We start from the raw sequence: 72089 nt of genomic DNA on the forward strand, positions 1-72089 counted from the left end.
AAAAACAACTAACTGAACTGAAACCTGATGTGAAAAGATGGAGAAATTAGTTGTACTAAAACAACTAAGTGAACTAAACTGAAACCTGATATGAATAAACAGAGAAATTACTTGTACTAAAAAACAACTAACTGGACTGAACTGAAACCTGATTTGAATAGGAGAAATTAGTTGTACTAAAAACAACTAAGTGAACTAAACTGAACTGAAACCTGATATGAAAAGATGGAGAAATAAGGTGTATTGAAAAACAACTAACTGAACTGAAACCTGATGTGAAAAGATGGAGAAATTAGTTGTACTAAAAACAACTAAGTGAACTAAACTGAAACCTGATATGATTCAGAATAGATAGAGAAATAAGTTGTACTGAAAAACAACTAACTGAACTAAACTGAAAGCTGATATGATTCAGAATAGATTGAGAAAGAAGTTGTATTGAAAAACTAACTAACTGAACTAAACTGAAACCTGATGTGAATAGCTGAAGAAAGAAGTTGTACTGGAAAAAAACTAACTAACTGAACTATACTAAAACCTGATATGAATAGATTGAGAAATAAGTTGTACTGAAAAAAAAACTAACTGAACTAAACTGAAACCTGATTTGAATAGGAGAAATGAGTTGTACTGAAAAACAACTAACTGTCATAAACCTGATTTGAATAGATGGAGAAATTAGTTATACTGAAAAACTATAACTGAACACCAAAGTACCCTAATGAAAATCAAAAGTGTATTTCTGTTGCTACAAGGATGTCTGAGCTTCACTGTGCATAATGATGGTTGTGCAGATTTTGACACTAGAATGGTGTTACCACTGCTGATAGTGGAAAGTTGTATTCAGTGAGTGATTGTTCTTTAGTAATTATGTTCTAGATAGCCAGGTTGTTTTGGATTTTGTTTATGAAGCAGAAGGAGGGGAAGTCATTTTAAGGATGTAAGGATTTGAACAAGAGTCCAATTTCATGGAAGGCCTTTTTTGTTTGAGATGCAGTTTCTCATCGTTCCTCTCACCGATTCACAATTTCACAACCTTAGACAGGATGTGCATTAGGGCATTCAATTCCTGAAATGTAACCTTTTCTAGTTGTATAAATATGTTTGCACGTTAAATAAATACTGTGACGACAAGTTACTGACATGGTGGTGAATGTGAAGTTGTTTAAAGGGGACCTACTATGCCTTTTACCTATTTCAGTTATTTATATATTGTGTTATGTCAGATATCTATGGCTAAACATAGTCAAAGTTCCAAAACTTGAGGTTAACATGCAGAAATGCTGCCTTTAAGTCAAAAGCCCTCACAGAAGGTGATTAACAGCTGAGCTGAAGGAGAAATTAGTTCTACTGAAAAACAACTAAAACTAAAATGGAAGAACTGCAGTGTGTTAGGGAGTACACATACTGTGACAGAGGACTAAAGAGAGGATTTACTGTCTAAGGAAACCAGAAAATTTCACTTTTGAATAGCTGAAATCAGAGAATTAGGACATTTTCCTTAAAGAAATATCTCTAAATGATTAATAGATAATCAAAATAGGCAATTAATTTAATATTTGGCAATTCATCTATGAATTGACTAATCGTTGCAACTCTTTATAAGTTTTTATAAAATGTATTTTCATGTATTTTCAAAATACAAAATACGTATTTGTATCTCAAATACATTTTCAGACAGGTATTTTGTATTTGTATTGTGATACATTTTTTGAGCAAGTATTTGTAATTTGTATCAAAATACTTTATGATGTATTTTCGCCCATCTCTGTGCACTAAGAGCTTTGAAAAGGGCCTCTTACCGCAGGGAGCACACCGTAATCTCCGTGTAGCACAGCGCAGTGCAAAGAAAAAATCCTTTTGGATATGTCACAGCCTTGCCAGGACATCAAATGTATCTGCTAAAATTGGGAATTAGATAATTCAGTGAGGCAATCAACTATAACTCACTGAGAAACGTTTATCACATCGCAAAGAGGGAAATTAATTGAGAAAACTTGTTCGACAATGGACATAGGCTATTTACTAGGGGTGCTCCAAAAATCGATTCTTGAAAGGATCGCGATTCTTAATGCCACGATTCCTGGATCGATTCCCAACTCCCAAGAATCGATTCTTATTCGTATTGTATTGGAGGCGGCAATGTCTATTTTTTAATGCTGTGGTTGTCTTTTGTCTTTTTGAGTTGCACATGAAGGCAGCACTGCGCTGCGGAACCAATGGTGTCCATTGAAAAAAAGCACGTGATCCACTCGTCATAGGAAAAGCGGAAGGGCTCTCCCGTTCTGTAAACACGCCACAAGCCAACCTTAGCTGGCTGTTATGCTGGCACTGTCTGCGAGACTAGCTGTTATGAAGGGTCACATAAACAGATGGAATTAAAATGTCTCAGACGATGGTTTTGTACACGGGAGACAAAGCTACAGTTGCAGCAGACAATAGTGCTAGCTAGCGTTAGCTGGCTGGCATGAATGAGATCGCTAGTTAGTTTTTTACTGTTGATGGCTAGAGCTAGCGATGTTAGCATTAGCAACACCAACGTCACACTGTATTATGACGACAACAACACAGTCGTGAAAGCGGCTAGCCGCTCGCAATCTTCAAAAAGACTTGACTATCTTCCTTTATGCATGCTGTCTGGTAGACCATTCATAAGTCAGCAGCTATCTGAATATGCGGCTATGGTTTCAACAATCTTTGCTTCATTTATCAAACTAATAGCAGCTAACGTCAGCTGGATATACTCAACAACACCCAGTATGTCTAACATTTAGTAGTCTTTGGTCAGTGATTTTCACTGGAAGCAGGGCACTTTTGTCTAACCTGATGCAGGTGTTTATTCAGAACACTGTCAGTGTCTGCCCACTGTCATCGGCCTGCCTTACGATGTTACACTGTGGGATAAGTCCACCACATCGATATGATAATATAATAAACTATTTGTATAGCACCTTTCTTAACAAGGTTACAACTGCTCCCCCATTAGGGTCTGGGGGGGGGGTTAGGTTTAGGCGTGGGGGGTGGGAGAGGTTAGGTTTAGGTTTAGGGTCTGGGGGAGGTTAGGTTTAGGCATGGGGGGTGGGAGAGGTTAGGTTTAGAGTTAGGGTTTGGGCGAGGTTAGGTTTAGGCGTGGGGGGTGGGAGGGTTTAGGGTCTGGGAGAAGTTAGCTCCTCCCCCCAGACCCTAACGCTTCGTTCACACAGACAACCTACGCCTTGCCTTGCCTCAACCCACGCCTACCCCGAGCTGGGCGTGAACCTGTTACACGCTTTTGCGATCACACCGCACGCCTTTTGCACGCCGAACCTGGAGCCGAGTCACAAGCGCCTCTCCTCTCTCCCAACTGTATTTTTTCATGTGTTGTCCAGAATTGTCATGGGTAGCCTCTACTCTAGGTAAAATAAATCGGATATATTTAATGTTCTATTGATGCTGGATATGTATAACCAGGTCTGACTATAGTCGGACATTTTAGAGAGGTGATCTTGCAAGAATATGTGCTGGCACAACAACATTGTCCATCTTGCTTCTTCGGTCGCTATTCTCTCTCATGAAGATTTGTTTGCCGACGGGGAGAAAGCCCCACGTGATAGCTACCCGTCAATCTCTCTGTCTCTCTGCTCAACATGTTGTAGTAACTCCATTTTATTTTGAAATTTAGTTGACTTTGCTATTTCCGACGGATATTGTGCGTTTTTCTTTCATGGCTTGACAGAAGAAGTCTGCCTGCGCGCGCCTTGTCGGCTTCAAAATAGAACTCACGCCTATTCGATAAAATCGGCAAGGCACAGGCAAGGCGTGGGTACACGCAGGGTTCACGCTCAGGCGGCCGGTGTACACAGCCTCGTTGACTAAAACGGACGCCTATTAAAAAGCGTGGGTAAAGGCAAGGCATAGGCAAGGCTTGGGTCGTCGGTGTGAACCCAGCCTAATGGGGGAGCAGTTGACTAATGGTGGAGCAGTTAGGCTAATGGGGGAGCAGTTGCCATAAGCGTCAAAGATGACTTTCATGGGTTTACATTGAGTTTAGTCGGAAAGCCCAAGTCGTTTCATGGGTTGCTCAAGGGTACCATGTTAGTAACAAGCGACGCACAAGGGACGGGACAAAGCGTCAATTTGCTACGCGCTCGGAGCGAGAATGGGTTGTTTTAACAGGTATATGATGTGATGGTGTCGTTATGAGATAGGGATAATATACATTATACAGTCAATAGGCCTACACCTATCCAAATTACGCATGGGCAGAATTACAGCATGCCTCATGCAAACTGTACTGCAAGACGGACATCTGGTTTGATTGATGCAACGCCCAGGCATTGCCAGGCCACAACTGTGAATAATTCTGGTGGTTAACACCGCCCAAATCCTGTTGTGCATAAATTATTTGGCATGCCTCTCATCTGTGCTTGTGCCAGTTGTGATAAGTTATGCTCCCCCGCGAGTATTGCATCCTCACAATATTTTGGGGCTGTTTTAACTTAAAAACAGGGAGGTCACATCTAACCAAACAATGATATAATTTTTAAACAGTTATGTTTCTGTATAAATCATTACAATTATGCTCCCGTGAGGTGGGGATGCTTTATTTTGCTGCCGGGCGGGGGGGGGGGGGGGGGGGTGCAAAACTCGCCATACCACCTGGACAAATGCACAAGGCGGACGGTTATCTTGCCTGCGTTAAGCGTAAATAGGGGTATATCGCCTGTACAAAGATAGGGCCCCATGACCTTGAGGAACACATTCATGCTGTGATTTGATATCAAAGAAGTGTATTTCTCTGAAATTGGTGAGCAATTCTGTTCCGGAAATTGCTCAGAAACCCCTTTGTCAATATAGGAAAGCCATTCATCCCCTAATTTCGAAAAATAGTCTAAAAGTTCGAAAGACGGTCTCACTACTTGATTACTGACTAACATCATCATGAATCCACAAGAATCTCAGCTTTACAGTCATACCCAATCTATGCAATTCCAAGACTGTTTAGGGTCTCCACTATGAAGAAATATTCAAATAGAATAGGTGGAAATAACACATGTATACTGCATGCAAAAACTGCATTTTCTTAATTTTTTATGTTTTTGTTTTTCCATGAGATTAGCATAAAGTGGGGCTGTCTGTAAAGAGGAGACTCGTGGGTGCCCATACTCATTCTTACTCACATATCTTGAGGTGAGAGGTCAAGGGCGCGTCATTACGGAACCCATCGCGATTTTGGGCAGACAACACCCTGTTTTTGTTTTTTTTAGTTTTTTTGACAAGCTCCAGCTGCACTTCCTTGACAAGTTGACAGACAACGGCCTCAGAGATGAATGTAGGCTACTCAAAGGGGGGGAATAATTAATTATAGCATTGGTGATGTGTGCATGCACGCCTGCATGCTGTTTCAGAGAGAGAGAGAGAGAGAGAGAGAGAGAGAGAGAGAGAGAGAGAGAGAGAGGGAGATAGCGGGTAGAGAAAGAATATCAGCAGCATGTTTGTGGCTCTTACATGTGCTAAAAGTTTTTCAGTGTATAATAGTTGATTGCCACACTGAATAATCTGCTGTTCCCCAATTTTATGAGCAGGATTTGATGTCCTGGTGTTTGTATTTGAATGGGACATCCTTGCATACTGACATATTCAAGGATTGATTCTCTGCGCTGCACAGCGCAGAGAATAATGGTGCGCTCCAGTGCAGCGGGGTATTTCTGCGCTAAGAGCTGCTTTTCAGAGCTCTTAGCGCAAAGAATTGTGCGCATGCTGACGATAGCAGAAGGCAAGCATTTTGCAGGGACACGCCTGGTTTGCGCCCAGAACACGGCGCAAAACTGTAAGGTATCATTGGCAAATTGGCACTTGTGGGAGGCAGACGATAGCATAAGACGCAGGGAAGATAGCATAAGATACGCGTTAAGGCGCGCAAACCCGGGCACAAGCGCAAAAAGCGGAGAGCGCCTGTACCAAGATAGGGCTCCTCCCAGCTGGACGTGCCTGGAACACCTCCCTAGGGAGATGACCATGTGGCATCCTTACCAGATGTCCGAACCACCTCAACCGGCTCCTTTCTACATGAAGGAGCAGCGGTTCTACTCCGAGTCCCTCACAGATGACTGAGCTTCTCACCTCTTCCCTAAGGGAGATGCCAGCCACCCTCCTGAAAACCCATTCCGGCCACTTGTATACGCAATCTTATTATTTCGGTCATGACCCATCCTGGAATGAGGATGGACCGGTAGATCGAGAGCTTCTGGCTCAGCTCTCTTTTCATCACAACGGTGTGGTAAAGGAAATGCACTACCGCTCCCGCTGCTCCAATTCTCTGCCCTATCCCCCGCTCGCTCCATTGTCCCCTCACTCGAGAACAAGACCCAGAGATACTTGTATTTTTTTAGTTATATATTTGACTGCTCTGTGTGTGTGTGTGTGTGTGTGTGTGTGTGTGTGTGTGTGTGTGTCCGTCCTTAGGGCAGCAAGAGCTGACAGCACACCCAGGAGAGGATGTCACTCTGAAGTGTCAGAGTCCCAACAAAGCCCCCATCAAACTGTTGGAGTGGACCAGACCTGACCTGGAGCCACCATATGCGTTCTTTTACAGAGAGGAACGCCCCTATCCAGCCTACCAGAATCCATCTTTTGCAGGGCGGGTAGAGTTGCTTGACGGAGAAATGAAGAACGGCACCCTGTCTGTGATTCTTAAAAACGTGAAAAGTAACGACACTGGAACATACAAATGTTGTGTTGTAATAGAGGCCACAAGACACACTAAGAGAGACCTTGAGTACAGCAGCAGCATCATCCTCCGGGTTGAAGAGACAGGTGAGTTTAGCTGGCACTGAGTGCCAGTTAGGGTACCAGAGTTTGGCTGCAGTCTGTTCCAATATGTGTTTCATGTTAGCAGCCAGTTTGGAAGAGACACTGAATGGAAATATAAGATAGATCATGTTAACATGTTTATATAACGTGTCATAAAGGTATAGTTGATAAAGGGTTGTATAAATGGTTTTGGGTGAGTGTGGGTCCATGTAGAAACACACACACACAGACACACACACACACACACACACACACACCCCTATCTTCGCACACGCGCTATTTGCATTTTGCACTTGCGAGACGATTTGCGAGACGATTTGCCCTGCGTGCGTCATGTCCATCGTCTGCCCCCGCGCAGTTGCCAATCTGCCCATCCAGCACGATAGCAGCCAGTTTTGTGCCGGGCCGTGGGCGTGCCTTATGCTAAACCAGGTGTACACACTTAAAGGACGGCTTTCCCGTGGGGAATATGAATATATATTAAATCTCACGCCCCTAAGGTTTTCGAATCCGTTGAAATTTTTGAAATTGGTTGTTCACTGCCAAAGCTATCAACCATCTCTCACATTATTTTCATGACGCTCTGACGCAAAACGCATCGGGGCGTCATGCCCCGCCTTGCGGAAGTCGAGCACCTATGAACTACAACTGTTGTGGGCCATGGTCCCGCCTCTAGAGGTCCTCCACGTTCCTTCAGAGGTCTTGAAGAAAAACAAAAGGCAGCCATCTTTTTCCACCGCCATAGCCTATGGTAGCTATGTTAACTTTCCATAGCTCCTTGCAAAGAGACCATATCTCGGGAACGGAAGCACGTACAGACACGGGACTGGCGGCATTGGAAAGCTCGTCAAATTTTACATCTAGTAGTAGGTGCGTTGAAGTAACGAAATCAACGCTGAGCAATGTACCCGTTTTTACACATTTTTACATGAAATAGTTACAACATCAGATGCGCGTAACTCCTAAGAAAATGCCTTAAAATGCATCAAAAAAAAATTATGAAGACATCTCCCGACATATATACTGACGTTTAAATTTGGTGCAATTTGGAGGCAATTTATTTTTTTATTTTTTCTTGTTCTACTAAATATTTTTATGTCGAAGCCTTCTTCTTCTTCTTCTTCTTTGACTTTTATGGCGGTTGGCAAGCATATATGTGCATTACCGCCACCTACTGGAGGTTGATATCAGCCAAATGCCTGAGGGGTGGGCGTGGAAACGAAGGCCACGCGAGCCCAGTGCATTGTGGGAAATGTAGGATTTCGGGTCCCCGCACCTGCCCCTCCCCTCCACCACCCCCCCCCCCCACACACACACACAGAGTGGATTTCGGTTGATATCTCTGGCTGTGAAGAACCAATTTCAAAAATTTCAACGGATTCGAAAACCTTAGGGGCGTGAGATTTAATATATATTAATATTCCCCACGGGAAAGCCGTCCTTTAAATCCTTACGTTATGATATCTTCTGTATGTGTGCAATCCATTGCGGGGCTATTCACCTTTTGTAGCCCCGCCCACTTGACCCATTGTGTCATGACTTCCTGTTCAAAACGCCGGCTGTTTTACCTACTCAAACTAGTCTCACTAGACTCACCTGGTCAAACCTAGTTTGACTCACATAGGAGTCAGACTAGGTTTATGAGTCACAGGAAGTGTAAACACAATCAGAACATCCGATTGTGTTTACATTGTGGATTGTGGCTATAACACCCTCACCATACATAATTTCCTGAGTTAATCATGAATATAATCACAGTTGCGCAAGCACAAATGGGCAGGTGCACCCTGCGGGCGATACCACATCAGTATGGACACGCCTACTGTATAAGTGCACGAACGGCCAGCGCTAAACACCGCGCAGCCGCTAATTAGCGCATTTTGCGAAGATAGGGCCCGGAATCTTTTCTCCTAACCAGTCATTATTTACCTGACATTTTCTGCTCTCAGGTGACGTGGATGGAGGTGTGGATGGAGGTGTGGATGGAGGTGGCAATCATGGACGTCGTGGGCATGTTGCAGGTCGTGGACATTATGCAGCTGTAGCTGCAACTGTATTGGTAGCCGTTGTTGTTGGTGTGATTGTTTTCGTCCTTATGAGAAAAAAAGACATCGGACAACTAAAAGCAACCCAAGAGTTATCTCAAATATAACTAGCCAATCACAGCATACAACACAGGCTTTCAACACATTCTCACTGGTGACAAATTGACGACAAGGGTTCCTGACTGATCTGCAGCATATAATGAGTTGGGAGTAAGAATGTGTTGTGGCTTTAACTGCTGAATACTGGACAGGGATTGGCTCCAAGATTCATGATGTCACAAATCTTGCTTGTTGAAAAGTGCCTTTTCGGGGAGCTCTGAGAAACTTTCCATTTTCAGAAGGTGATTGTGGAATTAGTGTCAAACTCGGCACAGATCATTCTGCACAGTGGAGCTCAGACATCCAACTGTAGGAACATGGAGAAAAACAGATTTTTGACTTTAGGGGGTCTTTAAGATATTTCATGTGTTGCTGAAGTTTTGATGTTTGAAGGACCCAGTGAAAATAATTACCGGTAAGCCTTTAAGTTTTCAACTTTTAGCTCCTTGAATAATTTTTGCTTTGATTTATGTTCCCAGCAGCCGCCAAGTTTGAAGTAAATTGGATTAACAGTTCCTGAGATAAACCGCTTTTTGTGTTGCCAGTAGATCCCGCTATCCTGAATTGCACAAAATTCAGAACTGCACTCCGTCACGGCTCCCTAAATGCAGCGCCAAGTTTGATGTCAATGGGACGAACAGTTCCCGAGATAAACCACTTCTCATATTGCTAGTAGGTGGCGCTATGCCAAATTGCATGAAATTCTGCACTGCACTGTGTCGGGTTCCCAGCAGCGCACCCCCCAAATTTGTAGTCGATTGGACAAACAGTTCTCAAGATAAACCGCTTTTTGTGTTGCCAGTAGGTGGCGCTAAGATTGTGTGCATGTGTGAATTGCACAACATTTGGCACTATACTCCATCAGGGCTCCAGCATACCCGCCAAGTTTGAAGTCGATCGGACAAACGGTTCCTGAGAGAAACCGTTTTATGTGTTGCCAGTAGGTGGCGCTATGACTATGCACATGTCTGAATTGCACGAAATTCGGCACTACACTCCATCATGTCCGCCTATGCGCATTCCCCTAGTCTGAGGTCAATCCGGCGAACGGTTATCGAGATACACGAAGGACATGTCCTGGAATTATATATGGATGGATACTCATGCAGTGCCCGTTCACTCTTTCATTCACTCACTTGGTGTCTTTGGCCCAATCCCATTTCTTATTTTTTAACCAACCCCTTGTTTTTGAGGGAGCCAACCCACAACTATGTCGTTTTATGTGCGATTGGGCTGAAACTTTCAGGAAGTGTAAAGAGCACAATTAGGTGATTGCCCTAATTACCTAATGATGATGTGATGTGATGTCATCAGTAATGATGTCATCAGTGATGTCATCCTTCCTGGCTGAGGCTGATTCAGTGATGATGTCATCGGTGATGATGTCATCAGTCATCCTTCCTGGCTGAGGCTATAAGTTCAGTGATGATGTCATCAGTGATGATGCCATCAGTGATGTCATCCGTGATGATGTCATCAATGATGTAATAGAGCAGGCGAGGCCGCGTAGCGGCGGAGCTGCCTATGCGAGGCGCAGCGGGTGAGCTGCAGGGCGGGCGAGGCCAAGACCCTGCGCAGCAGGCGAGCCTAGTCTACTAATAAGAATGAGAAGTGTCTGTGTGTGTCAGGTCTGAAGGATGGGCTTCTACTGATCATCTCACCCAGATGATGCCTTCACTGTTGGAAATGACAGTGACGGAGTGCAAGTTTTTAATAAGGCTTATTCAGCTCGATAATTTCTGTGGTAGGGCTAAGGTTGGGCTAAGACCATTCTTAGTAGGGCTTAAGCCCCATCCTAGCGCCGCCCCTGTTCCTGTGGCATCGCACAAGGAAGTTGCCTCAGACCTTTGTTGTATATTATATATTATAGTCTTCCCTTAGCCAAATCAAATGCACGTTTTCAGATGATACAACCATCACTGCAGTAGCACATTCACAAACTCACGTGCATGCAGTGATGGGCAAGCTACTTGGAAAATGTAGTAAGCTAAGCTATCAGTTACTCTCGATTAAATATAGCTAAACTACATTGAAGCATTAGTGAGAGCTTGAGTTCGAAACAAAGTAAAACACATCACTCTCACGTGTTCTCTGTGAATTGCAAGTGTTTTTCAACCAATCATATTTTTTCATTAGATAAATTACCAAATAAATAAACGCCCACAGGGCGAATGTTTTTTTATCTGCCTACTCCACGCTGGGACCAGGGCCAGAGTGACTCGTCTGCATGGAGCTCTCCTTTCCATCAGTTCAGGTCACTGTTGTTGAAGCATTTTAAGCATATAAGAATATAATGAATGAAAAAATGAGCGTCTGCACATAAGAAAAAACACATTTGATTGATATTTTATTCTTTTTTTTTTTTTGAAAAATGGAAAATATAAAAAATAAAAATAAAAAATTATAATTTTTTTTTTAATATAAAATACCCAATCTAAAAGAGGAGGACCATCCTCCTATGCCTCACTGGAAAAACCTCCTCTGGTGTACAGGATGAGTTTTTGTTTTGCCATCCTCTGCCAGCTCACACTACTGCAGAAGAAATATTCAAGGCTTTGAATGATTTCATTCTGGAGAGTCATATTGACTGCATGGGGCCACTGTTGTGGAATATGTACTGATGAGCGCTCATAAGGATTTATGCACACTGGGTGAGACAGCCTTGCCCACAGCTCAGCTGCTGCATGGCTTTGCCTGCTCCAGCACCAGGGTCACCCACACGGGTGCTCTTTACACCCCCTGAAAGTTTCAGCCCGATCACACGTAAAACGGCATATCTGTGGCCAGCCAAATTTCTTTCCACAATTTCCACATTGCCATATATATATATATATATATATATATATATATATATATATATATATATATATATATATATATATATATACTGTATATATATATACACACACACATATATATTTTTACATTTGTATTTTGTTCATAGAATGCATTAAGGCTATGTTTTATGTTTATGTTTTATGTTTTTTACCTTTAACATTCAGTCATTAAAAGGCTTTCTATCCACAATGCTTCTTGATATTGAAGGTGATTTTTCATTAGATGGGATAGACCATTAATGATGGCTTTCATCAAAATGCTTAGCTGCAGCTGTCATGTAACCTGATATTATCCAAATCACTCACATTGACCATGAAACACATTTTGAGGTGAATACACTGTTGGAAAGTTGGGAATGTAAACTTTCAGGTGATATCAAAGTTATCATGGTACTCTTTTGACAAAGTAAGATAGTTTGTCACCCTATACCTTTATGAGCTTCACAACTATATTTAACATTGGAATTACACAATAATCTTTACACATAATGAAAGCCAAGGCTTTATTTTGCTGAAATCTGGTGAAACCCCAAAACAGCCAAAATCAATATTTTTTCCTAAAATCACATGTCTACACAAACGGGTCAGTGCTAAATGTGACTGATTTTGTCAGAGCAGCTCACATATGTGTATTGTTACCTTTAACATTCATAATGTCAATACCATCGATCATCAAAATGGTTAGCAGCAGCATGAGAATACATGGAACGTCAACGACAACATCACCATATCATCGTCATAGAAAAGGTTTGTTGTGGCCCCAAAGTCACACATTAGGGAAATCATAGCACACTTAACCATAATTCTTCAACAAGCATCAAATGCACAATTGGAAAGACTTCATATAAAATCTTATTATAAGAATATATTATACAGTCACACAGTTACACAATACAATTCCACATGGTTCATGTATCAATCATGTGTAATGTTTCCTGTAGGATTCTTACCTGTTCAACTCACATCGATGAAGCCAAACAGACTCTCAGCCTTCGTCTGTAGAAGAGACACGGAGACTTCAGTCTGTGATCATTTGATCTGTGACTGCTGGCACGCCCTATCCTCCTAACTTCACTGCCAAAGGCTAGAAACCAGTGTTGCCAGGTGGGGGAGGTTCCTGCCCAATTGGGCGGTTTATAATTTGATTGAGCAGGTAAAAATTGGTTTGGGCAGGTGAAGAAAATTTGGGCTTGTTTGAGATCAGTTTGGTGGTTTTCAATTGCGTACTCCATCCAATCAGTCACCATGACAGCCACGTGGGGTCAGTCAGGGGGACTGCGTAAACCCTGTTGTGGGAGGAGATGATGTTTGTGTGCAATCAATCTGATCGTCTGTGAACCTCTGAGACTCTGGGATTAAATGTGGTCCTGTTTATAGCAAAACTGAGATTATAGTCTATTTAAATGAAAAGAAGGAAAGTCAGAGTTTGGTTCTATTTTATACCATGTTGGTTTGAAGTGGAACTACTAAATGCAAAAATGATCACATATACAAAGGGGGGAAAGCATGATTCAGGATCGTGTGTGTAGGCTACACAAAGTGTCATTATCAGTTTTATTGTGTATAATTGGTACAGGGGGATGGGAGGGTGTGTGTTTTCGGCATGTTTCTTTAAAAAATGTGGGGCTGTTTTTGAACAGTTTTTGGGCTGGAAGCCATCCGTCTTTAACTGGCAACACTGCTAGAAGCCTCGGTATGCACTAAACCAGTCTGACAGAAACCACAGATCACATCAGGAGGCGTGTCTTGAATGTATCAACAACAGTGAAAAAAAAGAGTATAACACAGAAATAGAATACATGGAGCTGGGCCAATATCACCACATTTCACTATCAAATTGACTTTTTATCAGATTAAATGTGTAAATAGTTATTTTAGGCGCCTGTGCGGTCAAACAGGGTAAAAATCTTATATTCACACAGGTCATTCTTCTAGAGCTGGTTCCCACCCTGTGGTACAAGACCCTCTTGGGAGGACTGACCACTTGCCTCTGACACCTTGCTCAGTGGTCCCGGTGTGGATCCTCTTGGAATTGGACTGCCCATGGACTGCCAATGCTCTCTTCCATTCCTAATAAGGCTTTGGTTTCTCCTGCATGCAGGGTCTAAGCTTTGGGTGCTGCTAGGCTGTGAGAGGCTGTCTTGCTGTCTTGTTTGAACTTGAGTTTGTTTGTGTGTGTTTCTTTGTTTACAACAAATATCTTGTTCAGAAAGATAAAAACAGATTCAGATTTTCTTCATAATGATGATGCACATAATTTGAGTTGGTTGTTTATGTATGAAACTTTTGGACTGGCTTGTTAGTTGGAAAAAGCTTGAGACATGAGAAAAAAAGCTCTTTATCAGGAAAAGGCAATGTAAAGAAAAACAAATGTATGTACAGTATGCATATATGTGGATATGTATGTAAGTATGTGTGTATATGTGTATGTACAGTATGTACATACGTATGTGTATATATTATATACTTTGTTTTTTGTTTTTTGTATTTTGGTGTGATAGTGTGTTGTAATCCCATGTGGGATGGGCCAGAAATGGCATGACACGGAAATAAAAAAAACTACCTAACCAACTAACTAACAACATTCTTTAGAGCTATCTTGGCTGAGGTTCAGGATCAGAGCACACCTCAGTCACCTGTGTGCAGCATACCTGTAGTGCGCAAACTCATGGAGAGTGAAAAGGTGAGATACCAGGGAGGGGTGGGCTCACACAAAAACACAGAACTCATTCACTTCAGTGGAATATCTTGGGATCAAAAAGGTGACTCACCTACTCACCTAAAGGTGGTGTTTTTACGTGGCCCAGTTTCTCTCTCTCTCTCTCTCTCTCTCTCTCTCTCTCTCTCTCTCTCTGTCTCTTTCTCTCTCTCTCTCTCTCTCTCTCTCTCTCTCTCTCTCTCTCTCCTCTGCACAGAGGAAGACAGTTTGTGTCACTTATTCATGCAAGAGCCTCAACTCAACTAAACATGATGAATGTTCAGTTCATTCAGTCCTTAGTTTATGTAAAAAAAATAAGCTGCAATTGAACAGCCTGTATACTTGGTGGATTCATACATGTAGCTGCCCCCCCCACCAAAACCAACACGTTCTCACTCCGACCACGTAGCATATTGACGCTTTGTCCCGTCCCTTATGCGCCACTTGTTACTAACATGGTACCCTTGAGCGACCCATGAAACGACTTGGGCTTTCCGACTAAACTCAATGCAAACCCATAGAAGTCAACTTTGACGCTTATGGCAACTGCGCCCCCATCATCCTAACTGCTCGCCCATTAGTCAACTGCTCGCCCATTAGCGTCTGGGGGGAGGTTAGGTTTAGGCGTGGGAGGTGGGAGAGGTTAGGTTTAGGGTCTGGGGGAGGTTAGGTTTAGGCATGGGGTGGGAGAGGTTAGGTTTAGGGTTAGGGTCTGGGAGAGGTGTTGGAGCGAAAAAGTTGCACTTGAACACCTGTAGAGCCCTATCGTTGTACGGCGCTATCGTTTGCGCTGCCTTTGGGCGCCTCTTATTGCTATCTTCCCAGCGTCTAAGCCAGGGGTGTCAGACTCATATTAGGTAGAGGGCCGGATTTGTTCAACTGAGACCTCATGGGGGCCGGATTTTTTTTTTACTAAAATCAATTCGACTCATTTACCCATTTACTTCACAAAAGAAATACTGCTCTTTCCATTTCTCTTGAAACTGCCTGCATTCCATGTCAACCTTTCTCTTTTTCGACAGCATCTTGTTCAGGGGCGGACTGGGATCATAATTCAGGCCGGGCATTAGATACCAAGCAGGCCAGGCCGATACGGGCCGACGCGCGTGCCGGAGTCCGAAAAATTTGGGCCGTTTAAAGCTCAATTTGGGCCGTCTGAAGCCAGATTTGGGCCGTTTGAAGCCCAATTTGGGTCGTTTAAAGCCAGATTTGGGCCGTTTGAAGCCCAATTTGGGCCGTTTGAAGTCCAATTTGGGCCAAGTCCAATATTACAATGAGATCCACCCACTTTAACCCTGAATAAAGTAATAAAACCACTAGTAAACCAGTAGGCGGCGCCTGGCCTGCTGTTCAGTGAGTGGCTTGACTGCGGGCACAATTTTTTTTTTTTTTTTTTTTTTTGCAGGCCAGGCCACCGGGCATTTGCCCGACGTGCCCGATTATGCAGTCCACGCCTGATCTTGTTGATTCTTTTGTTTTTTGGTAGGTAGCTGAATGCGCGATTCAATTCCAGCGTGGCATCATGGCGGCTTTGTTTACACCTGATGACCTACTGACATACTTCCTTGTAGTGCAGGTTAATTAACTTATGAATGAACTCTTAGCTTGCTTATTAGCCACACGTAGTTCATGATAATGGGGTGCAAATTTAATAATAATAATATTTTTTTTTTTTTTTTTTTTTTTTTATATATTCCAAAACATCTCGCGGGCCGGATGAAACCTGCCCGCGGGCCGTATCTCTGACATCCCTGGTCTAAGCTATCGTCTGCCTCCACCGTCCAGTTTTGCGCTGTGATGACACAGGTGAGGGCGTGGGCCAGGCGTGTCGGTGGGCCTCTAGCCTATCATGTGTCTCGTGCAAGTGTCATTTAGCGCTGTGGGGAAGATACCGTCGGTATGTGCCGAGCGCAAAGAGAGGTTTGGGAGTTGCCCGTTCCAAAATAGGCGTTCCAGCGCAATGTCTTACAAAAAATCGCCTTGGGTGCTCTCAATTTTAACGCCAGGAAAGAGCTGGTCTTAGCGCAAACGCAGACGTACGCCTGAGCGCAGACAGTCTCCACATCTCCGTGAGTGCAGGAAATCCTTGCTTGGATCCATTTACGCACGGCATGGATGTCACTCTCTCCACTCGCGCCTGCACACACTCTTCTCTCCTCGGAATGCCACGTTGATTTTCAGCTATAGCCTACATTGCAGAAAAAACACACCTTGATATAAAAATGAGAATTTGTTTGTCATATATATGAATGATGAGTGTTGCGTTGCCTCAGGTCTCCTGTGTCGGAGCCAAAAATTTGCACTTGAACACTTGCAGACTGTAGAGTCTAAGGGCTCTATCTTCCCCCTGGCCTTAGGCGCTAAACTGGCATTAAACACAAAAAAAACACGCTTTGCGCCTGCCTACCCGCGAGTCGGGAAGATAGCATCATGTTTTTATAGCATCATGTTTTGATGCCCCGAAATGCGCTTTACGCTGAAGAGGTGTGGCACAGTGCCAGAATAGGCCGGAATGGGCGTTTCGGCCTTAAATACCAGCCTAAAGCGATCTTCCCAACTGGCGTTCATTTTGCGGTTAGCGCTTTTCAAAACCAGGCCTCATTCAGTGCGTCGGAGATATAGCCAGTAACCTAGGCCTAGCTACTGCAAAAGTTAACTGTTGAAAATTCGATGTCTGGTTTTGTCACGAGTAGCCTACAGCTGAAGTCCCCTCGCCATCAAGCAGACAGTGACAGAAGCATGTTTCTTTATGTGCGCCAAGGGGAAAATTATCACTCTTTCTGTCACTATCTCACTCTCTCTCCCCCTCTCTCTCTCACTGCCTCTCGCCCACGCGTCAATGTCTGCCCCTATAGCGCACTGCAAACATCGATCTGAAATGTAGGCTACACAACAGAATCACAGAACCATCACTATTTAAAATGTATAAGTAGGCACTAGACAGGCACAATGACCGATGAAAAAAACGTTGTTATAGTTTTGAGCCCCTGTCATTCAGAGGCTGTTGCATCATCCTACCTGTTCAGTGGGGGAGAAGAAAAGGCAGCGAGAGAAAACAATATCATTCTGCCCAAACTTTCACCAATCTAATCTCATCATGACATCCAGGGATAGGCTATATTTTTCTAGCCGATGCATTTAGAACATTATTATCACTTTGCTCTTGCTATAGTGTCGCGTATTTACATGCTTGCTGTATTCAAACTGCAGTGAGATTTATTTGAGGAGCATATGGACAGACGGGGATGGAAGTGGGCAGAGAGGGAGGGGGGGAGCTCAGAGCACTTTGGTCGGGCTCTTCTGACCGGACTGGATCGCTCCATAGAATGAGAGCTTGAAAGGGAAGAGTGTCATTGGTTTACTGCAGATCGCCAATGGCCACAGTTGTGAATAATTCTATGCTTAAAAATGCGTGGTTAAATGGTTAGCGCCGCGCAATCTGTCAGGAAAAATTAGGGAATGTGCCTGACCACGCCCACTAATAGCGCCGCACCGCGCAAATTTAAGACCAGGGGGAGAATAGAGCCCTAAGGCTATATGTTCACACAGCAAACCTTAGTGCTTGAATCTGATTTTTTTCTCACATCAAATTTTTTGTGTGGCTGTTCACACAGCCTTTTTAAAAGTGGCCCATATCAGACTCCAGTGTGAACAGGAATGCAGAAGAACAACAAAAACGTCACATGCAGCACACTGCTGTTCTACGCAAACCCGGAAGAAGACAGCAGTAAACATGGCAGTAGCTGACAATGTTGTTTCATCTGTTGATATCAGATGATAGCGAGGAGGAGGAGAAAGAGAGCAAACATTTTAATGATGGCTTTCTGTGGAGCAACTTTGCTACTTCTTACTTATAAGGCATACATGGGCAACATACGGCCCGCGGACCGTATGCGGCCCGCGGGCGCCCCCTGTGTGGCCCGCGATGGAATTGCAAAAAAACAGTGCACTTGAACGCAACATGCAATATACCTGCTGAATAAGTTTCCAAATGTTCATGTCATTCTGGGCAATACTCTTCTGTTATAGCATTTCAGTCTGGAATATGGAATATCTTTCAATAATATTTATGACTAAAAGGCTAAAAGTAATCTCATGTGTAAGAAATGACTGTTCTACATTGAAGTAGAAATTTAAATAATTAACTTGTTGGTTTTGGATTTATTTAGCTTCAAGAGTGCATTTTTGTTCTTGTGTGACCCTCAACACAGGCTTTGAGAATCCCGGGCCACTTACTGATACTTATGCTTAAATTAACCCACTCATATTCTGGTTTATTTCAAGAAAAACATTTCGGCTAGTGGAAATTCTAATTGGCTGGTAACTTTAAAATCTAGCAGCCATATTGGCAGGTGGTGAAAAAAGTTAATTTCAAGCCCTGCAGGGAGAGCAGGTGGTTACATAGGAGTGAGTGAGGAAAAGGATCAAATATTGGTGGTTAAGACTGAATAATGACATCACAATTGTTAATTTAAAATGAGTTATTCCTCTAAACCTGGCTTCAAATGCCCCAAATTTTTCGCGCTGGCGCCGTTCAGCCCTCAGCAAAATCTGGTAGCGAGGAATTTTTTTTGTGGCCCTCTCTATCATCAAAGTTGCCCATCCATGGGTTACGGCATGACAATATTTGTTCGGCCCCTGGCAACAATCTGGGTTTCTCATGTGGCCCCCAATGAAAAATAGTTGCCCACCCCTGTTATAAGATCTAAAACCTCACTGTCCCTCCACTGAGCTCCCTCGCAGCTGTCCTCCACGTTTGTAATCATAGGTCGCGGAACCGCCCGGGCCACACGGGCCCCGGCCCGGGTACATTTCAGTTCCCAATTATTATTATTTTAGATTTATTTAAAAAAAAAAAAATTTTTTTTTTACAATTAAACCTCATTTACTTATTACACTCGACTGGTTGTTTTTCAGATGTGATGTGAATCTAAAGTGAGCTAAACAAGTCAGATCCACTATAAATGTTTTTCAGTAGATGCTGTGATGTAGCCACAAGAAAGGTGCAATATTAATGTTTTTCAGGAGATGGCGATGTTGCTAGCTATAGGTTCTAAACAAGAAATATGGTTAAAATGTTTACAGTAGTTGTCCTTTCTTGCTGCACTACAATGTTACAATGCTGTGAGACGGAGCTAAACACAAAAGATGCAATATTAATAGTTTTTCATGAGATACTCAGTATTTAATACTAATACTAATAATAGAAAAGGAGAAGATACTGAATAATGACATCACAACAGTATAATCCTAATGTTAATTTAAAATTAAATATTCTTCTAAATATGGATAAAAGTCCAAAAAACATAAAATTTTCTTTGACGCTGTCGAGATTCCATTCCTTACAGCACCCCCTACTTAATAATAGGTCCAGCGCGGCTGCGAAAATGTGGTGGCGCATTGTGTCAAGTGTACTGGCTCGGGGAACGGTCCGGCCCCCGGTCCCTTAGGTTTCTGACAATGTGGCCCCGTGAACAATTTAGTTGAATAGCCCTGCTGTAAAACCCAGTGGCACTCATATTCTGGTTTATTTCAAGAAAAACATTTTGGCTAGTTGAAATTAATTGGCTCGTAACTTTAAAATCTAGCAGCCATATTGGCTGGTGATAAAAAAAAAGTTGAATCTCAAACCCTGCAGGGAGAGCAGGTGGTGACATAGGAGTGAGTGAGAAAAGGAGCAAATATATGATTGTTAAGACTGAATACTGACATCACAACCGTCTAATCCTAATGTCAATTTAAAATTAGATATTCCTATATGAATCTGGCTTCAAACGACCAAAATCTTTATATGATGATAATAATAATAATCAATGATGGTGGTTCACAGACGTGTGTATGTGAGTGTGTAGGGGGGGCGACACGCCCCCCCGACATGCCCCCCGGCCCCCCCAAGTTCAGATGCGTTCCGCTACCTATGTTTGTAATCACGATCTGCCCCGCTTGTTGGTCCTCCCTCCTCCCGCCAGCGCAGAATAGTGACAAATGTCGCTCTGGAATGACGTAAAAGTCACATTGAAGCATTAAAGGCCCATTCCGTTGGTTCTGGCGAGAAATAAATGTGCACAAAGTGTTTATTATTGGCACTGACTGAATGCACCTTGACGTAACTTAAAAATGGCGACCAGGGGCGTTTCTCTCCGATCAGCCGTTCAGAAGATACATGGAAAAACCGCAGTTTCGAAGGGGATAGCATTTCCCGCCACAGCTAGAGGATGTGACGTCTGCGCGCGTTCATGAGCCTCCGAAATGGCTAAAGTAGCTTTTAACGTTACGCTAGCAAAAGGAAACAACACAGACTCCAGAAAGTCCACACTAAATAAATAAATAAATATTTATCTAATGAAGCCCGTCTGGCCAGACAGCAGCAATGTGACCGACATCGGGGGGAAACTAGAGTCAGGACTGTGTTTTCGGTTCATGAAGGAAACTTGCTGCTTGTAGCTACTGTAATGTAGTTTTGACCAGATAACGTTAGCTGCTTGCTAATGGATTTTCAAGATTCAAGATTTTTACTGTCACTCCGTAGTACAAATATCTGACCACCTGGTCAGAAACTCTGCTAACATTACCGTCTTGTGTGAAGTAATGCAACCCTAACGTTACTACCGTTATGCTTATGGTCATGGAACATTATTGTTTGACTTCATTTAGCTGCGGTGGTTTGACTGCCTAATATAACATAACGTTAGCTTGATGCTATACGCGGCTAACTAAAAGATTAAGCTATATTTATAGAAATTACCACCAGCCCCACTAATACGTTACTGTCTTGTGTTGATAATGAATCTAACAGTCGGAAATATGCCTAACGTTAGCCTACTGTCTGTTATGCTTACGGTACATTGTTTGACTGTTCAGTTTGGTCAACTCCAGGCATTACACGGTACCGTACATACAGGGGGAGCAGGCTATTTCCTGGCTTGTGCTAACATGAGTATCCATTTCCCCGCAGCCAGCAGGCTCTGGCTGCAGTGTGACTGCACAGTTAACGTTAGCTTGATGCTAATCGCGGCTAACTAATATTAATTTACATTTATAGAAATTACCACCAGCCCCACTAATAACGTTACCGTCTTGTGTGGATAATGAATGTAACAGTCATAAATATGCCTAACGTTACTGTTATGCTTATGAAACATTGTTTGATTGTTCAGTTTGGTCAACTCCAGGCATTACACGGTACCGTACATAGAGGGGGAGCAGGCTATTTCCTGGCTTGTGCTAACATGAGTATCAATTTCTCCGCAGCCAACGCAAGCCAAAACACGGCCAAACATGCCACAATAACGTCCCCTAATTCATCCAGAATCCTTCCTGGGCATCTCGAGGCTGATCTGCCCGATAAATTGTCCAGGTTGCCGATTTCAAGTGACTTTTATGAGTTAACGTTACAAAGCAACCAACACCTCTGCTGTTGCCAGGCAACTGCTTGTGCGCGTGCGAGTATGGTGCCCGCGCGTCAGCTCGTTCACATGCTGCCTGCAGTTACACTAACGGCCACCGGCGTCAGTAATAGTGAGTATTGACGGATTGGGCCTTTAAGTCAGATATGGGCCAGATGTCTGTTCACCGGAGTCACATTCCAAAACATCAGATTCAAATCTGATGTTTTGAATAGTGACGAATGTCGCTCTGGAATGACGTAAAAGTCACATTGAAGCATTAAGTCAGATATGGGCCAGATGTCTGTTCACCGGAGTCACATTCCAAAACATCAGATTCAAATCTGATGTTTTTCCACATTTGAAAGTAGCCCAGGTCGTCTTTAAAAAGGTCACTTTCAATGTCACTTGTACTGTTCACAGAGTCATGAAAAAGTCACTTAGGGGAAAAAATATTAGATTCAAGCACTAAGGATGGCTGTGTGAACATATAATTGCCCGGGCTCAGTGTTGGGTAGTCTAGGCTATAGGTTGGCTACTATGATTTTGTGTGTGTGTGTGTGTGTGTGTGTGTGTGTGTGTGTGTGTGTGTGTGTGTGTGTGTGTGTGTGTGTGTGTGTGTTTCCTTGTTTACAACATTCTTTGGAGCTATTTGCTGAGGTTTGTCGAGCAGCTCAAGCACTCCCCTGTCATTTTTTCCCTTTACAGGCAACCTGCCCAGCCTAGCTGGTTGTTCTTGTTTTATGTTCCCCAGTCTGTCTGTCTGTCTGTCTGTCTGTCTGTCTGTATCTGTCTGTCTGTCTGTCTGTCTGTCTCTCGCTCTCTCTCTCTCAGTCTCTGTCTCTCTCTCCTCTGCTCACATCTGCAGAGCGGAAGACAGTTTGTGTCACTATAGTTTCAATGCCAGACCCCTGAGAGTTCTTCAGCTGATACTCTACGTTACTGCATGCTGCAGATCTCTCTCTGGGTCTCATACACTAGAGAGAGGGGGAGAGAGAAGCCACTTTCAGACATGAAGTCCGGGTCAGGTCAGGGTTGCTTGCCCTGAGCCTGACCTGGGCGATACGTGAAGTGTACCCTTTCAGACATGAGGCATATTGCTTTCATACATGTGGAGCACCTCCAGGTGTAAAGTGGAGAGGGGGCGGAGGTGGGGGGAATTGGGCCATGACGACACAATGGGGCGTTGTAAAACTGAGCACACAGCTGCACTTCATGCATGGAAAACAACTGTCTGAGCATAGGCTACATCCTTAATGGCACAAAGTGAATCACATTCAACAAACTAGCACGACATGCAGAGTCTGATAAGTTATCAGATAAGTTATCAGACTCTGGGAGTGGCGTGGTCGGTGGTCCTCACGTGAAGCTCCTCACTCTCAGGTGAAAGGATGCCGATGATTGCACATGCATCGGAGGAAGCATGTGCAAATCGACAGCTCGCGACAGCTTACATGTGTCTGTGTATGTAGCGGGCCCGGCGCCACGAGGGGGCAAAAGGGGGCTCATTTACCGAAGAATAATGTTTTACATGGAAAGTTTTTTGCTAAGCATCATCTCTTCAGAAGATAACATTACCATTGATTACTTCTTTTTCAGGTTTTCCCATTTTTTGGAAAGCTGTGCTGTGGTCACCTTGCCCTCCAGGTCCAGTTCTTTGATTAGTTTCCTGTAACAGATAACAGTGATAAAGATTAGTTATGTTAGCTATGGTTAAGGACCCCATCATAGATATGGCAAGTAGATAGCCAGATCACTCACTCCCACAGTTGTTTTGCGGCATATTTCTTCTTGGTGAAGTTGTCATCGTTTGATGTCCGATACATTATCAGGTATCTGACTTGATCCGGAGTCCCTGGAATCAAAATGTGTGATTAATAGAAGGCATAACCTCGTTAGCTTGCTACCATAACGTTGTCATAGCTAACGTTAGCGACTGGGACATGGGAGCAGCCAGGGGGGGCTTCTGCTGGCTAGCCAGCTAACGTTAGCTAGCCAGAGAACATTACGAGGCAACATAGCTAACGTTACTTGCTGGCTTGTTATCATAATAATGTGAAATATCCAACAAATTTGCAGGACAGATGCGAGCTAACGAGTAACGTTAACAGGACATTACCTAGCCGACTCGCATCGTGAACAGCAATTGTTGTGGTCACATATTGCGTTATGTTAAACCGTTCTCTATACAAAAACACTGTTATTACAAAACGTTTTTACAAATTTCCCATGCTAAATTACACATAACAACAATAACACATCTTCTCTCTCTTTGTCCGCCATTGTTGTTTCATTCAGTATGCAAATTTGATGACGTAAAGCATTCTGGGAAATTTCCTCGAGCCCTCACTCGGCAAGTCAGCATCTGAAATCCCTCGCTCTGAAGGGCTAGATTCATAACCCCTACCCCTCGTTATGCCCACTACCCCTACATGCAAAAAGTAATTGGGACACCACTACCCTCGCGGGAAGACACAAAATGGAGGGGTAGGGCTAAAAAGTAGGGCGAGGGGGTGTATTGGGACTGGCCCTAAGAGCCCTATCGTTGTACGGCGCTATCTTTTGTGCTGCCTTTGCGCTGCATTTGGGCGCCTCTTATTGCTATCTTCCCAGCGTCTAAGCTATCGTCTGCCTCCACCGTCCAGTTTTGCGCTGTGATGACACAGGTGTAGGCGTGGCCCAGGCGCGGCTCCAGTATTGGGCCTGGCGGGCCTAGGCCCACCCACTTTTTCCCCAGGCCCAATCAGATTTTTTTTTTTTTTTTTTTTTTTTTTTTAATATATATATATGTTTTTTTAATTAATTAATTTTTAAAACGAACATTTGAATACAAAATAAACACACAAAAACGTTTCCTGACTCTTTCTAACAATAAAAGAAAAATAAAACTGTTATATTAGACTTCAAGTACTGACGGGAGTTAAATTTGGCGCTTCAGTTGTTGTTGTAATGTACAGTGTAGCTAAAAAAGGTCAAAAAAAGCCCTCAAATCATTAATTTAAATGAGATATTCCTCTAAATATCACTAAAAATGTAAAAAAAAAGACCTCAAATTTTTTTTTGGGGGCACCCTTCGGGTGCCGCCAAATCGGGTGCCGCCCATCTTGGGCCCAGCCTACATTTGTTGAGCCCACCCAAAACTGAAATCCTGGAGCCGCCCCTGGGCGTGGGCCAGGCGTGTCGGTGGGCCTTTAGCCTATCATGTGTCTCGTGCAAGTGTCATTTAGCGCTGTGGGGAAGATACCGTCGGTATGTGGCGAGCGCAAAGAGAGGTTTGGGAGTTGCCCGTTCCAAAATAGGCGTTCCAGCGCAATGTCTTACAAAAAATCGCCTTGGGTGCTCTCAATTTTAACGCCAGGAAAGAGCTGGTCTTAGCGCAAACGCAGACGTACGCCTGAGCGCAGACAGTCTCCATATCTCCGTGAGTGCAGGAAATCCTTGCTTGGATCCATTTACGCACGGCATGGATGTCACTCTCCACTCGCACCTGCACACACTCTTCTCTCCTCGGAATGCCATGTTGATTTTCAACTATAGCCTACATTGCAGAAAAAACACACCTTGATATAAAAATGAGAATTTGTTTGTCATATGAATGATGAGTGTTGCGTTGCCTCAGGTCTCCTGTGTCGGAGCCAAAAATTTGCACTTGAACACCTGCAGACTGTAGAGTCTAAGGGCTCTATCTTCCCCCTGGCCTTAGGTGCTAAACTGGCATTAAACACAAAAAAAACACGCTTTGCGCCTGCCTACCCGTGAGTCGGGAATATAGCATCATGTTTTTATAGCATCATGTTTTGATGCCCCGAAATGCGCTTTACGCTGCCGGCGTGGCACAGTGCCAGAATAGGCCAGAATGGGCGTTTCGGCCTTAAATACCAGCCTAAAGCGATCTTCCCAACTGGCGTTCATTTTGCGGTTAGCGCTTTTCAAAACCAGGCCTCATTCAGTGCGTCGGAGATATAGCCAGTAACCTAGGCCTAGCTACTGCAACTGTTGAAAATTCGATGTCTGGTTTTGTCACGAGTAGCCTACAGCTGAAGTCCCCTCGCCATCAAGCAGACAGTGACAGAAGCATGTTTCTTTATGTGCGCCAAGGGGAAAATTATCACTCTCTCTGTCACTATCTCACTCTCTCTCCCCCTCTCTCTCTCACTGCCTCTCGCCCACACGTCAATGTCTGCCCCTATAGCGCACTGCAAACATCAGATCTGAAATGTAGGCTACACAACAGAATGACAGAACCATCACTATTTAAAATGTATATGTAGGCACTAGACAGGCACAATGACCGATGAAAAAAAACGTTGTTATAGTTTTGAGCCCCTGTCATTCAGAGGCTGTTGCATCATCCTACTGTACCTGTTCAGTGGGGGAGAAGAAAAGGCAGCGAGAGAAAACAATATCATTCTGCCCAAACTTTCACCAATCTAATCTCATCAAGACATCCAGGGATAGGCTATATTTTTCTAGCCGATGCATTTAGAACATTATTATCACTTTGCTGTTGCTATAGTGTCGCGTATTTACATGCTTGCTGTATTCAAACTGCAGTGAGATTTATTTGAGGAGCATATGGACAGACGGGGATGGAAGTGGGCAGAGAGGGAGGGGGGGAGCTCAGAGCACTTTGGTCCGGCTTTTCTGACCGGACTGGATCGCTCCGTGGAATCGGAGCTTGAAAGGGAAGAGTGTCATTGGTTTACTGCAGATCGCCAATGGCCAGTTGTGAATAATCCTGCGCTTAAAAATGCGTGGTTAAATGGGTAGCGCCGCACAATCTGTCAGGAAAAATTTGTGAATGCGCCTGACCACGCCCACTAATAGCGCCGCGCCGCGCAAATTTAAGACCAGGGGCAGAATAGAGCCCTAAGGCTATATGTTCACACAGCAAACTTTAGTGCTTGAATCTGATTTTTTGCTCACATCAAATATTTTGTGTGGCTGTTCACACATACTTTTTAAAAGTGGCCCATATCAGACTCCAGTGTGAACAGGAATGCAGAAGAACAACAATAACGTCACATGCAGCACACTGCGGTTCTACGCAAACCCGGAAGAAGACAGCAGTAAACATGGCTGTAGCATACAATGTTGTTTCATCTGTTGATATCAGATGATAGCGAGGAGGAGGAGAAAGAGAGCAAACATTTGAATGATGGCTTTCTGTGGAGCAACTTTGCTACTTCTTGCTTATAAGGTCTAAAACCTCACTGTCCCTCCACTGAGCTCCCTCGCAGCTGTCCTCCATGTTTGTAATCACGATCTGCCCCGCTTGTTGGTCCTCCCTCCTCCCGCCAGTGCAGAATAGTGACGAATGTCGCTCTGGAATGACGTAAAAGTCACATTGAAGCACTAAGTTAGATATGGGCCAGATGTATGTTCACCGGAGTCACATTCCAAAACATCAGATTCAGATCTGATGTTTTTCCACATTTGAAAGTAGCCCAGGTCGTCTTTAAAAAGGTAACTTTCAATGTGACTTGTACTGTTCACACAGTCATGAAAAAGACTGACGAGCCACTTAGGTGGAAAAATATTAGATTCAAGCACTAAGGATGGCTGTGTGAACATAGAATTGCCCGGGCTCAGTGTTGGGTCTAGGCTACGTTGGCTACTATGATTTTGTGTGTGTGTGTGTGTGTGTGTGTGTGTGTGTGTGTGTGTGTGTGTGTGTGTGTGTGTGTGTGTGTGTGTGTTTCCTTGTTTACAACATTCTTTGGAGCTATTTGCTGAGGTTTGTCGAGCAGCTCAGGCGCTCCCCTGTCATTTTTTCCCTTTACAGGCAACCTGCCCAGCCTAGCTGGTTGTTCTTGTTTTATGTTCCCCAGTCTGTCTGTCTGTCTCTGTCTGTCTGTCTCTCGCTCTCTCTCTCAGTCTCTGTCTCTCTCTCCTCTGCTCACATCTGCAGAGCAGAAGACAGTTTGTGTCACTATAGTTTCAATGCCAGACCCCTGAGAGTTCTTCAGCTGATACTCTACGTTACTGCATGCTGCAGATCTCTCTCTGGGTCTCATACACTAGAGAGAGGGGGAGAGAGAAGCCACTTTCAGACATGAAGTCCGGGTCAGGTCAGGGTTGCTTGCCCTGAGCCTGACCCGAGCAATACGTGAAGTGTACCCTTTCAGACATGAGGTTGCTTTCGTGGAGCACGTCCAGGTGTAGAGTACGGTGCATGAATATCTTAAAGGTGTTGTCAAATGTGTGGAAAACAATAAATTGCTATTAAATGCAAATAAAACTAAAAATATATTGCACTACAAGGAAGAGGAAGAAATTGAAGCCATGACAACCTATCATATGGAATACAAAACAATATCTCCTGGACAGCCCATACAGATCTTTCTAAAAGAGTGATGAAAATGGCATGGTTGGGCAAATTGCAAGGTTTTTAATCTTAATAATAATCTCACAGCCTAATCTATAGTCACATTAATTATTGCTGTGCGGTGTGGGGTAATGCAGCTCAGAGAGATATGAGGAGACTGCAGATCACACTAAACAAGGCAACAAGAATGGTCTTAAGATGTGGCTTTGAAAAAGGTAAGAGTGAACTACAGTATAATGGGATGTCCCACAGTACAACATTCTATTGCACTAATTTCAAAAATTATAAAGTCTAATAAGCCAGTTAGTAAAGACAAATTTACGTTTGAAGTTTGTACTAAACATCAAGTTAGCATAGGAATATTAGAGATATAGAATATTAGAGAAAAAAAACATTATTTATTACCAAAAATAAAAACTGAAATGGGAAGACGGACTTTTATTTTCAGAACTGTTAAATTATGGAATTCATTACAATAACTCACCCAAAAACTGTATATTGCATTGCAGGATTTGTATATTTGTATATTTTTAAACTATTGTATCATATTGGTAGTACGTGCACTGTATATGCAGGCACATACTGTGCCTATGTGTGCGTGCGTGCGTGCGTGTGTGTGTGTGTGTGTGTGTGTGTGTGTGTGAGAAAAAAATATTTTTATAATTATTGTGTGCTGTAATGTCTTCCTGGGCTTACGGAGGAAAGAAATTGGACTCACAAAGCCAAGGGCTTTGAGGTCTGGTCTGATTGGCCAAATTTCAATCACCTATGCAACCAGAGTTCAGTTAAGATGGGCAAAAATAATTTCTGATGGATTAATTACAGAGCCCTGTGTGGCTGTGAAGGCTACTCTTATCCAGCAGGGGGCAGACATTGAACTACAGAAAGACACTTCAAGTAGGGTTCTGCTCAACACTCAGCAGAGTGAGACCAAACAGCAGTGGTGTGGACTTCGACTGCAGGGGAAGTTGGCCTGTGTTGATTTTGCTGACCACTCTGTCTCACATTCAATGTATAAGAATGCTGCTATTGGTTTGGATGTTTTAACATTTACCAAAGCAAGACTGTAAGTCAAATAAGTACAATCTGTCAACCTGGTATCCCAACACTCATTATCCATTTTGCTTAAACCATCAAGATTCTGAGCAACATCTAGAATCCACTGAACATATTACAAATGGATGTAGTGCACATAAAAACCTGTACATTGCTCGCCATGACCGTATTGTTGACATTGTGTCGGATGCAGTACAAAATATTTGACCATCTAGTGCAGCAATGTTACCAGAATCATTCAATATACTCGTGATGCCTTCGCCTGGATCCCCAACACACCCAATGTTGTTTATGTTGACAGCAGTCACAAAAAGGTCCTGTTTCTAGAGGTAGGCTGTGTTTTCTTTATCTGTAAATGGACCAGGCTTTCCAAGACAAATATTCCAAGTATCAACCACTACTTGAAATTATAACCAACTTTGGGTAGAGATGTAGGGCCCTATTCTCCCACAAGCCTTCGGCGCTAAAACGGGCCTTAAACGCAAAGAAACGTGCCTTGCGCCTGTTTTGGGACGATATCAATATGGCTTTACGCTGCCAAATGCGCTTTAGGCCGAATGGGCGTGGCGCAGTCCCAGAATGGGCCAAAGTGGGCGTGTCGGCGCTAAATACCGGCGTACTGCTATCTTCCGACCTGGCGTTAATTTAGCGCCTTGCGCCTTTGAAAAGCAGGCCTATTCAGTGGGCCAGTTGCGCGGAGCGCTCCCCTCTGGCTCTCTCCCTCCCCTCTGGCTCTCTCCTCTGTCACTCTTCTCTGTGTCACTCTCTCCCTCTCTCCTCACAGTCTGACAGGCACAATACCGACTGTCTCTGACTCCCTCGCTCAGAGTCCCATAGAAAAAATAAGCTGTAACTTCACTGCAATGTGAATGTCCCAACATGCATTGTGTTTCTCCATTTCGCTACTAAATAGCAACCAAATGAGCCGAAAACCTATATTAAGGGAGGATCTAAATAATGTGTAATGGTAAGACAACCTCCAATTGTAGAACATTTCAATATTGGACCAAATAAAACATCGAAATGAAAACACCACCCTATTTGAAACATATATGTCCTACTGGGGCTATAAATATCCCTTGTCGATTTAACGTGATTTAGATAAGTGACAGCGGAACGCACTTCGGAATCTTCTACTGTCATCTGCTATACTGTGATGTCCGCTCCAATAACTTGGCCCTACTCCACATTTAGTTTTACAATAAAAACACATTTATGCAATGACTTTACATAATGTAGGCTATATTTATGTGCATCATCCTTCCTGCAGCAGGCGAGAGAAAATGATATCTTTCTGGACAAACTTTCACCAATCTAATAGGCTATATTTTTCTAGCTGATGCGTTTAGAACATTATTTTCACTTTGATCTTGCTATAGTGTAGCGTTTTTACATGCTTGCAGTATTTCAACTGCAGTTATATTGGTTTGAGAAGCATCATAATATGGAATAATAGCCGATATATGGAGACAGACGGGATGAAGGGAGGTGGGGGGGGGGGGGGGGGGGTCAGAGGCTTGGGTTTCGTCTGGTTTTGCTGGACCACTGGAATGGAGCTTAAAAGGCAAGCATGCAATTCGTTTATTGCACTTATCCAATGAACTGACGGTGCATAATTTTACGCTTAAAAGGCGTTGTTGTAATGGTTGAGGCTGCGTCTAGTGCCAAGACCAAGATATCAAGTGCGCTGGTCCACGCCCACTGATTTGCGCTGCGCCAGGCGCTCGGCCTAGAAACAGCGCCGATGCAACGATAGGGACCGTAGTCTCTGTGTGCTCATATTCAGAAGCCTAGGCCATGTACATAAATTAACCATTAGTGGTCTGAACATTGCTGGCATGTCTAAGAGCAAAGCCAAACACTTGGCCAAATACTGCTCTGTTCCATAGGCAACCTGGCTGTGTGGAGGAGTAGGTGCTATTAGGTGCCCATAAACTGTCTAACCCGTTATATTTGATTCCTGTAATTTTATTATAATTAGTGGAAGCAAATAAACAATTCAAATGTTTTTTTATGATTATTGTATGCTGTAATGTTTTAATGTGGACTCTTGGAATATTACCCAATGGGCTAAAATACATCAAAATCAAAATCAAATCAAAATCATCATCAGTTTTGAACACAGTTCACTTATCAAACATGCCTTGAATTATTGCAAAAATATCCTGAATTAAAACTCACTATATATACTTTGTTCTCTCATTGCTCCATACATCACTTACTGTTTGGAGATATGGGGAAATGCATACACCAATGCAAATCCAATTTTAATGCTACACAAAAGAGCCATTAGAATTGTAAACCAATCAAACTATTATGATCCAACCAAAGCACATTTTCTAATGAGGCTATATTTTTAATCGAATCACTGATCGTGATTTTTGTGTACCGTTACAAGTCAAGTCAATTCAAACTTTATTTCTATAGCACATTTCATACACAAGGCAAAACAATGTGCTTTACATACAAAAACAAAACAATGTAAAAATGCAGAAAAATACATGTAAACACACACACACACACACACACACACACACACACACACACACACACACACACACACACACACACACACACACACCAAGAAACTGATAACCTAGCCATATACTGTTGTAAAAAGAAAGGTTTTTAACCTGCTTTTAAAAGTGTTCAATGTCGGGGCCTCTCTCAGGTCTCAGTAGTAGAAATTAATTTCTACGACTAAGGTTTAGGATCCTTACCTGGTGAACTCACATACAGCTCAAGCCAAACAGTCCTTCATTGGTGGAGAAACAGAGACAGACTTCAGTCCTGCTGCCTGTATCCATTTGATGTGATACTGCTCTGTCAACATCACATTGACTCTGACAGAAACCAATCTGAGGTCAAGAAACCACAAATGTGTGTGTGTGTGTGTGTGTGTGTGTGTGTGTGTGTGTGTGTGTGTGTGTGTGTGTGTGTGTGTGTGTGTGTGTGTGTGTGCGCATGCACACACACCATTATTTTGCACAAAATCTAAAGTCAGTCTGACACTAAACCAATCTGAGGTGGAGAAACAAACAGATTGGATGGAGGTGTGTCCAACAAATTCCTTCTACTGTCTCTCTCCCCGTGTGTGTGTGTGTGTGTGTGTGTGTGTGTGTGTGTGTGTGTGTGTGTGTCAGGGCCGGTTCCAGAACAAGATGACTAGGGATGCATCCTAGATAGTCAGGGGTGCACATGCACGGGCCGCCCGAAAAATTTGACATGTTATTTTACTAAAAATAATGCATTTTACCATCATTTCAGGTAGAATGATACCAGCCAAGCAAGAATATTTCAAGTGTTTCAAGTGCTTTACTGAAATATTTGGACCATATAATGATACTACAATTATCTCAACCTTAAAAGGTTACATATAGGTGCCAAAAAGCCATAAATTCACATCAAAGAACAAAGAAAAACAACAATTAGAATTCAAGTTTAAACAGTAAGTGTGCAGCTGCAGCATTTATTAAAAAAAAAAAAAAAAAAAAACACTCTTTTCAACTGAGCATGCAGACAATTAAAATAAGGGCGCAATGCGTGCTTTGAACCCCTGTAAAACCAGGCCTGGTGTGTGTGTGTGTGTGTGTGTGTCTGTGCAGGGTTGGAGTAATCTGTTCTGAGTCAGAGGAGACTGAATTTGTGCATAAATGAACATTCCTGACCATTTTTACTGTCATTTCCGCCTCACCTTATACTATCTGGAGGGTGGTGGGGTGTGCAGTGGTGTAGTAAACGTGATACGCAGTATACCCACTTAAAAATGTGCAGGGATACGTAACAATATAGTTTTGTGACAGAACCTTCTTCAGTGATTTTGTTTCACAAATTACCACTCTTTTCAACTGAGCATGCAGACAAATAAAATAAGGGTGCAATGCGTGCTTTTGAACCCGTGTAAAACCGAGCCTGGTGTGTGTGTGTGTGTGTGTGTGTGTGTGTGTGTGTGTGTGTGTGTGTCCTGTTTGCACATCATTCAAACACCCTGGAAAACAGTCTAGTCTAGATGGTCATATCGCCATTATATCAGCAGCACAGAAGCACAAATATAAATGACCAAGTTAGGGTCTTCACTGTTGATGTATCCATCTGCACTGATGCAGGTTTTACATGCAACACATTGTAGGATGATGATCTGTCTGGTTTTGAATTATCACTTGCCTCAAATCAAAATCGAATTGCATCTGCTATTGAATTGCCACAAAAGTAAACAAGGACACATGTAGGCATATAGGCTAATTCATTTAGGCCTATATGTCATTATTTAGAGAGTTCAAGATAGGTCCCCTAGGCCAGTGATTCTCAAATCAAAATCAGAATATTTCTGACATGAATTTGTCCAGAGTTCCATGACTGTAGCTAGAGAGATAACAGAGAAACTATAACCACAACAGTCATTCTTCTACATTCGACTATACATTTATTTCAAAAGTGAGACTTCCCCTATAGCAACCACAGGGAGAACTGAAGATACAATAGACAATAGCCTCAGCAAAAGTTGGAAAAAACAGGAAGCGTGACTGCCCATGATTGGTTAGAGATCTCACAGAGGTAGACAGCCGCTGGACAAGTGCTTCTCACCATCAGCTCCAAGCAGGTAACATTGTGTAATGACTGCAGATGGATTGCCATTGTGACAACTCCACTTGTTGACCACACTTTAAAATCCACCTTAAGGTGTTCTACTGTTACAAGCCACCTTGTAACCACACTTTAAATACACTCAAGATGTTCTACTGGGACAACGCCACCTTCTGTTTAATAAGCGGAAGGAGCTCAACCCAATGGCAACCCAATAATCACCAGAGGAGGCATGGATGAAAAATAATCTGTGTTTATTACAAAAATGATGTCAACTATAGCCTATTTTAAAAGTAGCACATGGCCATCCTGTTTGGCCGACCACATCGTGCCGTCTCCACCCTGCAACCCTCGGCCTGAGCGCGCTCCCACGCCCCGCCGCAGCCGCACCTGCATCTGGTGACAGAGAGAGGAAAGAGGAAACAGCACCACAAGCCAGCATGCAAGATCACAAAAAAAATGGGAAGCATGCGAGCATTTCTACCACTACAAACCGTATACAAGCCAAACCATGTGCACACTTAGTCTTATCACCACCTGACGTGGAAGAAAGCTCCCATCCCCCACAGCGGCAGCTGCGACGAAGGTGGAGGCGGACACCCGACAACCCACCCAGAGTCAGGACGCGCTGGCCCGGCCCAGCTGCGACTCGGTGGCCGACCAAAGAGGAGTAAATCGTTAACATACAACAGCACTGGCTGACAATGACAATTGACAATGGTCTGTGATGGCACAATACTGGCAAAATTATGCACAGCCAAAAGATAAATGCTACAATGTATAAAATCCACTCAAAAGAAAGCCCTATAGGAAACAGTTGGCTGATCGCCCTGCACTCTGATCTTGCGTCTGCCCGTTTACTGAATGTCATGATTGTGCCAAATGAGTAAGTCTCTCCAGATTCTCTTCCTATAATTCAGTTACAGAATGCTAAGAGTGCCACGGTTCACTGGATCAATTTCTCCAAGTTCCTTTCTAATTCAGTTAAAGAATGGAGCAATGCTTAGTCTGGGTCCAGTTCGCCTGCAAAGGCGTCGTTGCCGTGCCCTGTATGAGAGGGACGTATCGTTGCTAATCAGGACCTCCTTTATTGCTACCTCCACACCTGGAGTGGTGATTGCGCAGCCTTGTGAGAATGTCAGGTGATGTGCATTGATTGAATGAATTTGGCCTCTCCCGATTACCTCAGGACACCACATTGTGGCCCAATTCCAATTCACCCCCTTACTGACTCACCCCCTTAGAGGCGCGTTCACGTGAAGGGAGTGAGGGATTAGGGATGTCCCACGCTGAAATCACAAAGTGAACGAGGGCTCAGAGTGAGCCCTTTCTGCCCCCTTACCGTAAGGGAGCAGCTATGGCCACTTACGGAAAGGGAATTGCCCACAATGCATAGCGTTGTGATGTATAAAATAAGGTTACCGGGAATTCCGCAAATATCTGTTAAAAAAAGAAAATAACAAAAGAACACACACGCGAAACGAACGAGGAGACCGAGGAGCCGCGTGTACGGGGTGCGCTGGAATGCGTAAATTGACAATGAAACATTACATTAATAGGCATTTCAGATTAGACAAAAATATGATATCAGAGGAATGCAAGTAGTTTACACAATCCTAGTATAATCATCGACCATTTCTATTACAATTGCAATCCACAACTCTTTTGATGAATGAGAAATCATTTTACCGAATCTGATTGCACAGTATTGACATTGTGTATAATGTTGGGTGACATGTCATTATTAAGCTTATTTTAATTATAATTACAGAGTTATCAATTGCAGATTTTGCAGTAGGCTACATTTATTATTTTTAAATGACCTGTTGTCCACTCTGTAGAGGCAGAGCCTGGATGAGAACAGACTCATCAGGGAGTCTATCCCTCAAACGCCTTAGGTGTCTTGACAATAAACAATATATAGCGAGCCCCAAACCTGCCAAAGTCAACATCATCTTGTCAAGTGCAAAGGGCTCTGCTGTCCCAATCCTCCTATTTATCCAATGTGGATCCCTTCCACACTTGATGACTCAACCACTTTCAGATGGCGGCCATTAGAGGGAGTGAGGGAACAGGGCTTGAGTCTTTCCAGCAAAAAGTCCACACAAAAATAAATAATTATTTATCTAGTGAAGCCCGTCTGTCCAGACAGCAGCAATGTCACCGACATCGGGGAAAACTAGAGTCGGGGCTGTGTTTTCGGTTGGTTGTAATGTTGTTTTGGGCGATAATGTTAGCTGCTTGGATTTACCACCTGGTCAGAAACTAATAACTAATTACCGCTAAGCTACTAACAATACCGTCTTGAAGTAATGCAAATATGCCTTAGCGTTGCTACCGTTACCATACCGCTTATCGTTATGGGACATTGTTTGGTCCTGTCCATAATAGAATTGAAATTGCTCTTAAACTCAAGCAAAACTAAAACTATGATTTTTTCCTCTGCACGAGCAAAGGTTCCAACCTTCTCCATCAATACCTTAGGCGGTGTCGCTATCCAATCTGTCGATACTTATAAATACCTGGGTATTTGGTTGGACAAAAGCCTAGACTTCAAATTCCATATTGACCACCTTGTGAAGAAATTAAAATTCACTTTAGGTTTTCTGTAGAGGCTTAAGTCCTGTTTCTCCATGGTTTCGAGAAAACGCTTAGTTACTGCACTTTTCCTTTCTCAGATTGATTTTGGTGATAATATATACAGGTTTGCCTCAGCCTCCATCTTGTCCAAACTTGATCCACTGTATCATTCAGCATTGAGGTATGTAACTAACTCTGGTTTCAGGACCCATCATTGCACCCTGTACAGCATGGTAGGATGGACATCTCTTACTTTGCGCAGGCTTCAACACTGGTACATTTTAGTTTACAAGATTATTTCAGGTAAATTACCCCCTTATTTAAACCGTAAGTTTACACCCTTGGAAACCACCCATAACCTTAGGTCACATCGTTGGTTTCAATACAAAGTGCCTCCTGTCAGAACAGAGGCTGGTAAAGCAAGTCTGTTCTACTATGGTCCTTGGTCCTGGAATGATCTGCAAGCCAAACTCAAACTCGAGACCCTTATCTCCTTGCATGATTTTAAACTTAGAATTAAGGAAGTGGCTACTTTTGGTTGCAATTGTTTCAACTTATATGTCAATATTAAATACAATTAAATATTGCTGCCCTTTTATTTCACTTTTATTTTCACTGTAGCCATTGTAATTTTAGTTGTTTTATCTACATTGTAACATAATGTCGTTGCTTTTAGGTGCTTTCGTTGTAACTATTGTAGCTGTGTTGTGATTTATGCAGTCCTGTAAATGTTTTGTTTTAGTCCCATCTATGTTGCTGTGTGTCTGTAACTTGATGTTGTCATGTTACGTTTTTTCACGTTGCTGACCCTGTCTTGGCTAGGTCTCACTTGTAAAAGAGGTTTCAACCTCAATGTGACTTCCTGGTTAAATAAAGGTTAAATAAATAAATAAAAAATTGTTTGACTGACTGCAGTTAGCTGCGGTGGTGAGACTGCCTAATATTATAATGTTAGCTTGATGCTATACGCGGCTAACGCTAACTAATAGGGGTCAGCTCGCTATAGCCTAGATTACCACCAGCTCGACTAATAACGTTACAGTCGTCTTATGTGTGGAGTAATGCAACAGTCGCAAAATATGCCTAATGCTAACGTTACTACCGTTATGCTTAATGGTCATGCAACATTGTTTGGCTGACTAATATATAACGTTAGCTTGATGCTATATGTGACTAATAGATTTACAGTTTTACATTTATAGAAATTGCTACCCAGCCCCACTAATAACGTTACCGTCTTGTGTTGATAATGAATGCAACAGTTGTAAATATGCTTAATGTAACTATGGAACATTGTGTGACTGTTCAGTTTGGTCCTGTCCAGCTCACATCAATGCCAGACATTAGACGGCCCCGGGGGAGCAGGCTCTGACTGCAGTTAGCTGCAGTGAGACTGCACATTATTATAATGTTAGCTTGATGCTAATTGCGGCTAACTAATATTGATTTACAGTTTTATATTTATAGAAATTACTGCCCAGCTCCACTAATAACGTTACCGAATTGTGTGGATAATGAATGTAACAGTCGTAAATATGCATAACGTTACTGTTATGCTTATGGGACATTGTTTGACTGTTCAGTTTGGTCAACCGCAGGCATTAGACGGTATCGTATAATACAGGGGAAGCAGGGTAGTTGCTGGCTCACGCCTCGCGCTATCATGAATATCCTTATCCATTTCCCCGCAGCCAATGCAAGCCAAAACCCGACCAAACATGCCACAATAACGTCAGATAATTCATCCAGAATCCTTCCATGGCATCTCAAGGCTGATCTGACTGATAAATTGTCCAGGTTGCCGTTTCCAGTGACTTTTATGAGTTAACGTTACAAAGCAACCAACACCTCTGCTGTTGCTAGGCTGCTGCTTGTGCACGTGCAAGTATGGTGCCCGCACCACAGCTTGTTCACATGCTGCCTGCAGTTACTCTAATGGCCACCGGTGTCAGTAATAGTTAGAACTTACGGATAGGACTTTTAAAGACAAAAATATATATTTTTTGGATGCTTCCTTTTTACACTTTCAACTTTCTTCCCTGAACTTATGAACATTTAAAGACAAACATTTGTATTCCTTTTTTTTAAACTCTTATTTACATTTTCAACTTCCTGTTCTTTTGTAAATGTTATTTCTATATCTGAAACTCTGTAAAATGTTTAGCCCGGCATCCATTTGGCCTATCCCGGAGTGGGATCCCAGCTGGGCCCCTATAGTTGGGCCCCTACGGTACATCGGCCCTCACAAGGTTCCTCCTCAGCCAGTCACTGAGGCAATCCTGGGGATATAATTCCATGGGTGGAAAGGTTTCCTTGCACACTGGGGATGGAGGGGGGCTCCGGTGTGTCCCGGCCCGGCCTTCTCTCTCCCGCCTTATGTGTGTGGGGGTGGGGCCTGGGGTGGGGTCATTAGTTCACTGGTCAAGAGATGCCGATAGGTCAGAATTGCTTAGGCAAGGCTATAGATTAGCTACAGCCTAGTTTGAGACCATGGGCCTTCTCTCTCAGAAATAGCATGGAAAAGCGCAATGAAAAAGTTGCTTTCACTCTTATTCAAACTATTAATTTAACTATAACTGAAAGCAAAAACATTTCACTCACTGATTCTCCCCTCAAACTGTTTGAGCCCCCATGGGGGGGGGGGGGGGGGGGGGCTCAAACAGTAGAGCAAGATTATAGAGCAAGATTAGGGCTGTCAATCGATTACAATATTTAATCGCGATTAATCGCATGATTGTCCATAGTTAATCACAATGAATCGCAAATTAATTGCACAATTTAAAGGCTTGCTGTATCCCCCAATCTAAAGTGTCAACAATTCATCACACATAAATGCTGATAAATGTGTTACCAGTGGTACAGGTATATCCACTAGGAAAGCTCTAGGATTTGAGTGTACCCATTTAAAAAAGCCCAATAAAAGAATTTATGATATAGTCAGCCTTCTTGGAAAGTGTAATGATTGAGGTTTTGTCGAGCTGTGTCTTTTTTCATTGCCGTGTAACTTGTATCTGATAATAATAAAAATAACAATAAACTGATTTTTTTTAACAATATAGTTAAGAGGAAGGCATCTCCTCCATTCACAATTCGCCCTCTGTGTGTGTGTGTGTGTGTGTGTGTGTGTGTGTGTGTGTGTGTGTGTGTGTGCGCGCGCCCGCGCGTGCGTCTGTGTGAGACCCGGCACCCATGTTACTGGATCAGGTCGTTCACAATGGGGCCGGCGAGCTGCTCGCAATGTGTATAAAGCTCCATGTTTAGATAGGAGTCTGATCTAGTTTCCCCCCATGCTGCGGCACATATTTCACACAAAAAACTATACACTTATATATTCAGAAGCACAGCTATAAATGACCAACTTATGGTCTTCAATGTTGATGAATCCCTCTGCAGGTTTTACATGCAACACATTGTAGGATGATGATCTGTCTGGTTTTGAATTATCACTTGCCTCAAATCAAAATCAAATTGTGTCTGCTATTGAATTACCACAAAAATACACAAGGACACATGTTTTGGTTTGTTTATTTATAGGCTACTTAATTTAGGCCTATATGTCATTATTTAGAGAGAGAGATATCTATATAGGTCCGCTAGGCGAGTGATTCTCAACCTTTTTCATGTCAAGCGCCCCTAATTTAGTCCACCCAGCCCCTTTGATGAGATTTTGTCTCTCAAACCAAAATCAGAATGTTTCTGAAATGAATTTGTCCAGAGTTCCATGACTGTATTGTAGCTAGAGAGATCAAAGTGAAACTATGATCACAACAAACATTCTCTACTACTTTTGACTATAATTTCAAAAGTGAGACTTCCCCTATAGCAACCACACAGAGAACTGAAGGCAAGAGCCTCAGCAAAAGTTGGTAAAAACAGGAAGCATGTCCAGACGCTGATTCAGCTGAAGAAATCACCCAAAATGATTCACTTGACCATTATTGGTTAGAGATCTCACAGAGGTAGACAGCCGCTGGACGAGTGCTTCAATCTCGCTATCAGCTTGTTATCCGGTTAGAAACCTATGCTGCTACATGTCCAATTGATGTAGATACGCTAACTTCGCTTAACCTGATAAATTAGAGCTGATCCACCTTCAAATTCGCAGTTGTGCAAGAAAAGTGTTCCCCTCATTTCCACACCTGCCACCCAGGAATCAGCTAGATTATATTCTGGAGTCTGACCCCTATAAGAAGAAACGTGTTTCTAATATCTACACAATGCTACAGGGGCAAAAGCAGATGTCTTGGGACAAAACAAAGGCGGCATGGGAGAAAGATCTAGGCGAAGAGCTTTCTGAGGATGCCTGGCAGTACAGCCTGACCCGTATTCACACCTCCTCACTGTACATACGACACGGTCTGATTCAATGTAAGGTGCTCCACCGGCTCCATTATTCAGGAGAGAGACTGGCCAGAATTTATCCCACCGCCGACCCTGGCTGTCCGCGATGTAGCCATGGTCCGGCATCCCTGGGACACATGTTTTGGACATGTCGCACTCTCAACAGCTACTGGGAACAAATATTTGGGGTATTCTCACACATGTGTGGACAAACCATAACCCCTGATTTCCACACAGCCATTTTTGGTATACCACCCCCAAACTGCAACGTTACGACTTTGCAGGCGAATGCTTTAGCCTTTGCTTCATTGTTAGCTCGTAGACTTATTCTTTTTAACTGGAAGTCAAAGAAAGCCCCGTCATTCTCACAGTGGTTAAAGGAGGTCCTCTTTTTTTTGCCTCTAGAAAAGCTCAAATATAAAGTAAGCAGAGCCCGCGAGAGCTTCACTCTGACCTGGAGTCTGTTCTGTCAGGTATGTCAAAAGTGTGTGGACCCAAATGCAGAGAAAACAGGCAGCAGGCAAGATTCAGAGGAGCAAAAATGTTTTACTGAAAACTCAAATAACAAAATAACAAAACCACTCTAGCCAGAGGCTAGGCTAAACTCTGAAACCAAAGTCAATTTCACAGAGGACAATATACATACCAGGACAGGGGAAACAATGATCCGACAAGGGCAACACACAGACTGAGACAATATATAGACAGAGGAATAATCAGAAACAGCTGGGGAGGTAGGAACACAGGGGTCAACCAGGAGAGCTGATTGGTGGGGAGAACTCAGGTAATGGGGCAGACTAACGAGACACATAGGCAACAGGTGGGAGGAATTAAGGCAGACTAACAAGGTAACATGGGCAACAAGTGGGGAGAAGACAGACTAATACACAAGGGAAAAACATAACAAACTCCTTTCTCTACAAAAGGTCCACTGAGTTTACTCCTCAGAAATCACACACATACAGCAGGCCACACCGTTGCCTGGGCGTTACACTGCCCCATCCTTAGGAACGGCTTCCAGACGTTCCCCTGAAACACTGAGCAGGGTGGGCGGAGGGGGACCCGGAGGCGGGACACAAGAACCGGAGACCCGGATGGGGAAAGGGCAGAGCCGGCACCCTCAGGTGGACGACCTGGGGGCAGGCCAAACTGGCGGAGCAGGTCTGGCGGACGGCCAGACCGACAGAGAAGGTCAGGGGGACGGCCAGGAAAACCAGACCCTGGAGGAAGACCAGGAGCGAAGCCAGGAGGCGGAGCGCCAGGACCGGACCCAGGAGGCGGAATGCCAGGACCGGACCCAGGATGCGGAATGTCAGGACCGGACCCAGGAGGCGGAACGCCAGGACTGGACCCAGGAGGCAGAGGACCAGGACCGGACCCAGGAGGCGGAGGACCAGGACCGGACCCAGGAGGCGGAGGACCAGGGCCGGTCCCAGGAAGCGGAAGGCCAGGACCGGAGCCAGGAGGCGGAACACGCGGACCGGAGCTAGGAGGCGGAAGTCCCGGACCGGAGCCAGGAGGCGGAACGCCAGGACCGGACCCAGGAGGCGGAATGCCAGGACCGGACCCAGGATGCGGAATGTCAGGACCGGACCCAGGAGGCGGAACGCCAGGACTGGACCCAGGAGGCGGAGGACCAGGACTGGAGTCAGGAGGCGGAAGACCAGGGCTGGAGTCAGGAGGTGGAAGACCAGGACTGGAGTCAGGAGGCGGAAGACCAGGGCTGGAGCTGAGAGACACAAGACCAGAGTACCTGCGAGACACCGGGACCAGTGGCACACACCGCACAGGAAGTTCCCGCACCACAGGAAGCTTGCGGGGTGCCGGAACCGGTGGCTCCCGCAGCACAGGAACAGGACGTCTGCGGGGCGCAGGAACCGGTGGCTCCCGTAGCACAGGAAGTCTGCGGGGTGCAGGAACCGGTGGCTCCCGTAGCACAGGAAGTCTGCGGGGCGCTGGAACCGGTGGCTCCATTAGCACAGGAACAGGAAGCTTGCCGGGTGGAGGAACCGGTGGCTCCCACAACACAGGAAGTCTGCGGGGCGCAGGAACCGGTGGCTCCATTAACACAGGAAGCCTGCGGGGCGCCGGAACCGGGGGCTCCCGCAACACCGGAACAAAAAGTTTGTGGGGTGTCAGAACCGGTGGGCCCTGTAGCCCAGGAACAGGCCGCACCAGGACCAGGAGACCACGGGGAGCAGAGACTGAAGGCTCTGTGGCAATGGGCAGTGAGGGCTCTGTAGCACTGGGCAGTGAAGGCTCTGTAGCACTGGGCAGTGAAGGCTCCACTGGGCAGTGAGGGCACTATAGCACTGGGCAGTGAGGGCTCTGTAGCACTGGGCAGTGAGGGCTCTGTAGCACTGGGCAGTGAGGGCTCTGTGGAACTGGGCAGTGATGGCTCTATGACACTGGGCAGTGATGGCTCTATGACACTGGGCAGTAAGGGCTCTATGACACTGGGCAGTGAGGGCTCTATGACACTGGGCAGTGAGGGCTCTATGACACTGGGCAGTGATGGCTCTATGACACTGGGCAGTGAGGGCTCTATGACACTGGGCAGTGAGGGCTCTATGACACTGGGCAGTGAGGGCTCTATGACACTGGGCAGTGATGGCTCTATGACACTGGGCAGTGAGGGCTCTATGACACTGGGCAGTGAGGGCTCTATGACAATGGGCAGTGATGGCTCTATGACACTGGGCAGTGATGGCTCTATGACACTGGGCAGTGAGGGCTCTATGACACTGGGCAGTGATGGCTCTATGACACTGGGCAGTGATGGCTCTATGACACTGGGCAGTGAGGTAGGGCTTGGTCCAATTTGAACGAAACCACTCAGTTGAAATGGGGCTAATTTAGTCCACCTCACGGCCCCTTTGATGAGATTTTGTCTCTCAAACCAAAATCAGAATGTTTCTGAAATGAATTTGTCCAGAGTTCCATGACTGTATTGTAGCTAGAGAGATCAAAGTGAAACTATGATCACAACAAACATTCTCTACTACTTTTGACTATAATTTCAAAAGTGAGACTTCCCCTATAGTAACCACACAGAGAACTGAAGGCAAGAGCCTCAGCAAAAGTTGGTAAAAACAGGAAGCATGCCCAGACGCTGATTCAGCTGAAAATCACCCAAAATTATTCACTTGACCATTATTGGTTAGAGATCTCACAGAGGTAGACAGCCGCTGGACGAGTGCTTCAATCTCGCTATCAGCTTGTTATCCGGTTAGAAACCTATGCTGCTACATGTCCAATTGATGTAGATACGCTAACTTCGCTTAACCTGTTAAATTAGAGCTGATCCACCTTCAAATTTGCAGTTGTGCAAGAAAAGTGTTCCCCTCATTTCCACACCTGCCACCCAGGAATCAGCTAGATTATATTCTGGAGTCTGACCCCTATAAGAAGAAACGTGTTTCTAATATCTACACAATGCTACAGGCGCAAAAGCAGATGTCTTGGGACAAAACAAAGGCGGCATGGGAGAAAGATCTAGGTGAGGATGCCTGGCAGTACAGCCTGACCCGTATTCACACCTCCTCACTGTGCATACGACACGGTCTGATTCAATTTAAGGTGCTCCACCGGCTCCACTATTCAGGAGAGAGACTGGCCAGAATTTATCCCACCGCCGACCCTGGATGTCCGCGATGTAGCCATAGTCTGGCGTCCCTGGGACACATGTTTTGGACATGTCACACTCTCAACAGCTACTGGGAACAAATATTTGGGGTATTCTCACACATGTGTGGACAAACCATAACCCCTGATTTCCACACAGCCATTTTTGGTATACCACCCCCAAACTGCAACGTTACGACTTTGCAGGCGAATGCTTTAGCCTTTGCTTCATTGTTAGCTCGTAGACTTATTCTTTTGAGGTCAAAGAAAGCCCCGTCATTCTCACAGTGGTTAAAGGAGGTCCTCTCTTTTTTGCCTCTAGAAAAGCTCAGATATAAAGTAAGCAGAGCCCGCGAGAGCTTCACTCTGACCTGGAGTCTGTTCTGTCAGGTATGTCAAAAGTGTGTGGACCCAAATGCAGAGAAAACAGGCAGCAGGCAAGATTCAGAGGAGCAAAAATGTTTTACTGAAAACTCAAATAACAAAATAACAAAACCACTCTAGCCAGAGGCTAGGCTAAACTCTGAAACCAAAGTCAATTTCACAGAGGACAATATACATACCAGGACAGGGGAAACAATGATCCGACAAGGGCAACACACAGACTGAGACAATATATAGACAGAGGAATAATCAGAAACAGCTGGGGAGGTAGGAACACAGGGGGCAACCGGGAGAGCTGATTGGTGGGGAGAACTCAGGTAATGGGGCAGACTAACGAGACACATAGGCAACAGGTGGGAGGAATTAAGGCAGACTAACAAGGTAACATGGGCAACAAGTGGGGAGAAGACAGACTAATACACAAGGGAAAAACATAACAAACTCCTTTCTCTACAAAAGGTCCACTGAGTTTACTCCTCAGAAATCACACACATACAGCAGGCCACACCGTTGCCTGGGCGTTACACTGCCCCCTCCTTAGGAACAGCTTCCAGACATTCCCCTGAAACACTGAGCAGGGTGGGCGGAGGGGGACCCGGAGGCGGGACACAAGAACCAGAGACCCGGATGGGGAAAGGGCAGAGCCGGCACCCTCAGGTGGACGACCTGGGGGCAGGCCAAACTGGCGGAGCAGGTCTGGCGGACGGCCAGGCGGACTGCCAGACCGACAGAGAAGGTCAGGGGGACGGCCAGGAAAACCAGACCCTGGAGGAAGACCAGGAGCGGAGCCAGGAGGCGGAGCGCCAGGACCGGAGCCAGGAGGCAGAACACGCGGACCGGAGCTAGGAGGCGGAAGTCCCGGACCGGAGCCAGGAGGCGGAACGCCAGGACCGGACCCAGGAGGCGGAATGCCAGGACCGGACCCAGGAGGCGGAATGTCAGGACCGGACCCAGGAGGCGGAACGCCAGGACTGGACCCAGGAGGCAGAGGACCAGGACCGGACCCAGGAGGCGGAGGACCAGGACCGGACCCGGGCGGCGGAGGACCAGGACCGGAGCCAGGAGACGGAGGACCAGGACCAGAACCAGGAGGCGGAGGACCAGGACCGGACCCAGGAGGCGGAAGGCCAGGACTGGAGTCAGGAGGTGGAAGACCAGGACTGGAGTCAGGAGGCGGAAGACCAGGGCTGGAGCTGAGAGACACAAGACCAGAGTACCTGCGAGACACCGGGACCAGTGGCACACACCGCACAGGAAGTTCCCGCACCACAGGAAGCTTGCGGGGTGCCGGAACCGGTGGCTCCCGCAGCACAGGAACAGGACGTCTGCGGGGCGCAGGAACCGGTGGCTCCCGTAGCACAGGAAGTCTGCGGGGCGCAGGAACCGGTGGCTCCCGTAGCACAGGAAGTCCGCGGGGCGCAGGAACCGGTGGCTCCCATAGCACAGGAAGTCTGCGTGGTGCAGGAACCGGTGGCTCCCGTAGCACAGGAAGTCTGCGGGGCGCAGGAACCGGTGGCCCCCGCAGCAGAGGAAGTCCACGGGGCGCAGGAACCGGTGGCTCCCATAGCACAGGAAGTCTGCGTGGTGCAGGAACCGGTGGCTCCCGTAGCACAGGAAGTCTGCGGGGTGCAGGAACAGGTGGCTCCCGCAACAGAGGAAGCTTGCGGGGCGCTGGAACCGCTGGCTCCATTAGCACAGGAACAGGAAGCCTGCGGGGCGCCGGAACCGGTGGCTCCCGCAACACCGGAACAAAAAGTTTGCGGGGTGTCGGAACCGGTGGCCCCTGTAGCCGAGGAACAGGCCGCACCAGGACCAGGAGACCACGGGGAGCAGAGACTGAAGGCTCTGTGGCAGTGGGCAGTGAGGGCTCTGTGGCAGTGGGCAGTGAGGGCTCTGTGATACTGGGCAGTGAGGGCTCTGTAGCACTGGGCAGTGAAGGCTCTGTAGCACTGGGCAGTGAAGGCTCCACTGGGCAGTGAGTGCACTATAGCACTAGGCAGTGAGGGCTCTGTAGCACTGGGCAGTGAGGGCTCTGTAGCACTGGACAGTGAGGGCTCTGTAGCACTGGGCAGTGAGGGCTCTGTAGCACTGGACAGTGAGGGCTCTGTGGAACTGGGCAGTGAGGGCTCTGTAGCACTGTGCAGTGAGGGCTCTGTAGCACTGGGCAGTGAGGGCTCTGTAGCACTGGGCAGTGAGGGCTCTGTAGCACTGGGCAGTGAGGGCTCTGTGGAACTGGGCAGGGATGGCTCTATGACACTGGGCAGTGATGGCACTATGACACTGGGCAGTGATGGCTCTATGACACTGGGCAGTGAGGGCTCTATGACACTGGGCAGTGAGGGCTCTATGACACTGGGCAGTGAGGGCTCTATGACACTGGGCAGTGAGGGCTCTATGACACTGGGCAGTGATGGCTCTATGACACTGGGCAGTGGGGGCTCTATGACACTGGGCAGTGATGGCTCTATGACACTGGGCAGTGATGGCTCTATGACACTGGGCAGCGAGGGCTCTGCAGCACTGGGCAGCGAGGGCTCTACGACACTGGGCAGCGAGGGCTCTGCAGCACTGGGCAGTGAGGGCTCTACGACACTGGGCAGCGAGGGCACTACGACACTCGGCAGTGAGAGCACTATGATACTGGGCAGTGAGGGCTCTATGACACTGGGCAGTGAGAGCACTATGGCACTGGGCAGTGAGGGCTCTATGACACTGGGCAGTGAGGTAGGGCTTGGTCCAATTTGAACGAAACCACTCAGTTGAAAACAAGCTGGCTGGGGCCTACCTAGCTGGGGGCTAGCTAGCTGGGAGCCACCCAGCTGGGGGCCAGTCTCGCAGTGCCAGCCATCGCTGGAGGCCCGCCGATGCCGACGGGGAACCCGAACTCGTGAGACCAGCTGGGGGCTAGCCAGCTTCGAAATTAGCTGCCGTCGCTTACCCCGAAATGCCGGCTGCTGCTGAGGAATGGGATGGTAATCCAGTGATGATGCCACTGATGGCTGTTGGATGGTGGTGGTGGAATATTTGGCCATGGCGGCTAGCAGCCGCTGCATCATCACTTCATCCGTGTCTGCTGGGTCCATGACTGGTCGGATCATTCTGTCAGGTATGTCAAAAGTGTGTGGACCCAAATGCAGAGAAAACAGGCAACATGCACGATTCAGAGGAGCAAAAATGTTTTACTGAAAACTCAAATAACAAAATAACAAAACCACTCTAGCCAGAGGCTAGGCTAAACTCTGAAACCAAAGTCAATTTCACAGAGGACAATATACATACCAGGACAGGGGAAACAATGATCCGACAAGGGCAAGACACAGACTGAGACAATATATAGACAGAGGAATAATCAGAAACAGCTGGGGAGGTAGGAACACAGGGAACCGGGAGAGCTGATTGGTGGGGAGAACTCAGGTAATGGGGCAGACTAATGAGACACATAGGCAACAGGTGGGAGGAATTAAGGCAGACTAACAAGGTAACATGGGCAACAAGTGGGGAGAAGACAGACTAATACACAAGGGAAAAACATAACAAACTCCTTTCTCTACAAAAGGTCCACTGAGTTAATCTCCTCAGAAATCACACACATACAGCAGGCAACACCGTGGCCTGGGCGTTACACTGCCCGAACGGCTTCCAGACGCTCCCCTGAAACACTGAGCAGGCTGGGCGGAGGGGGACCCGGAGGCGGGACACAAGAACCAGAGACCCGGATGGGGAAAGGGCAGAGCCGGCACCCTCAGGTGGACGACCTGGGGGCAGCCCAAACTGGCGGAGGCCAGGCGGACTGCCAGACCAACAGAGAAGGTCAGGGGGATGGCCAGGAAAACCAGACCCTGGAGGAAGACCAGGAGCGGAGCCAGGAGGCGGAGCGCCAGGACCGGAGCCAGGAGGCGGAACACGCGGACCGGAGCTAGGAGGCGGAAGTCCCGGACCGGAGCCAGGAGGCGGAACGCCAGGACCGGACCCAGGAGGCGGAATGCCAGGACCGGTCCGAGGAGGCGGAGGACCAGGGCCGGTCCCAGGAGGTGGAAGGCCAGGACCGGACCCAGGAGGCGGAGGACTAGGACCGGACCCAGGCGGCGGAGGACCAGGACCGGAGCCAGGAGGCGGAGGACCAGTACCAGACCCAGGAGGCGGAGGACCAGGACCGGACCCAGGAGGCGGAAGGCCAGGGCTGGAGTCAGGAGGCGGAAGACCAGGGCTGGAGCTGAGTACCAGAGTACCTGCGAGACACCGGGACCAGTGGCACACACCGCACAGGAAGTTCCCACACCACAGGAAGCTTGCAGGGTGCCGGAACCGGTGGCTCCTGCAGCACAGGAACAGGACGTCTGCGGGGCGCAGGAACCGGTGGCTCCCGTAGCACAGGAAGTCCGCGGGGCGCAGGAAGCGGTGGCTCCCGTAGCACAGGAAGTCTGCGGGGTGCAGGAACAGGTGGCTCCCGCAACAGAGGAAGCTTGCGGGGTGCTGGAACCGGTGGCTCCATTAGCACAGGAACAGGAAGCTTGCGGGGTGCAGGAACCGGTGGCTCCCGCAACACAGGAAGTCTGCTGGGCGCAGGAACCGGTGGCTCCATTAGCACAGGAAGTCTGCGGGTGCAGGAACCGGTGGCTCCATTAACTCATTCATGGCCAGTTTAGGACTGCCAATATTTAGCACAGGCCAAAGATTTTCATAATTGTTGGTCATCTTTCAAGACCCACAGTAAATTATCTATTAGCACCAGAGTGATTTGCAATACCTCAAAATGAAGATGTACGTCTCTGGGTTCACCAGGAAAAAAAAAGTGAGCTTTTAGCATGTTCTGTACTCTACTTATATCCATTTATATACACCCTGTTTTCACACAAAATGTCTCTCTGAGATGACAAACAGGAGCAAATGCAATTTCTGTAAAATACACATTCTCAAGCAGAACTCGCTCTCAATTCTTTTATTTTGAACTGTATTGACATCAGACATGTAAATACTATTCGTTATGACACAAATGAAAAAAAAAAAATATATATATATATATACACATGAAGTGCTTTTTTTTTACATTCAACAATACAGCAGTGTGAGTGAGTGTAATGACAGACACACAGACAGACAGACAGAGAGACAGACAGACAGACACACCGACAGACAGACAGACAGACAGACAGACAGACAGACACACACACACACACACACACACACACACACACACACAGACACACAGACACACACACACGATCCCCCTTCGTTGCGTGATTTCTAACCCCACATAGGATAAGCAATAACCACGCCCTGTGGCGCTGGGATTGGCCAGGAGCAACACTGGAGGGCACGCAGCCCAGCGATTTCATGAAGCTCTTGAGAACGGACAGCGGGCTTCTGCCTGCCTAGCTGTTCGTGTGCTGCTCGTCCATGTCTCCCTGTCATATCCTCCCTGCTATCGTTCCCGTTTTCCCCTCGGCTATTCAACACGTCCTCACCGCCCTCTGATCACTGCTGATCGATCATTTCCTCATTCCTCCGATGATCAAACGCATCTGTGGATTACTTTCTCCGGTTTTCTCCGGCTGGCACACAGGAAAGCGACCAGCTCCTGCAGAGCGCGAGGGGCGTTTCAATGGCGTTTCTCCTGTCTGCACAAGGCAAGCTCCTTATCCGTTTGCTTTTCCTCCTGCTCAATTTCAAAACAACAGCTGCGGTATGTGTTTGTTCACGTGTTGTCTTAGATGATAGGGACCTGATACCATGTGACAGGCTGGGGAAGTGTTTTAACTACGCCCTGCAGTAATAAAAACAAAAACACGTCAAACACGTCATTGGCCCTCTGGGCTATTCCTGATAACACGTCAAAGACGTCATTGGCCCTGAATGAGTTAACACAGGAAGCCTGCGGGGCGCCGGAACCGGTGGCTCCCACAACACCGGAACAAAAAGTTTGCGGGGTGTCGGAACCGGTGGCCCCTGTAGCCCAGGAACAGGCCGCACCAGGACCAGGAGACCACAGGGAGCAGAGACTGAAGGCTCTGTGGCACTGGGCAGTGAGGGCTCTGTGATACTGGGCAGTGAGGGCTCTGTCACACTGGGCAGTGAGGGCTCTGTAGCACTGGGCAGTGAAGGCTCTGTAGCACTGGGCAGTGAGGGCTCTGTAGCACTGGGCAGTGAGGGCTCTGTAGCACTAGGCAGTGAGGGCTCTGTGGAACTGGGCAGTGATGGCTCTATGATACTGGGCAGTGAGGGCTCTATGACACTGGGCAGTGAGGGTTCTATGACACTGGGCAGTGATGGCTCTATGGCACTGGGCAGTGATGGCTCTATGACACTGGGCAGTGAGGGCTCTATGACACTGGGCAGTGAGGGTTCTATGACACTGGGCAGTGATGGCTCTATGGCACTGGGCAGTGAGGGCTCTATGACACTGGGCAGTGAGGGCTCTATGACACTGGGCAGCGAGGGCTCTGCAGCACTGGGCAGTGAGGGCTCTATGACACTGGGCAGCGAGGGCTCTATGACACTGGGCAGCGAGGGCTCTACGACACTGGGCAGTGAGGGCTCTATGACACTGGGCAGTGAGGGCTCTACGACACTGGGCAGTGAGAGCACTATGGCACTGGGCAGTGAGGGCTCTATGACACTGGGCAGTGAGGTAGGGCTTGGTCCAATTTGAACGAAACCACTCAGTTGAAAACAAGCTGGCTGGGGCCTACCTAGCTGGGGGCTAGCTAGCTGGGAGCCACCCAGCTGGGGGCCAGTCTCGCAGTGCCAGCCATCGCTGGAGGCCCGCCGACGCCGACGGGGAACCCGAACTCGTGAGACCAGCTGGGGGCCAGCCAGCTTCGAAATTAGCTGCCGTCGCTTACCCCGAAATGTCGGCTGCTGCTGAGGAATGGGATGGTAATCCAGTGATGATGCCACTGATGGCTGTTGGATGGTGGTGGTGGAATATTTGGCCATGGCGGCTAGCAGCCGCTGCATCATCACTTCATCCGTGTCTGCTGGGTCCATGACTGGTCGGATCATTCTGTCAGGTATGTCAAAAGTGTGTGGACCCAAATGCAGAGAAAACAGGCAACAGGCAAGATTCAGAGGAGCAAAAATGTTTTACTGAAAACTCAAATAACAAAATAACAAAACCACTCTAGCCAGAGGCTAGGGTAAACTCTGAAACCAAAGTCAATTTCACAGAGGACAATATACATACCAGGACAGGGGAAACAATGATCCGACAAGGGCAACACACAGACTGAGACAATATATAGACAGAGGAATAATCAGAAACAGCTGGGGAGGTAGGAACACAACCGGGAGAGCTGATTGGTGGGGAGAGCTCAGGTAATGGGGCAGACTAACGAGACACATAGGCAACAGGTGGGAGGAATTAAGGCAGACTAACAAGGTAACATGGGCAACAAGTGGGGAGAAGACAGAGTAATACACAAGGGAAAAACATAACAAACTCCTTTCTCTACAAAAGGTCAACTGAGTTCATCTCCTCAGAAATCACACACATACAGCAGGCCACACCGTGGCCTGCTGCCCACATGGAAAGAATCTATATGAACATATATGCAACTATATGCAACCTATATGCAACCTATATGCAGCATATATGAGCATATAGGCCATATATATGCCGCATATAGGTTGCATATAGGCCAGATTTAGGTGCATATATGCGCATATAGGAGCATATAGGCCATATATATGCCGCATATAGGTTGCATATAGGCCAGATTTAGGTGCATATATGCGCATATAGGAGCATATAGGCCATATATATGCCGCATATAGGTTGCATATAGGCCAGATTTAGGTGCATATATGCGCATATAGGAGCATATAGGCCATATATATGCCGCATATAGGTTGCATATAGGCCAGATTTAGGTGCATATATGCGCATATAGGCCACATTTATGCCGCATATAGGTTGCATATAGGCCAGATTCAGGTGCATATAAGTGCATATACCGGGCATATAGGTCTCCTATAGCTTCTTTATATCCACATATAGGTACTATATGTGCACATACAGGGCATATATGTCTCCTATATAGCTTCTTTATATACACATAAAGGCCCTATATGTTCATAATACAGGTCATATAGGTCTCACTTCTTTATATCCACATATAGGCCATATATGTACACAATACAAGGTATATGCCTCCTATATAGGTCATTTACAAATCTGTTTGTATACACTGTGTCATAATCCATATATACCCAGCGAGCACAAAACGTTTTTTCAACGTTGATTTTTAGTTTAAATCTGGGTGATATTGGGTTTGAATGTCTAAGACCTAATTTCACCCTCTTTTCAACCGGCTAAAATGCGGTTACAACGTAAACGTGTAAAAAAACACAATTTGGTTCATCAATGGTTAAAACATTTGTTGTAGTTTGGAATAGAGACAATATTGATAGTGTGTGAATTGGCATTTTATTGTCTTTTATTGTGTAACTGAGAGTTGAAATCTGATCTACACGAAAACTACATTTCAACGCATTTTATGTCACATGAAATATCATAAATATGGGACTATAGGCTATGTGGTGCCAGCAAAAAGCTTCCAGGACACAACTATGGTTAATAGTTTAGCGCAATACTATAAAATAATGAATTCAGTTCCTGCAGCAACGAGCATGCGCAAGTACTTACTAGCTGTGACTGACTAGACCAAAGCAAGTCTGCACCGGTCTGCACCAAGTGCGGAACGAGGTGCTCATGGGCACACTATTGTAACAGACTATACGAGGCTCTGTGTAGGCCTACCTCCTGAGTCTCTGGTGTTAAATGAAGTTAACCTCTGAAGCCGTACAGCCTACAGACTATAGATGCACACACACACACAACATCATTTTAGTCTGTTACGATCGTACGCATCACATAAAATAACTTCCCGATCGCTGACAATTGCGGTCTACGTTGTGTGCGAGAGAGTATATAATGTGCCCGGCTCTCTGGTTAATATAAGAAAATGTATAGCTCAGCACTAGAGCGCGCGGCTTGAACCTTGGAGAACGGGGTTCGAATCCTGTGTGCGCTGCTATTTTTTTTAATTTAAAATCCTACATATAGGTACATATATGTACATATAGGTTTCCCATATATGGTGCATACATAAAATTGGCCGATTTCCTATATTATATGTACATATAGGTACATATATGTACCTATACATATAGGTACATATATGTACATATAATATAGGAAAACGGCCAATTTTATGTATGCACCATATATGGGAAAACTATATGTGGCCCTATATTAAAACATATAGGGTACATATAGATTCTTTCCATGTGGGTGTATGTGGCCACACCTGTATGTGGCCACACCTGTATGTGGCCACACCTGCGTTACACGTTCATAGACTTTGTCGAAGAGTTTTCTTTTCATTGAAGGTACTGTCCAACTGGATGTAATCACAGTATATACAGACGTTCATGTACACAGCCTTGTATTATCAATGACATGTATCTGAACTGAAGTGCGATGTCCCTCTCTAACTTTTTGTTTCTGTTTTTTTTGTTTTTGTTTTCTCTTGGAGCCTTGGGGTGGGGACGGGGGGGGTTTACCTGTTTTATGATTTGTACTATGTGTATATTTGTTATAATCTGAAAAATGAGAAATAAAGTATATATAAAAAAAAAAAGAGCTGATCCGATATTCTGTACTGAATTGCCGAGCAACAGTAACTTGTGGGTTGTCTTACAACCCAGGTTTTACGAGTGAGAACGAGGATTCTCACACTATGCCAAGCTGCACTCCGCAGCAACCCAACTGGAAAATGTCAATTTCTCTGGAAAAGAAAATGTCCATTTCTCTGGAAATTGACCACTATAAAACCAACCATTACGTCGAACAACGTGATGGCGTTGGCTATGACACGGCCACCCGCTCCGCCCCGTGGCTGTAGCCACGTCCGCGCCATAGCCAACCAGTGCCACTCTTAAGTGTTCCAGCGATCCTGCTGTCCTGAATGAAAGCAGCGAGGCTGGATGTGTGAGAATCCTCGTTCTCACTCGGTTGTAGGACAACCCTCAAGTTTTACTTCATTTTGAACTTCGGATTCTCACACTACGCCGATATACAACCAACCTTGCTACAAGGAAGCATGACCCTGAGACCTAAGGCTAGCAACGGGGCACATGGCTCTTGCACATGGCAACCCATGACAAGTGACTAACAGTGAAAACACACCGCAAGCGTCTCCTGCACGTAAGCTGCGCGGCACGACCTTGTGCGCAGCCAGTTTACATTAGGACACCATGTTAACAGATCTGTCAGTCCACACACCGAATTGCGCGCAGCGCGCAGCTCCGCGGACGCTCAGGGCACGGAGGATAACCTCGATTTCTATTTTTGTGCGCGGACCCTCTGCGCTCATGAGCGACTCTGTCAAGCTGAACAGATCTCCACCTCATACAGGCATACAGGCTCTGCAGGAAACAGAAAATGGGCTGAACGCCACAAGGCACCGGGTCCACGTCCTTCCTCTTGCACCAGCGCGAGAAAGCTCGCCACTTGTAGGCGTACTGAGAGCACGTGGAGACCGCCCTAGCACTCTGTATAGTAAGCACTACACTCATGGGCCCTGAGCTAACAGGTACTCCCGTTCAGAGACCACCGAGCCCCTCAGCTCCGTCTGCAACGCAGCAACTGGCCGATCACATCATGGAGGTGGAGAATTCTAATCCAGACGCAGTCATGCGCGTGCTGGGAGATTTCAATCATGTCTCCCTAAAGACAGCTCTACCAAGATATAAGCCTCAGATCCACATTGCCACCAGGATGGATAAAACACTGGACCAATGTTATTCTCCCATCCCAGAGGCATATCACGCTGTGGCTAAAGCCCCTCTCGGTGAGTCTGACCACAACACCATTCTCCTTATCCTAAGTATCGTCAGAAACTGAGGGTGGCAAAACCAACTGTTAAACATTTTAGGAAATGGTCTTCACAAGCCATAGACACTTTACAGGACTGTTTTGATTCCACAGAATGGAGCAATTTCTGGACTGATGGCCAGGATGATATTAGAATAGAAGAATAGAATAGAATAGAATAGAATAGAATAGAATAGAATAGAATAGAATAGAATAGAATAGAATAGAATATAACTTTATTGTCCACCGAGGTGGAAAATTGTCTTTGGCTCACCAAACACAAAAAACAACAACACAAGAGGCCAGAAGGCAATTAGTGAGACAAATATATAAACAAGCATAGACAGACAGGGTTAAATCACACATTAAAACAGTTCAGGTCTGTGATTAAAGTCTTGCTGGTCACTTTGTGGAGTTAAGGATGCTAATGGCGCTTGGGATTAAGGACTTCTTAAATACATTTCTGGTTGCCAGAGGGACTCTATAGCGCCTCCCAGAGCTCAAAGGCTCAAACTGGCTGAATAAAGGGTGGGAGCTGTCCCCCAAGATACTCCTTGCCTTCTTCCTCGTCCTTTCTGTGAAAAGTTTGGCCCTATCTTCCCAAAAGCGCTAATTTAGCGTTTGTGCTCGTTTAACGCCGCACAATGCAAATTGGGGGTGGACACAAGCGCATGCCTGTGATAATTATACTGGGCATTGGCTGCTGCCACATGCCAAAACAGGCGTTTCAGCGCTAAAATGTGGGATAGATGGCATTACCCTATCGTCAGCAGCGTGCAATTACTTTGCACTAAGATCTTTGAAAAGGACCTCTTACGCGCAAATACCTCCCTGCGCTGGGAGCGCACCCGTAATCTCCGTGCAGCGCAGCGCAGTGAAAAGTAGAATTCCTTTTGGAGATGTCATTACACACAGCCTAGACATCAAATTATGGTGCTAAAATTTGGTATTAGCAGATAATTCAGTGAGGCAATCAACTATAACTCACTGAGAAATTTTTATCACATCGCAAAGAGGGAAATTAATTGACAAAACGTGTTGGACAATGGACATAGGCTAGACCAAAATCAGAATGTTTCTGAAATGAATTTGTCCAGAGTTCCATGACTGTATTGTAGCTGGAAAGATAAAAGTGAAACTATGATCACAACAAACATTCTCTACGACTTTCGACTATAATTTAAAAAGTGAGACTTCCCCTATAACCACACAGAGAACTGAAGGCAAGAGCCTCAGCAAAAGTTGGTAAAAACAGGAAGCATGCCCAGACGCTGATTCAGCTGAAAAAATCACCCAAAATGATTCAACACTTGACCATGTTAGAGATCTCACAGAGGTACGCCGAGAATTGCATCCCCAACATATTTCGGGGCTTTTTTAACTTAGAAATCAGGGAGGTCACGTCTACCAGACAATTATATCACTTTTAAACAGTTACATTTCTGTATAAATCATTATAATATGCTCCCGTGAGGTGGGAATGCTGCCGGCGCTGGGGTGCAAAACTCGGCATAACACCTGGCGGACGGCGCAAGGCGGACTGCTATCTTCCCTGCCTTAAGGCACGCACAAACAGGTGAACAAGCGCTATTAGGGGATAGCGCCTGTCGGAAAATAGGGCCCAGGGGCTTTTGGGGTTTACCCACTACTTTGCTTGCCATTGACACAATCCTAGAGAGTTTATTCCTAAATCTCCAGTTTAGGTGACCAAACCAAACAGGAAAATGAAAAGTTAAAACACTCTCAATGAGAGTTTTGACACCAATTCTAAAATCTGCTGACTAACACCGAAGCCACGGAGTCTTCTCAGAAAATAGAGTCGCTGTGAGCATTTTCTTAAAAACATACTCTGTGTTTTCAGAGAAGCTCACCTGACAGTCTAAGACTGTAATATATAAGACATTTGAATTGATTCACAGTTTCAACATGTTGGCCATCAAGTGAAACTGGCTCTGTTTCCAGGATCTTGTTTGGTACACATGATTAGTTCTTTAGTTTTATCCACATTGATTTCCAGCTGGCTAATGTTACACCATGATTCAAGAGCCTTAGTGTGGGCCAGATAGGCAGCTTCACCAGAGGGGTCTTTCCTCTGCAGGAGGCCGACTAAGGCCATGTCATCAGCATACGTAATCAAACTAAAATGTTTCTCATTAATCATGAATTCATTTGTAAAAAAAGAAAATAAAAAGGGAGAAAAGACAGAGCCTTGTGGACAGCCTGTGCTGATAGTGAGCATATCTGAAATGCTCCCACTGACAGAGACCCTCTGTGGGCGGCAAGAAAGAAAATCTCTGATCCAGAGAATTAGCCCCTTGTTGACACTGAGATTGGCTAGCCTTTTCAGGAGGATATGTATCTTCATCCTAGCATCTCCTTTAGGCTGCATGAGATGTTTAGTTACTGTATTAAGCAGAGTCAGCACAGCATCTTCTGTGCCTCTGTCGCTCTTATATGCAAATTGCAGTGGATCTAGCATACTGGCCACAGTGGTGGACAAGTGATTGGCCAGGACTCTCTCCATAGTTTTACACAGTATGGAGCTTATTGCGATGGGCCGAAAATCATTTGGTATACTTGTGCCCGGCTTTTTCGGCACGGGCTTAATTATTGAACATTTCCATGATTTCGGCACTATGTGAGGACTTTGAACAGCTTTGTGAATACTCCCTTTAGTTGAAAAGCACAGTCTTTAAGCAGACGGGCAGTGGTTTTGTTTGGCTTTAGTTTAGAAAGACTTAGAGCCACATCCTCCTCTTTGATAACTATTGATTCTCCTGCAGGGAGATTATTACATATCTCATCACATTCTTTACTTTCATCCACAGTGTCCAATCTACAGTAATAGTTGTTCAGGTCGTTGACAGAGGTTTGGCTGTTATTTACAGGACTGTTGCTCTTTTTGCTGGGTCTGCCCATTAATGTGTTCAGACCTTCCCATGCCTGTCTTATATTCCCAATTGAGAATTTATTCTCCATTTTATTTTTAAAATCAATTTTGGCCTTGAGGATCAACCTCCCCCCCTTAGCTGTTTCCTTTTTTCACACAGTAATTCCATATTACCAGTGCAAAACGCCATCTTCCTTTCATTAAGACAGCTTTTCAGCTATTTTGATACACAGCTGTTTTGATAGTTTTTATACTGTTTTGAGACTTATTGTTTGGGAACATTTTCACAGTTTTAGTTTCATTCACAGTTTTAGTTTCAGTCACAATGTTCTCACAAAATATAATATATGACCTAATTGTGTCTGTCAGTTCATCAGCATCCTGGCAGGATTGAAAGAAAATGTCCCAGTTGGTCTCCTCAAAGCAGTCCCTGAGTTTGTCTTTACATGATCTATCAGGCCACACATGTATTTCCTTGGTGCTAGGCTTCACCCTCTTCACCACAGCCTTGTATTTAGGGAGGAGATGAATCACATTGTGCTCAGACTTCCCGAGAGGCGGTCTGCATAGCGCTTTATAAGCATCGGGGATGTTGCCGTAGCAACGGTCAAGTGTCCAGGTAAGACGAGTGGGACAGTCAACATATTGCTAAAGGGTAGGCAAGTGCTCAGACAGATTACACAAATTAAAATCTCCGAGAATGAACACAGGTTGATCTGCAGAACGAGTCAGTGCAACTCTCAGCTATCCTCTCCCCTGCAGCGTCATAATTCGGTCCCGGCACGTAAGAATGGCGGTAATCTGGCCGAATTCCCGTGGGAGATAAAAAGGTCTAAAAGAGACTGTTAAAATCTCAAGATCCGGAGTCCACACTTGCTCACGTATACAGAACTGTGTGGCCCAGAACATGCACAGACCTCCGCCAATGGATTTAAACGAGCTGCGCTCGTCTCTGTCCGCTCTTATTGTAGTATATATAACCCGGTAGACTCGGGGTTACCTGGTCTTTAAGCCATGTTTCCGTGAAGCAAATAAGGTTGTTCTGTCTGAATTCACAGTCATGTTCAGCGCGTAGCGTAAGTTAATCTAGTTTGTTGCTTACCGTCCGAGCACACATTTGAGAGGGTGATGACAGGCACGGATACGGGTACGGTGACTCAGTGGTAGAGCTGTCGCCTCACAGTTAGAAGGTCCTGAGTTCGATTCTCGCCTGGGACACTGTGAGCGCTGTGGTTGTGTTCCCCCCCATATCTTCAGTGCCTACTGCCCAGGTGGGTTATCTCGTCGTAAGGGCCTTTCTCTCTGTGTGGAGTTTGCATGTTCTCCCCGTACCCCCCAGGGGGTTCCTCCGTATATACCCCCCCCCCCCCCCCCCCACTAAAAACATGCAGAAGATCAGATCGTCATCGTCATCCGACCAGTGACGACAACATCCGAAGTTGGTCCCTGGGCGCTGTACGAGAAAGCGACCACTGCTCCTGGCCTGCCCCTAGGAGGAAAGGACATGCCTGGATGGGTTAAATGCAGAGGACACTTTTCACCGGCCACGGGCCACCGTCAGCATGAGTGTGTTGTGGCCGCATGCATGTATTGTGGTGTTTGTGTGACAATAAAAGACGGGCTTGTCCGTTACGAGAGGCAGTGGGAATCTTGTCTGGCGTTTCCAAAGTCTATGTTTCACGCCTCCTCTTGAGCCCCGCTTTTTCCGTTCTTCCTGTCGTCTCTCCGGCCACCTTCCTGACCGCCAAATTTCATTACAATCCGCTGACAAGCTTACAGGTGAGGCCCCGTCAGCCAGGCGAAGGGACAGCAGGTGCTCTCGCATGTAGGTAAGGGCGTCTTGTCGGCCCGCCCAGCCATTGTTCCCAGGCGCAAACGCAACAAGACAGATTCATATCTGTGTGTAATAGCGGTTCCATCAACTATAATCCACATCAGATAGAAGAACTGCTTAACCCTAGAACACTAACGTGATTTAAAATCACACCATCACTAACGTCGGGTGTATTTCACCCGATGCAATATACCCCATAAAACATACTTCTCATCAAAATATCTTAAAGTACAACAATACATGGCAAATTGAGGTACTCTTCTTTTGTTTTTAAATGTGAAATATCACAAAAAACACAAAAAGGTTTATTATGGGGGACACTATAAAAAATATGTCAAATTCAGGAAAAATGAGGTAATCGTTATAAAAATAAAAATAAACCCCAAAAAACAGGACCTCCCAACTTCTCCTTCGGTCCACCCATTCATGGGACTTGTGTGGTGAAAAAAAAAAAAAAGTCACCACAATACCATTGTAACTAACACGAAGATATTTTACCCTCTATCACTAACGTCGGGTGAAAATCACCCGAACACGTAGCCGGTAGAAAAAACCATGAATGGGAGCAGGGAAACAAACCTACATTCAATGACGTTAGTGAGCATCCTGAAGGTACCTAAGGACCCGCCCACCTCAGACAGCAGCAAGACAATGAAAATCACGTGAATTCAATTGTCCGGGTGAAAATCACCCGACGTTAGTGTTCTAGGGTTAAAACAAACAATAAAATAAGTTAGAAAGTCCCAAACAAATAGACAGTGGTGAGCACAGGGTCTGCAGCAGAGCCACGCCCCATTGGTGTGGGATTAACACCTTCACTGACACTGTAACATTCACTTCTTTGAGAGTGTTTGTATTCCAACAAGAACTGTGACTGTTTTCAATAACAACAAGCCCTGGTTTAATAATGGACTGAGGTTGCTATCTAGGAAGAAACATGACGCTTTTAAACATGGTGACATGGTGCAATACAAACTACTGAAATATGAATTTAGACGAGCTGTGTTTAAGGCTAAAGCTACAAAGCAAAGCTAGAAAACAAACTGCAAGCTAATGACATCAAAGGTGTTTGGCAAGGCTGCAGGCCTGTCACCTTAACCTCAGTCATTATGAAATTCCTTGAGCGTCTAGTCTGTAAATATCTGTGCAGCATCACACTTGATCCCCACCAATTCACTTACAGAACAAATAGAAAAGTGTGGATGATGCTGTGTCCCTTTGTTTGCACTCTATACTTCTGGAATCTAGATCCACATGTGCCCATGTTCTTTTTGTTGATTTCAGTTCTGTATTTAACACCATCGTTCCTGTGAAGCTGATTCACACTTTACAGGAGCTGGGTGTTAATGCATTCCTTTGTAAATGGATCTATAACTTTTTATGTGAGAGAAAACAAGTTGTCAAAATTGGTAATCTTGTCTCGCTGTCTAGGCTTCTGAACACTGGCGCCCCCCAGGGTTGTGTCTTATCACCTCTTCTGTACTCTTTATACACACATTTCTGTCAATCACACACTAAATCCATTTTGTTGTATAAGTTTGTGGATGACACCTCTGTGGTGGGTCTTATTACCAACAATGATGAATCTGGCTACCACACAGAAATTGAGGAGCTGGAGGCTATACCACAAATGTTGGATAAGAAGATCCAGGATCTGTCCCTTGATCTGGTTTGGCTTAACCAGATAATTGCCATCTAGCTGGATTCTAGTTAAGTCATACCACGAATGTAGTTCTCAACTCGTTAAGTGGATCCAGGTTTTTCTAATCAAGTTGAGAGTGCGTGCACATGAAAATGCCCATGCACAGGAGCTCGTGCCCGCAAAAGAGACGTGGTTTCAACAACTAGTCAATCACAATGCAATATGGACTGCTCTAGCTTTTACAGTGCCAGACACGCCTATTTCCTCATTCATTCAAAGCGCAAATCGTGAAGCTTTACTAGTCAGAATCAAAATCATTATGAAAAGACATTATTAGTCTGTTAGACTGTCTAAAGTTACCGCTTTTATTCACATTAGTAATTTCTTTGAAGAGCGGTTTCTGCCTCCACGTATCTAGAGCAGCTTGATGATTACTTCACCATTAGTTACCATGTTTGTGCCCCCTCAAGTAAAGCAGGCCATCATACTTAGTTGTTACTAGGGAATTCATCATTAGTTCATGATTACTTTACCATTAGTTACCATGTTTGTGCCCCCTCAAGTAAAGCAGGCCCTCATACTTAGTTGTTACTAGGGAATTAATCATTAGTTCATGATTACTTCATCATTAGTTACCATATTTGTGCCCCCTCAAGTAAAGCAGGGCTTCATACTTAGTTGATACTAGGAAATGCATCATTACTTCATGATTACCATTAGTTACCATCACCCTACCTATCTATCTATCTATCTATACTATAATTGGACTATCGTCTGTCTGTCTGTCTCTCTCTCTCTCTCTCCCTCTCTCTCTCTGTCTCTCTGTCTGTCCTTCGCGTATCTCGAGAACCGTTGGTCGGATCGACTTGAAACTCGGGGGGTGCGCTGATGGCGACCCGACGGAGTGCGGTGCCCTGTTTTTGTGCGATTCGGACGCGAAACACGTTCGATATTAATACATTTGTGTTCAATCAAGCATGTGCCCCTTCAAGCCCTGGGTTATCTTGGCTAAGTGTCAACACTGCTGTGAGTACAGTCGTTGAGTAAACAGGGTCATTAACTAAGTCAACATCAGTCCTTGAGATTGAATGGGGGGGGTGGGTGTTATCTTATAAGGGGTCCTTGGCTGAAAAACATTTGAGAACCTCTGCTCACCTCTTCGGTGCCGCATTTCATGCAATTTGGACTTATTCCACTGTCTGTATGTCTGTCCTTCGCGTATCTCGAGAACCGTTTGCTGGATCGACTTCAAACTTGCGCTTAAGGGGACCTGACAGAGTGCAGTGTGTGTGGGGGGAAGCGCCCACAGGGTGGTGCATGGGGGGAACGGGCACTGCACTAGTCTATCTATCTATCTATCTATACTATAATGACGATACCGTCTGTCTGTCTCTCTGTCTGTCCTTCGCGTATCTCCAGAACCGTTGGTCGGTTCGACTTGAAACTCGGGGGGTGCGCTGATGGCGACCCGAAGGAGGGCAGTGCCATGTTTCCGTGCGATTCGGATGCGAAACACGTTCAATATTTGAATATTTGTCTTCAGTTCTGCTCCTTCAGTTCTGCTCCTTGAAGCCCCCTAAGCCGCAGCCCCAGCTTGACACTAAGTGAGAGTAAACACAGGGTCGTCACTTTAACGACCCTGTGTTTACATTGCTGTGAGAATGACGGGGGCCAGCATCCCATCCTCAGGTTCCAATTAAAAAATGTCTTGCAATGCAGCGGAGAGTGGGCAGCATGAAGGAGCAAAGAATAGTAGGAGAATTTGTAAGCTGAATAAGCAGCATTAATATTCATGTGTCATCAAGTCTGTCATGAATAAAATCAAGGGGAAATAATCAGTAGAGCTCAGTGAGATTTCTAAGAGATTTTTACGTGGCTATAATGGTAGGCTATAATGAGTCACGCATTCAGAAATAATATCCTCTAGGCCCTAGAGAGGATATTATTTCTAGGGCCATGCCACTTTCGGGAACCCCCATCCTGTGTAAGTAGGGTTCCCAGTGTAAAACCTGGCCATTTCCACCACTGCTTATGGATGAGCATCATCTGCTGCATGCCATCGAGAACCGTTGGTCGGATCGACTTCAAACTTTAGGAGTGTGCCCTATTGTGCAGTGCAGTGCCCTATGGGCATAGCGCCACCTACTGGCAACAAGAAATGTGGTTTATCTTAACTCATTCTCTGCCAAAGACGTACCCGGACGTACTTTTAACAATGGCGTTCTGTGCCATGTACTTTCATGTTTTGGCTGTTTACATTACATCAGACACTTTCCCAGCCTGTGACATTGTTTCAGGTCAAACTGATCAAAGGAACCCGCTAGTTTAGTATTTATGGGTGGAGCCTGTGGTCGAAACAGAGTCCGACCCAGTTCTCGGATATGGCGACGATGGCGAGGAAGACGCCGGCGTTTTTGTTGTTGCTCCACGACGGAGCGCCAGGGCGAGAAGGCTCCCCTTCACAGCGTTCTGATCCGTCTGACACAGATGAATCGGAGGAGGAGAAATGGGTGCCACTTGGAGAGAGCGATGACGATGGTAAAAAGTAGCCTATTTTTTGTATCGCGTTTGAGATGAAATGATCACACACACAACATTCGAGTATAATTGTCACGCATTGTTTATAACTTATGCCGCCGGCATGACTCGCTTCACGTTTCCTCTTGCCAGCTCTCCCTCTCAAGGGAGAGCTCTGTCACACTCAAGGGAGGGGGAATCACATGGATACGTCAAACGCGTCAAACCGCGTCACACACCCGTCCCCAGCAACCAAGGCGAAACATGTGTCACATAAACATTTCAAAGTTTACAGCACTAACGTAGCTATTGTGTGATCTTCTGTGCTAACGTTAGTTATGAGAGGTAACGTCACAGCAGGTAACGTTATAGCACTCGTTATTCCTGTGTGTGTGTGTGTGTGTGTGTGTGTGTGTGTGTGTGTGTGTGTGTGTGTGTGTGTGAGAGAGAGAGAGAGAGAGAGTGTGTGAGTGTGACCACATAAGGGTTCGTTCCATTTGTTTATGCTTTTATCAAGCTAAGCTAAAAATCCACATGGCAACTGTAAAAGTAAATTATTTATTTGATTTTGTGCACATATTTATCATACTTTGATAAATACTGCGGCCAAGCCTCATCTGTCAAGAAACCCCAGGGGCCAGACTCTCTCTCTCTCTCTCTCTGTAGCCGCTCACTGGGCGGGATGGACCGACACAGCTCCCTCAAATACATTCTCTTATTTTTTATTTTTTATTTATTTATTTGGGAAAACAAATACTGTATAATGTGTCTGATGTGTCACTGAGGCAAAAAATAAAAGGCTCAAAAGAGAGTTCTGCTTGAAACGGTGTCCTTCACTAAAAACCTCTTTTTCTCCTATTTCTGATCCAAGGAGGGCATTTTTAGTGAAAACAAGCTAACTTGCCTACTGGCAACAAGAAATGTGGTTTATCTTAACTCATTCTCTGCCAAAGACGTACCCGGACGTACTTTTAACAATGGCGTTCTGTGCCATGTACTTTCATGTTTTGGCTGTTTACATTACATCAGACACTTTCCCAGCCTGTGACATTGTTTCAGGTCAAACTGATAAAAGGAACCCGCTAGTTTAGTATTTATGGGTGGAGCCTGTGGTCGAAACAGAGTCCGACCCAGTTCTCGGATATGGCGACGATGGCGAGGAAGACGCCGGCGTTTTTGTTGTTGCTCCACGACGGAGCGCCAGGGCGAGAAGGCTCCCCTTCACAGCGTTCTGATCCGTCTGACACAGATGAATCGGAGGAGGAGAAATGGGTGCCACTTGGAGAGAGCGATGACGATGGTAAAAAGTAGCCTATTTTTTGTATCGCGTTTGAGATGAAATGATCACACACACAACATTCGAGTATAATTGTCACGCATTGTTTATAACTTATGCCGCCGGCATGACTCGCTTCACGTTTCCTCTTGCCAGCTCTCCCTCTCAAGGGAGAGCTCTGTCACACTCAAGGGAGGGGGAATCACATGGATACGTCAAACGCGTCAAACCGCGTCACACACCCGTCCCCAGCAACCAAGGCGAAACATGTGTCACATAAACATTTCAAAGTTTACAGCACTAACGTAGCTATTGTGTGATCTTCTGTGCTAACGTTAGTTATGAGAGGTAACGTCACAGCAGGTAACGTTATAGCACTCGTTATTCCTGTGTGTGTGTGTGTGTGTGTGTGTGTGTGTGTGTGTGAGAGAGAGAGAGAGAGAGAGTGTGTGAGTGTGACCACATAAGGGTTCGTTCCATTTGTTTATGCTTTTATCAAGCTAAGCTAAAAATCCACATGGCAACTGTAAAAGTAAATTATTTATTTGATTTTGTGCACATATTTATCATACTTTGATAAATACTGCGGCCAAGCCTCATCTGTCAAGAAACCCCAGGGGCCAGACTCTCTCTCTCTCTCTCTCTGTAGCCGCTCACTGGGCGGGATGGACCGACACAGCTCCCTCAAATACATTCTCTTATTTTTTATTTTTTATTTATTTATTTGGGAAAACAAATACTGTATAATGTGTCTGATGTGTCACTGAGGCAAAAAATAAAAGGCTCAAAAGAGAGTTCTGCTTGAAACGGTGTCCTTCACTAAAAACCTCTTTTTCTCCTATTTCTGATCCAAGGAGGGCATTTTTAGTGAAAACAAGCTAACTTCCACTGCTTGTAACTAAACAAGGAAACATGGTCGAGTTTCAGTTTTTTACAAGGGGTAAGAAGAGAGTCTCTGCTTTATTGTGAGATATGTTGTGTAATTTTATTCCTAGCACAGAATATTCTGTGGGTCCTGGAAGATCAGGAAATATGCTCAAAATCCTGGCACTGGGAGCACACAGACCGAAATGACCCTGGCAGAGAATGAGTTAAGAACCGTTTGTCCGATGGACTTCAAATTTGGGGAGTGCTCTGATGGGAACTCGACACAGTGCAGTGCAGAATTTCGTACAATTCAGCACAGCGCCACCTACTGGCCACACACAAAGTGGTTTATCTTGGGAACCGTTCATCCGATCGACCTCAAACTCGAGGAGTGCACTTAGGGGGACTCAAGGGAGTGCAGGCAGCTGAATGCCATGCAATTTGGCATAGTACCACCTACTGGCAACATAAAAGCGGTTTATCTTGATAACCATTCATCTGATCGACTTCAAACTTGGGGAGTAACTCGACACACTGCAGTGCCGAATTTCGTGCAATTCAGCACAGCGCCACCTAACTGGCCACACAAAAAGTGGCTTATCTTGAGAACCGTTCGTCCGATCGACCTCAAACTTGAGGAGTGCACTTAGGGGGACTCAAGGGAGTGCAGGGAGCTGAGTTCCGTGCAATTTGGCATAGCACCACCTACTGGCAACACAAAAAGTGCTTTATCTCTCTTTATCGACTTCAAACTTGGGGAGTGTGCTGCTGGGAACCTGACATAGAGCAGTGCCCAATTTTGTGCAATCCGGCACAGCGCCACCTATTGGCAACACAGCAAGTGGTTTATCTTGAGAACCGTTCATCCGATTGACTTCAAACTTGGGGAGTGTGCTCCTGGGAACTCGAAGTAGTGTGGCGCTGAATTTCTTGCAATTTGACATAGTGCCACCTACTGGCAACACAAAAAGCAGTTTATCTCGAGAAACATTTGTTCGATTGACTTCAAACTTGGGGAGTGCACTGCTCGGACCCGGATGGAGTGCGGTGCCACATTTCATGCAATTTGGACTTATTCCAGGACTGTCTGTATGTCTGCCCTTCGCGTATCTTGAGAACCGTTTGTCGGATCGACTTCAAACTTGTGCTTAGGGGGACCTGACAGAGTGCAGTGTGTGTGCCGGGGGGAAGCGCCCACGGGGTGGTGCATGGGGGGATGGGCACTGCACTAGTAACAAATACATACAAGAGCCATTACACGTGAGGTTTGAACCCTTGGCCCCAATATCGCAAGATTATTAGTCTGACTCTCTACCAACTGAGCCATCCAAACTGCTGAATTGTGAAAGTTGGTAGAGCCTATACTATGTATCTGCAGAGCCAGAGACCAAGTACTTGAAGGTATGTTCTACCCAAATACCACTTTCTGTGCAAATACTTAGTGTTAACCCTAGAACACTAACGTGATTTAAAGTCACACCATCACTAACGTCGGGTGTATTTCACCCGATGCAATATACCCCATAAAACATACTTCTCATCAAAATATCTTAAAGTACAACAATACATGGCAAATTGAGGTACTCTTCTTTTGTTTTTAAATGTGAAATATCACAAAAAACACAAAAAAGTTTATTATGGGGGACACTATAAAAAATATGTCAAATTCGGGAAAAATGAGGTAATCGTTATAAAAAAAAAAAAACCCGTAAAAAAACAGGAGCTCCCAACTTCTCCTTCGGTCCACCCATTCATGGGACTTATGTGGTGAAAAAAAAAAAAAGTCACCACAATACCATTGTAACTAACCCGAAGATATTTTACCCTCTATCACTAACGTCGGGTGAAAATCACCCGAACACGTAGCCGGTAGAAAAAAACATGAATGGGAGCAGGGAAACAAACCTACATTCAATGACGTCAGTGAGCATCCTGAAGGTACCTAAGGACCCGCCCACCTCAGACAGCAGCAAGACAATGAAAATCACGTGAATTCAATTGTCCGGGTGAAAATCACCCGACGTTAGTGTTCTAGGGTTAAAGGTATATTCTATACTAAAACTGCTTTCTGTCCAAGTACTTATACTTTAAAGGTATATTCCACCCAAATACTACTTCATGTCAAAAGTACTTATAGTTTTAAAGGTGTATTCAACCCATATACTACAGTACTTTCTGATTAAGTACTTCTAATTTTAAAGCTGTATTCCAGCTTGCCTCTACCTGACCACTGAGCACCAGGGTCAGTCTCAGAGACCCAGAACAGCCCCCTCGCCCTCCAGCCTCCCTCTAGCCACATTCTGAGCACCAAAGTTGGCTTACAAGACCCAAGACATGCCCCTGGTAATCAGTGGAGAACGAAATTGTAGTATTTTACTGGGATATACCTAAGTACTTGGACATGAAGTATTATTTGGGTGGTATACTGTATACCTTCAATACTATAAGTACTTGGACAGAATGTAGTATTTGGGTGGAATATACCTTTAAAACTATACGATTTGGACATACAGTAGTATTTTGGTAAAAAAAATATATATATACATGTAAACTATAAGTACTTGGACAGAAAGGATAGAACATACCTTGAATACTAGTACTTGGTCTCCGGCTCTGCAAATACATAGTATAGGCTCTACCGACTGATATAGCTTAACAGTCTGGATAGCTCATTTCGTAGAGAACCAGACTAATAATCTTGTGTTCTTGGGCCAAGGGTTCAAACCTCACCTGGAACAACTCATATTTGTTATAGGTAGGGTGATGGTAACTAATGGTAAGATAATCATGAAGTAATGATGCATTCCCTAGTAACAACTAAGTATGAAGCCCTGCTTTACTTGAGGGGGCACAAACATGGTAACTAATGGTAAAGTAACCATGAACTAATGATGAATTCCCTAGTCTGACAGAGTCTGGCTCTCAAAATAGGATCAAGCTTGTGTCTAGTCAATCCAAACCTGCCACAACAACACAGAACGTCTTTGCACAGAAACATCAAACAAGAAGTCCCAAACTGAATGGGAGCAGCTCACCTGCGACAGCTTGGGGCGATGACAGCTATAGACGGCCTCTTTCATGGACAGCTCAGTCGGTGGTATGGAAGTCAAGTCAAGTCAAGTCAAGTTTATTTATATAGCCCTAATTCACAAGCATGTCTCAGAGGGCTTCACAGAAAGTATGTCTAGCTGATTCTAGCTAACACACAGTAACAAGAATATACAGAATAAAGATAACATTTGAACATTAGAAGAAAGCAGGAGAGTGGAGGAGGGAGGGAGAGGGAGGAGGGAGGAGAGGGGGGAGGTGGGGAGAAAATAGGAAATGTGGAGAGGTGGGAGGGCGCAGGGGAAGGAGAGCAGTGGGAATGTGAGAGAGGGGAGAGGACAGAGAGGAGGAGAGAACAGAGAAGGAGAGGTGGAAGGGTACAGGGGAGGTAGAGTAGAGGTAGGGTCTAGGGTGGAGGGAGGGAGGGAGGAGAGGGGGGAGGTGGGGAGAAAATAGGAAATGTGGAGGAGGAGAGAACAGGGGAGGAGAGATGAGGGTGCAGGGGAGGGAGAGCCAGGGTAGGGGTAGGGTCTAGGGTTGGGGGAGGGGAGGGAGTAGGATACGGGCCCGGATTAGGGCGAGGGTGGGGAGAAATGGGAAATGTGGAGGAGGAGAGAACAGAGAAGGAGAGGGTGCAGGGGAGGGAGAGCAGGGGGAATGTGAGAGGGAGGAGAGGGCAGAGAGGAGGAGAGAACAGAGAAGGAGAGGTGGGAGGGCGCAGGGGAAGGAGAGCAGTGGGAATGTGAGAGAGGGGAGAGGACAGAGAGGAGGAGAGAACAGAGAAGGAGAGGTGGAAGGGTACAGGGGAGGTAGAGTAGAGGTAGGGTCTAGGGTGGAGGGAGGGAGTAGGATACGGGCCCGGATTAGGGCGAGGGTAGGGAGAAAATGGGAAATGTGGAGGAGGAGAGAACAGAGAAGGAGAGGTGGGAGGGTGCAGGGGAAGGAGAGCAGGGGGAATGTGAGAGAGGGGGGAGGACAGAGAGTAGAGGTGCAGGGGAAGGAGAGCAGGGGAAGAAGAGCAGGGGGAATGTGAGAGAGGGGGGAGGACAGAGAGTAGAGGTAGGGTCTAGGGTGGAGGGAGGGAGTAGGATACGGGCCCGGATTAGGGCGAGGGTGGGGGGAAAATGGGAAATGTGGAGGAGGAGAGGACAGAGAAGGAGAGGTGGGAGGGTGCAGGGGAAGGAGAGCAGGGGGAATGTGAGAGAGGGGGGAGGACAGAGAGGCAGAGAAGGAGAGGTGGGAGGGTGCAGGGGAAGGAGAGCAGGGGGAATGTGAGAGAAGGGAGAGCAGGAAGTGGCAGGGATTCAGGAAAATAGGGGAGAAGAGGAGAAGGAGCAGAGGGGGGGGAGAATGAGGAGAGAGCAGGAGAAGGGAGGGGGGGGCGGTGGGATGTGGGGGAGGAAAGAGCATGGAAAGAGAGGAGAACAAGAAGGGGGAAGAAGGGAAGAAGCGGGGAAAGGGGGAAAGAGAGGGGGGGGGGAGAAGATCAGACAACTGACTACTCTAAGCATTAACCAGAGCTAACTGGGACATAGTATCTAGCTAATCTACAGCCTAATCTGGCCTATCCTACCCTGCTCTAGTCTGATTTTAGCCTGAACACTAACAGGTCAGCCTTAGGCTGTAGCTAATCTATCGCCTACCTAAGCTGTTCTAAACCAACCGGCAGCCCTCGACCAGTGATGAAGAGCACCGATGCCCCCCGACCCGGCCCCCGCCCACGTATGGCGTGGGAGGGAAGGCCAGGCCGGGACACAGCGGCACCCCCTCACCCCCAGTGAACGCAAGAAAACCTTTCCACCATATGGATCGCCGCATGGATTGCCCCAGTGACTTGGCTGAGGAGGAACCTTGTGAGGTCGTTGTGCTAGGGGCCAATTGCTGCGGCCCAGGCGGACCCAGCCCCCACGCGACCCGCCCCCCCAGCCCCCAGCCACCAGCATAGTGACTGAGAGCGTGAGAGCAGGCCACGCGGGGGACGGGCCCACCCACCAGGCCACAGCAGCGGACCCCCATCTGGGGACTCCCCTCCGAGACAGGCCGAGAGATGCCGGGCTAAACCATGCACAGAGTTTCCGATAATGAAACTCTGTGAATGGTTTATTATGGAAATAAAATGTACAAGAGAACAGAAAATTGAAAATGTAAAAAAAGAGTCCAACAGAAGGGATATAAAAATGTAATTTTTAAATTATCCTAAGATCAGGGAAGGGAGTTGAAAATCTAAAAAGTAGAGTCCAAAAAGAAATAGAAAATGCAGTCTTTAAGTGTTCGTAGGTTTAGAGAATACTAGTTAATTAGCTAGGTGACAAAAGGGTAACAAGATTGGGAGTTCCATGAGGATGATCTGAGGAATCCATGAGTCCGCGTTGGTGACATGGATTAA

General features: G+C 45.6%; 1 long non-coding RNA gene across 1 annotated transcript; it reads right to left on the minus strand.

Annotated features, from left to right (window-relative positions):
• Positions 1 to 6765: 6765 nt before the first annotated feature.
• LOC310779159 lies at positions 6766 to 23525 on the minus strand. The gene is made up of 4 exons (XR_014552815.1): positions 23435 to 23525; positions 12724 to 12769; positions 8722 to 8884; positions 6766 to 6894 (listed from the first exon to the last, which is right to left on the minus strand). It is a non-coding gene; the product is annotated as an uncharacterized lncRNA (long non-coding RNA).
• Positions 23526 to 72089: the final 48564 nt, after the last annotated feature.

The sequence above is a fragment of the Poromitra crassiceps genome (genome assembly GCF_964638095.1).
Source record: "Poromitra crassiceps genome assembly, chromosome: 7".
In the NCBI taxonomy this organism is placed as follows: Eukaryota; Metazoa; Chordata; class Actinopteri; order Beryciformes; family Melamphaidae; genus Poromitra; species Poromitra crassiceps.